Genomic DNA, 72,089 nt, shown 5'->3' on the forward strand with positions numbered 1-72,089 from the left:
CTGCCTTGGTCCTCACTGCTGTTTCTCCCTGCTTTCTCAAATTCCCCAGCTTCTTTAAAGCACCCACTACCTCTCCTGTTTGAAATTATTTACGGACCGCCCATTTACTCCTCTTCATTCAGTGAAGATTTTAGCACCAAGCTTTCCCCCTCTCTCTATATATAACTACTCCTGTAGTTAATTTTTGCAGCAGTTTTTTTAACCTCAATTTTTTATTGATATATAATTGACATATAACATTATATTAGTTTCAGGTGTACAATATAATGATTTCTATATATATTATGAAATGATCACCACAGTAAATCTAGTTTACATCTATGGCCACAAATAGTTAACAAATTTTTTTCTTATGATGAGAACTTTAAAGATCTACTCTCTTAGCAACTTTCAAATATACAGTACAGTATTGTTAACTGTAGTCACCATGCTGTACATTATATCCCCAGGACTTGTTTATCTTATAACTGGAAGTATTTACCTTTTGACCCCCTTCACCCATTTTGCCCACCCCCCGCCTCTGCCAACCACAAATCTGTTCTGTGCATCTATGAGTTCAGGTTCTTTGTTCTGTTTTTTAGATTCCACATAGGAGTGAGATCATACAATATTTCTCTTTCTCTGTCTTACTTATTTCACTTAGCATAATGCCTTCAAGGTCCATCCATGTTGTTGCAAAGGCAGGATTTCCTTCATTTCTTTGCTGAATAATATACCATTGTGTATATACACCACAAGTTTCTTTCTCTATTTCTCCACTGATAGACACTTAGGTTGTTTCCATGTTTTGGTTTTTGTGAATAATGCTGCCATGAACATGGATGTGCAGCATTATTCTAGTTCACATCTGTGTAGGTAATACTTTCACCAATCCAATGTATTAGTTAGGATTAGATTCAACTGCATATAATAGAAAAACCCAAAGTAACAATGGATTAAACAAGGTTCAAGTTTATTTCCCTCTCATATGAAAAGATAGAGGAAGATAGTCCTGAAATGGTGTAACAGCTCCACAGCATCTCTTTCTGCTCCACTATCAGCATATGGCTTCTTCCTTATGGTCCAAGATGGCTGCTGGAGCTCCAGCCATTATATGGACATTCTACACAGAAGGAAAGAGAAATATAGAAGCCCACGCCCCTTTTCTTTTAAGGAAAATTACTAGAAGTTCCATATAACATTTCCACGTAGATCTCATTGGAAGTATTTAGTCACATATATCTAGCTACCAGGGAGCCTAGGAAATGTGTCTTTATACAGAGAGGCAATGTGTCCAAGTAAAATCAAGGCTCTGTTATTAAGGAGGAGGGGAGAATGAGTATGAGTGTTGAGGTAGACCTTTACCACTTGGCATCTCACTTCAGTAACCTTCTCATTCCAATTATTTTATAATCTACCTATGTCATTACCATCAAAATCTCGATTTCAAGCAAACCACTCTCCAAAACCTTCTCTTATCTTTTCAGCACATTCACTCCATTACTCTAACTCCACAGTTTTTTGACTCCACTTCATGCCCTCCATCAACCTGCTCTATCTTCTCTTCCTAGCCCACCTGGTCTATAAGCCATGGTCCAACATTATAATCATACCCTACCATGCACTCTCAATTCCTTTGCCCTTTCCTCTGTACTTGCTTCACTAAACATTACCTTTGGTTATGTGCCTACACTAAAACACTTAAATATGGCAAGAGAAAAATATCACTATGCTCACTTGACATCTTAAATTCATGACCACTAAACCTTGTTTCTTTTTTCTCTAAGAAAGTAGAAGTAAGCAGAAGACTTTCACATCTTTCCACTCTGTGCCCAAGGTCTGTAATGAGGGCTAGTCAAACAGGCACCCTCTGTCAGCCCATATCAAAATTCCAGACTCCCAGAAGGAGAGCAGGTGTTCGGTATAAACCACACGGTAACACAGTGTAGGCACAGCGAGCCACTCTTATCAGTTAGGGTGGTAAGAACCCCCCCAAAATCCAAATTCCCAGACACCAGCCATCGGCCAAAGATGCAAGGTGGCCTTCCGAAGGATAAGCAATCTTAGGCCTGGAGTTATGCTCCACCTCCTTAAGAAGGCAATATATACATAAATGTGGACTTTTTCTGTGTAGGAGATTTGTCCCCCATATTCTGGTTGGTTTTAATTCTTTATTTTTGGAGATATGGGAAGCACTATTATGGTTCCAAGAGTCAGCTAACTCTTTCCTTACACTGTCTTTTATTAGGGATCTCCAATACTGGTCTCCAGACTGTTGCCTGCCCCAGTGTTTCTCAGAATTTGGTTCTTGATCCAGAAACACCAGCATCATCTGGAACTTGATAGAAATTCTCAGACCCCACCTCAGACTTACTGAATCAGAAGTTCTGGTCACCAGTCATCTGTGTTTTAGTAAGCCCTCCAAGTGATTCTGATGCATGGTAAAGTTTGAGAAACTTTTAGCCAGAAGGTGAGGAAGACCCGTACCTGCTCTTTCTGTCAGCCCTCAAACTGATCCTGAGGTCTCCACTATCTGCTGGAACCAACAGATGTTGACTTATGAAAACTGAGTTGGGATGAGACTGGTGTGGAGCTGGGGTGTATTCAAACTAGCATCTTCCCTTCCTTGAGAATTTTATTTTTATTTTTTTTTAAATATTTCTTTATTTGGTTGCACTGGGTCTTAGTTGCGGCAGGCAGTCTCCTTATTTGCAGCCTGCTAACTCTTAGTTGTGGCATGCATGTGGGATCCACCTGCCTGACCAGGGATTGAACCTGGGCCCCCTGCATTGGGAGCGTGGAGTGTTAACCACTGCACCACCAGGGAAGTCCTGAGGATTTTAAATAAATTTATTTTAAACTCTCTTTAGAGCATTCTTTTTCTCTATTTCTTTAGGTGCAAATTCTTTCATTTGAAGAGTCTTCTGACTAAAGATCATGGCATTGGACTTCCTCATGTGTTTTACTATTTGCTACTAGTGCTTACTGGCAAATGTAGGGCATAATTTCAGAGATTGTAAACTTGACCCATGCACCAAAATTTGCCCATAGATCTTATGTTGACAGGACTGTGTTTGTTTTCCTTCTTAATTAAATGCTTTTTGACTGTCATGCCTTACCATCAAATTAGTCACATGTAATTTCACTCTTTCTGTTCTCCACCCAGCAGTATAGTGTTTATGCAATCCACCTAGCTAATCCCTAAAGCCTTTTGAGTTTTCCAACTCTGGAATTTAAACTTTGTGACATATTTCCACAGAAGTAACAGGACATCTCAATAATAAAATCATGAAGCCAAATGTTTCTCATGACTCAGACTACATTGAGATAAATTTAGACAATGTGAACTTGTTACCAGACACTACAATCCCAAGAACCCCCTTCTGCTGTGGTTGACAAGAGCCCAAAGCCATCTCATACCCTAACCCCACAAACTGGGTCTTAGGTTTGAAAAATGAGCACACCTGTTACAGATATGTATTCCTGAGACACTGTTATAACATTGATACAAGGGAGTTCTCCCAACTCCATCCACCCAAACTACTCAAAATTGTCATGCACAATTAATACTCATAATCAAAGGGTTTTAACAATAAGAAAGTACTTCTGGAAAGCCTATGATACACAATAATTTATAATGAGGATAAAATAGCTACCCTATAATGGTGTTGTTAACATTAAATGAAATAATTTTTTACAAGGAACTAAACACAAATTTGAATGTCCAGGATATTGTGAAGGAACAAAAAAGTTAAGTTGGGAATGAGCCTGGTGATCACCTAAGTATCTACATCTTAACAGTGGAGACACAAGAAATCAGGAATTATCTCTCATTGTTGAGGTCCCATTGTAACCTCATTTGCTCGGGGAATCCACAGGCAAATGTTCCATAGTGTTTTTCTCATATGTGTGGCCCATAGATACGGACTCTGAGGGTAAATAGAAAACACTCACACATAGAGTGTAGGATGTCTACTCAATGGTGGGGTCATGGGGTCATGGATAGCCAGTTTTGGTAGATGGTATTACTGTTCCCAACTATTCACTTTCTCCCCTGTAAGATGATTGTACATCCATGCCCTTAACTAATATGACTTCAGTGCCTCCCAATAGGCTAGGTCCATATGATTTGCTTTGGTCAGTGGAATGCAAGTGGATGTGATGTACTCTATGTGAGCTAAAGCTTTAAATGTGCTTGCTTAGATTGTTCTTACCCTTTGCCATGAGAGCTACAGAAACCAAACAGGGGCTGTGCTGGTTAAAACCTTTGCTAATCTTTCCATATCAGTACAATAAATTCACCTCATTCAAAATAAATTTTTAAAAATATACATACATATATATATATATATATTGGCCTATAGTATGGTGTCCCATAATAGAGTCCTTCCCCATCTTGATGAACATTTATGAAGTTATTTCAAATTTTTCACTATTAATGCCACCTGATAACTTGAACTCGTTGTGCCAGGCCATGTGCTGAACACTTTACACGTATATTATTTTCTCTGTTCCTCACAACAATGACACAGGGTAGGTAATATTCTATTCCTCATTTTACAGATGAGAAAATTGAGCCACAAAAATATTAAGTTGCCTGAGGTCAGAAAAGTAGTTAGTGGTAGAGTCCACATAGTCTGGCTCCAGCACCTAAGCTATACCCCAAACAATGCTACAATAAACATCTTTGTTTATACACATGTGTAACTATTTCTGTAGGAAATCCTGAAAGGGAATTGGTAGTAAAAGGAACTCACAGTTTTGATGAAATTGTTCCACATGAAAGCTTAATTAATTTATCTTCCACCCACAGTAGATGAGCATGCCCACTTCCATCACTTTTCCGATTCTGAATATGACCAATCTTTTTGTTTTGTTTTGTTTCCAATCTGATGAGGAAAACAGATATCACATTACCTAAAATTTCTTTGGTTACATGTCTGATTGAAGATCATTTTATAAACTAATTGGCCATTTTTAGGTCCTTCTTTTTGAATGGCCTGTTCATATCCTTTGCTTATTTTTCTATTGTCTTGTATTTTAAAAATAGTTGTGTGAAGCTCTTCACACATTTTGAATGTTAATCTTTTGTTAAATTCCTTATTTAGTATTATTTATATTCAGAAGTTTTGAATTTGCATGTGTAAAACTTTTCCTTCACTGTTCTTGTATTTATCTCTTACTTATAAATGCCTTCCTTTTCTCACAGATTATACAAATATTTTCTTATATTTTCTACTAGTAGTTCTCTAGTTTTGTTTTTATACCTGACTCTGGAATTTGATGCAGTACAAAGGCAGGACATAACTTTAACTTTTTCCCCAAACAGATAATAGACATCATTTATTGATAATTCATCCTTTCTTACAATGATTTGAAATAGCATCTTTATTGCAAACTGAATTCTCTTATATAAACGAGGCTATCTTTTTACACAATAATACCACACTGTTTCAATCAATATAATGTTTGTTTTTAAATTTTTCTTTTCAATTTTTGTCTTTCTTTTAATTTTTTGACACATTTTCTTTTCCAGTATTCAATATAAATTTGAGAATCAACTTATCAAGGTCCATAAAAAATTCAACTGAAATTTTGATTGGATTGCCAATTAATGTTGGGAGACTGGCAAACAATAATTTGTGCAATACTAAGATTCCCTATCTGGGCACAAGATTTTTTTTTTTTTTTTTTTTTTTTTTTTTTTTCGCGGTATGCGGGCCTCTCACTGTTGTGGCCTCCCCCGTTGCGGAGCACAGGCTCCGGATGCGCAGGCCCAGCGGCCATGGCTCACGGGCCCAGCCGCTCCGCGGCATATGGGATCCTCCCAGACCGGGGCACGAACCCGTATCCCCTGCATCGGCAGGCGGACTCCCAACCACTGCGCCACCAGGGAGGCCCTGGGCACAAGATATTTATCCAAGTCATATTTTATGTCTTTTAGTCAGGTTTTATTGTTTTCTTCAAATAGGTCTTGAATATTACTTTTTAATTTATTCTTAGGAACTGTTTACCTTTTCCTGCTATTGTTAATGGGATCTTTTATTCTATTACTTTTTAAAATTGGTATATGGGAAAAAACATCAATTTGCATATGTTGATCTTATATTCTGCCCCTTTTTTGAACTCTGTTTTTAGTACAAATAGTTATTCTGTTGATTCTTCTAGATTTTTAAAATTTCCAACTGTAAAAATGTTACTGCATGTTACTGTGACCTTTAGTATATGGTTTAAAAGGTAAAATAAATGTGTTTTCAGAGTGAGAATGAGTCAGTTATGCATAACAGAACCATTGAAAACCATTAAAAGATACTGACATATATGGGGTCAGAGAGGATAAATATCAACCATCTTATTTTTGGCACTACCAGCCATAAAATTGTAGGCTATGCGGACTTTCAGTTTGCCCCAGGACGATGACTCCAACTTCTAATATATCTCAAGTTATTTATCTATTAATTATTTTAAAGTTTACATACAGCAAATTCCTCTTTTTTTGGTTTACTGTTTTATGAGTTTTAAGAATGCATAGATTCCTATAACTACCACCAAAAGCAGGGTAAAGAACAATATTAATACTCCTTAATCAGTCTCTCAACCCACCCCTAATTCCTAGAAACCATTGATCTCTTCACCATCACTTTAGTTTTATATTTTCCAGAATGTCACATAAATGGAAATATATGGTATGTAGCTTTTTGAGACTGGCTCCTTTCACTTAGCATAATGCATTTCAGATTCATCCATGTTGTTTGTGTATTAATAGTTTATTCCTTTTTACTGAGGAGTAGCACTCCATTGTATGAATACACCACAGTTGTTTATCCATCTGTTGAAGGGCCATTTTGGGTTGTCTTCAGTTTTTTGACAGTTATGAATAGTACTGCTATGAACATTTGTGTACAAGTTTTTGTGTGGACCTGTGTTTTCATTTCTCTAGGCTAAATACATAGAAAGTAGAATTGCTGGGACACATTGTAGGTATGTGTTTAACTTATTAGAAGCTATCAAAATATTTTCCTGAATGATCATTCGATTTGCATTCTCACAAGCTATGTAGGAGAGTTCCAGTTGCTTTAGATCCTTACCAGCAGTGGGTATTGTCATTATTTTAAATTTTAACCATTATAATAGGTGTCCAAGAGTTTCCCATTTGGTTTTCATTTTCATTTCCATAATGACTAATGGGTTCTTCATGTGTTTTTGCCATCCATATATCTCCTTTGGTGAAGTGTCTGTTCAAATCTTTTGCCCCCTTTTATTAAATTGTATTTTGTTTTTAAGTTTTAAGAGTTCTTTATATATTCTAGGTAAACAGGATGTATGTCATGTATGATTAGTAAACTTTGTCAGGTGTATGATTAGTAAACTTTTCTCCCAGTCTGTGGCTTGTTTTTTCATTCTCTTAATGTCTTTTGAGGAGAAAAGTTTGAAGTTTTAACAAAGTCTAATTTATCAATTTGTTCTTCTATGGATTATGCTTTTGGTTTTGTATCCAAGAAATCTTTGTCCTACCCAAGGTCATGAAGATTTTCTCCTATATTTCCTTTTAAGAGTTTTATAGTTTTACATCTCACACTTAGGTTTATTATCCATTTTGAATTCATTTTCTATACAGTGTGAGATGAAGGTCAAGGTTCACTTTTTTTTTTTTTGCATAAGGATGTCTAATTTTTCCAGGATTATTTGTGCAAAAGAGTGTCCTTTCTCCATTGAATTGCCTCTGTACCTTCATTAAAAATCAATAGACTGAATTTATGAAGGTCTATTTCTGGAGTCTATTCTGTTCCACTGATCTATGTGTCTATCCTTTGACCAATACCACCATCTTCTTTAGTGTAGCTTTATGATATATCTTAATGTGTAATGTGAGTCTTTGAACTGGTTCTTGCCCTTCAAAATTGTTTTGTCTACTTTAGCTTCTTCACATTTCCATATGAATTTTAGAATCATCTTTTCTATATTTGCAAAGAATTCTGCTGGGATTTTAATTGGGATTGCATTAAATCTTTATATCAAGTTAGGGAGAATTGACATCTTAACTGTATTGAATTTTTCCATCAATGAAAAGGGTATGTCTCACCATTCATTTAGGTCTTCTCTGATTTCTTTCATCAACATTTTTTGATTTTCAAAATAAAGATCCTTGCATATCCTATTATAATTATACCTAGTGTTTCATTTATGACGAGCTATTGGTACTGATTTTAACATTTGGATTCCAATTGTTTATTACAAGTATACAGAAATGGAAGTTGATTTTTGTATGTTGACCTTTTTTATACTGTGACCTTGCTAATTACTTGTAAGTTCTAGTAGCTTTTGTGTAGATTCCAGTTTCTGGATTCTCTATGGTGTCCTATTAATCCATTTGACTATTCTTTTTTTATTATTATTACTTAAAAAATTTTATTTATTTATTTGGCTGCACAGGGTCTTAGTTGAAGCACACAGAATCTTTGTTGAGGCATGTGGGATCTAGTTCCCTGACAAGGGATCGAACCCAGGCCCCCTGCATTGGGAACACGGAGTCTTAACTGCTGGACCACCAGGAAAGTCCACATTTGATTATTCTTATACCAACACAACACAATTGTAGCTTAGTACAGCTAGTCTTCCATTTTTTTTTTTTTTTTTTTTGCGGTACATGGGCCTCTCACTGTTGTGGCCTCTCCCGTTGTGGAGCACAGGCTCCGGACGCACAGGCTCAGCGGCCATGGCTCACAGGCCCAGCTGCTCCATGGCATGTGGGATCTTCCTGGACTGGGGCATGAACCTGTGTCCCCTGCATTGGCAGGCGGACTCTCAACCACTGCGCCACCAGGGAAGCCTCATCTTGTTTTTTTTAATGAAGAGAATTATTGAAAAAAATGTTTTTAAGATTCCATTTTTTTAGACTTTATTATTTTAGAGCAGTTTTAGCTTCACAGCTAAATTGAGATGTACAGAGATTTCCCATGTACTCCCAGCCCCTACACATGCATAGCCTACCAAATCATCAACATCCCCCACCAGAGTGGTACATTTGTTATAATCAAAGAACCTACATTGAAACATCATTATCACCCAAAGTCCATAGTTTACATTAGGGCTCACTCTTGGTGTTGTATATTCTATGGGCTTGAACAAATATATAATGACATGAATCCACCATTATAGTATCAAACAGGGTATTTTCACTGCCCTAAAAATCCTCTGTGCTTCATCGATTCATCCCTCCCTCCCCTCAAACCCCTGGCAACTAGTGATCATTTTACTATCTTCATAGTTTTGCATTTCCCAGAATGTTATATAGCTGGAATCATATAGTATGTAGCTGTATTAGTCAGGGTTCTCCAGAGAAATAGGACTAATAGGATATATAGATATATTAAGAGACTTATTATGAGGGATTTGTTCACTGATTACGGAACCTGAGAAATCCCATGATCTGCCATCTGCAAGCTGAAGCACAGGAAGGCCAGTGGCATAGTTCCAATGCAAAATTTGAAAGCCTGAGAACCAGGGAAGCCAATGGTTTAAGTCATAGTCCAGTCCAAAAGGACAAGAACCAGGAGCGAACATGTGTAAGAGCAAGAGAAAATGGATGTCCCAGCTCAAGTAGAGACCAAATTTGCCCTTCCTTCACCTTTTTGTTCTATTCAGTACCTCAATGGATTGGATAATGCCCACCCACATTGGTGAAGGTGATCTTATTTACTCAGTCTGCCAATCCACATGCTAAATCTCATCTAGCAACACCCTCACTGACACACTCAGCTATCTGGGCATACCTTACTCCAGTCAAATTGACACATAAAATTAACCATCACAGTAGCTTTTTCATTTTAGTTTCTATCACTTAGTAAGATGCATTTGAGTTTCCTCCATATCTTTTCATGGCTTGGTAGCTGATTTCTTCTTAACACTGAATAATACTTGGCTGTTCAGATGTACCATTCGTCTACTGGATGACATCCAAGTAGCTTCCAAGTTCTGGTAATTACAAAAAAAAAACTGCTATAAATGTCTGTGTCCACAAAAGACTCCAAAGACCCAAAGCAACTTTGAGAAAAAAGAACAGAGCTGGAGGCATTACACATCCTGATTTCAAACTACATTAAAAACCTATAGTAATCAAAGCAGTATGATATTAGCATAAAAACAGACACATAGACCAAAGGAAGAGGGTCGAGAGCCAGAAATAAACCCATACATATACAGTTAACTAATCTTTGAGATGGTGCCAAGAACATAAAATGGGAAAAGGATAGTATCTTCAATAAATGGTGTTGGGAAAACTAGATATCCACATTGCAAAAGAATGAAATTGGACCCCTATCTTATACCACTCACAAAGCTAACTTGAAATGGATTCAAGACCGAAATGTAAGACCTGAAACCATAAAACTCTTAGAAGAGAAAACATAGGGAAAACTCCTTGATATTGGTATTGGCAATGATATTTTTTAGATGATCCAAAAGCACAAGCAGCAAAAGCAAAAATAAACAAGAGGGACTACATCCAAACAAAAAGCTTCTGTATAGAAAAGGAAACAATCAAGAAAATGAAAAGACAACCTACAGAATGGGAGAAAATATTTGCAAACCGTATATCTGATAAGGGGTTAATATCTAAAATATATGAGAAACTCAGGCAGCTCAATAGCAAGAAAAGAAATAATCTGATTTTAAAAATGGGCAAAGGACCCGAATAGACATCTTTCCAAAGAAAATATACAAATGGCCAACAGGTACATAAAAAGGTGCTCAACATCAATAATCATCAGGGAAATGCAAATCAAAACCACAATGAGATATCACCTCACACCTGTTAGAACGGCTGTTATCAAAAGAAATACATGTAAGAAATAACAAATGTTGGCAACGATGTTGAAAAGGGGAACTCTTGTACATTGTTGGTGGGAATGTAAATTTGTACTGCTATTGTGGAAAACAGTACGAAGGTTCCTCAAGAAATTAAAAATAGAACTGTGATAAGATCCAGAAATCCCACTTCTGAGTATGTATCTGAAGGAAGCAAAATCAGTATCTGTAAGAGGTATGTGCACTTCCATATTCATTACAGCATTATTCATGATACTCAAGATATGAAAATAGCCTAAATGTCTGCCAACACATGCATGGATAAAGAAACTGCGTTATACATACATACAATAGAATATTACTCAACCATAAAAGGAAATCCTGTCATTTGTGACAACATAGATGAACATAGAAGCCATTATGCAAGGTGAAATAAATCAGAAGGGAAAGACAAATACTGTATGCTATCAAATATAGTATGATGTGGAATTATTTTATGTGGAATCTGGAAAAAAAAACGTTGAGCTCATGTAAACAAAGTAGAATGGTGGTTACCAGGGGATAGAAGGTAGGGGAAATGAAAAGATGTTGGTCAAAGGGTATAAACTTTCAATTATAAGATAAATAAGTTCTGAGGATCTAATGTACAGCATGGTGACTATAGTTAATAATGCTGTATTGGATACTTGAAATTTGCTAAAGAAGTAAATGTTAAGCATTCTCACCACACACACACAAAAGGTAACTGTGTTAGGTGATGGATCTGTTAATTAACTTGATTGTGATAATCATTTCACAATGTATAAATGTAGCAAATCATTGTGGTGTACACTTTAAATATATATAATTTTATTTGTCAATTATACCTCAGTTAACCTTGGTGGGGGTATGGAAATCTGAGTGCAGGTTTATGTATGCACATAAGTTTTCAACTCCTTTGGGTAAATACCAAGAGTTTTATTTTATTTAATTTTTTATACAGCAGTTTCTTATTGGTTATCCATTTTATACATATTAGTGTATATATGTGAGTCCCAATCTCTCAGTTCATCACACACCCCCCACAACCCCCGCCACTTTCCCCCCTTGGTGTCCATACGTTTGTTCTCTACACCTGCGTCTCTATTTCTGCCCTGCAAACCGGTTCATCTGTACCATTTTTCTAGCTTCAACATATATGCATTAATATATGATATTTGTTTTTCTCTTTCTCACTTACTTCACTCTGTATGACAGTCTCTAGATCCATCCACGTCTCTACAAATGACCCAATTCTTTCCTTTTTATGGCTAATATTCCACTGTATATGTGTACCACATCTTCTTTATCCATTCATCTGTCAGTGAGCATTTAGGTTGCTTCCATGACCTGGCTATTGTAAACAGTGCTGCAATAAACATTGGGGTGCATGTGTCTTTTTGAATTATGGTTTTCTCTGGTTATATGCCCAGTAGTGGGATTGCTGGGTCATATGGTAATTCTATTTTTAGTTTTTAAGGAACCTCCATACTGTTCTCCATAGTGGCTGTATCAATTTACATTCCCAGCAGCAGTGCAAGAGGGTTCCCTTTTCTCCACACCCTCTCCAGCATTTATTGTTTGTAGATTTTCTAATGCTGCCCATTCTAACTGGTGTGAGGTGATACCTCATTGTAGTTTTGATTTGCATTTCTCTAATAATTCATGATGTTGAGCATCTTTTCATGGGCCTCTTGGCCATCTGTATGTCTTCTTTGGAGAAATGTCTATTTAGGTCTTCCACCCATTTTTGGATTGGGTTCTTTGTTTTTTTAATATTGAGCTGCATGAGCTGTTTATATATTTTGGAGATTAATATTTTGTTCACTGATTTGTTTGCAAATATTTTCTCCCATTCTGAGGGTTTTTTCGTCTTGTCTGTAGTTTCCTTTGCTTTGCCAAAGCTTTTAAGTTTCATTAGGTCCCATTTGTTCATTTTTGTTTTTATTTCCATTACTCTAGGAGGTGGATCAAAAAAGATCTTGCTGTGATTTATGTCAAAGAGTGTTCTTCCTATGTTTTCCTCTAAGAGTTCTATAGTGTCCAGTCTTACATTTAGGTCTCCAGTACATTTTGAGGTTATTTTTCTGTATGGTGTTAGGGAGTGTTCTAATTTCATTCTTCTACATGTAGCAGTCGAGTTTTCCCAGCACTGCTTATTGAAGAGACTGTCTTTTTTCCATTGTATATCCTTGTCTCCTTTGTCATAGATTAGTTGACCATAGCTGCATGGGTTTATCTCTGGGCTTTCTATCTTGCTCCATTGATCTATATATCTGTTTTTGTGCTAGTACCATATTGATTAGATTGCTGTAGCTTTATAGTATAGTCTGAAGTTAGGGAGTCTGATTCCTCCAGCTCCGTTTTTTTCCTTCAAGACTGCTTTGGCTATTTGGGGTCTTTGTGTCTCCATACAAATTTTAAGATTTTTTTGTTCTAGTTCTGTAAAAAATGCCATTGGTAATTTGATACAGATTGCACTGAATCTGTAGATTGCTTTGGGTAGTATAGTCATTTTCACAATATTGATTCTTCCAATCCAAGAACACGGTATATCTCTCCATCTGTTGGTACCATCTTTAATTTCTTTCATCAGTGTCTTATAGTTTTCTGCATAAAGGTCTTTTGTCTCCCTAGGTAGGTTTATTCCTAGGTATTTTATTCTTTTTGTAGCAGTGGTAAATGGGAGTGTTTCCTTAATTTTTCTTTCAGATTTTTCATCTGAGGAATGCAAGAGATTTCTGTGCATTAATTTTGTATCCTGCTACTTTACCAAATTCATTGATGAGCTCTAGTCGTTTTCTGGTGGCATCTTTAGGATTCTCTATGTATAGTATCATGTTATGTGCAAACAGTGTTAGTTTTACTTCTTCTTTTCCAATTTGTATTCTTTTTATTTCTTTTTCTTCTCTGATTATCGTAGATAGGACTTCCAAAAGTATGTTGAATAATAGTGGCAAGAGTGTACATCCTTGTCTTTTTCCTGATCTTAGAGGAAATGCTTTCAGTTTTTCAGCATTGAGAATGATGTTTGCTGTGGGTTTGTTGCATATGGCCTTTATTATGTTGAGGTAGGTTCCCTCTATGCCCACTTTCTGGAGAATTTTTATCATAAATGCGTTTTGAATTTTCTCAAAAGCTTTTTCTGCATCTATTGAGATGACCACATGGTTTTTATTCTTCAATTTGTTAATATGGTGTATCACATTGATTTGCATATATTGAAGAATCCTTGGATCCCTGGGATAAATCCCACTTGATCATGGTGTATGATCCTTTTAATGTGTTGTTGGATTCTGTTTGCTAGTATTTTGTTGAGCATTTTTGCATCTATATTCATCAGTGAAGTTGGTCTGTAATTTTCTTTTTTTGTAGTATCTTTTTCTGGTTTTCGTGTCAGGGTGATGGTGGCCTCATAGAATGAGTTTGGGAGTGTGCCTTTCTCTGCAATTTTTTGCAAGAGTTTGAGAAGGATGGGTGTTAGCTCTTCTGTAAATGTTTGATAGAATTCACCTGTGAAGCCATTGGTCCTGGACTTTTGTTTGTTGGAAGAGTTTTAATCACAGTTTCAATTTCCTTACTTGTGATTGGTCTGTTCATATTTTCTATTTCTTCCTGGTTCAATCTTGGAAGCTTATACCTTTCTAAGAATTTGTCCATTTCTTCCAGGTTGTCCATTTTATTATCATAGAGTTGCCTGTAGTAGTCTCTTAGGATGCTTTGTATTTCTGCGGTGTCTGTTTTAACTTCTCCTTTTTCGTTTCTAATTTTATTGATTTGAGTCCTCTCCCTCTTTTTCTTGATGAGTCTGGCTAAAGGTTTATCAGTTTTGTTTATCTTCTCAAAGAACCAGGTTTTAGTTTTATTGATCTTTGTTATTGTTTTCTTTGTTTCTGTTTCATTTATTTCTGCTCTAATCTTTATGATTTCATTCCTTCTACTAACTTTGGGTTTTGTTTGTTCTTCTTTCTCTAATTCCTTTAGGTGTAACATTAGATTGTGTATTTGAGATATTTCTTGTTTCTTGAGGTAGGCTTGTATAGCTATAACTTCCCTCTTAGAACTGCTTTTGCTGCATCCCGTAGGTTTTGGATTGTCATGTTTTCGTTGTAATTTGTCTCTAGGTATTTTTTGATTTCCTCTTTGATTTCTTCAGTGATCTCTTGGTTATTTAGTAACGTTTTGTTTACCCTCCATGTGTTTGTGTTTTTTTATGTTTTTTTCCCAGTAATTGATTTTTAATCTCATAATGTTGTGGTCAGTAAAGATACTTGATATGATTTCAATTTTCTTAAATTTACTGAGGCTTGATTTATGACCCAAGATGTGATCTACCCTGGAGAATGTTCCATGTGTACTCGAGAAGAAAGTGTAATCTGCTGCTTTTGGATGGAATGTCCTATAAATATCAATTAAATCTATCTGGTCTATTGTGTCATTTAAACCTTGTATTTCCCCATTAATTTTCTGTTTGGATGATCTGTCCATTGGTGTAAGTGAGGTGTCAAAGTCCCCCACTGTTATTGTGTTACTGTCAATTTCCTCTCTTATAACTGTTAACAGTTGCCTTATGTATTGAGGTGCTCCTATGTTGGGTGAATATATATTTATAATTGTTATAATTTCTTCTTGGATTGATCCCTTGATCACTGTGTAGTGTCTTTTCTTGTCTCTTGTAACATTCTTTATTTTAAAGTCTATTTTATCTGACATGAGTATTGCTACTCCAGCTTTCTTTTGATTTCCATTTACATGGAATATATCTTTCCATCCCTTCACTTTCAGTATGTATGTGTCCTTAGGTCTGAAGTGGGTCTTTTGTAGACAGCATATATATGGGTCTTGTTTTTGTGTCCATTCAGTGAGCCTGTGTCTTTTGGGTGGAGCACTTAATCCATTCACGTTTAAGGTAATTATTGATATGCATGTTCCTATTACCATGTTCTTAATTGTTATGGGTTTGTTTCTGTAGGTCCTTTTATGTCTTGTGTTTCCCACTTAGAAAAGTTCCTTTACCATTTGTTGTAGACCTGCTTTGGTGGTGCTGAATTCTCTCAGCTTTTACTTGTCTGTGAAGGTTTTAATTTCTCCATCAAATCTGAATGTGATCCTTGCCGGGTAGAGTAATCTTGGTTGTAGGTTCTTCCCTTTCATCACTTTAAATATATCATGCCACTCCCTTCTGGCTTGTAGAGTTTCTGCTGAGAAATCAGCTGTTAACCTTATGAGAGTTCCCTTGTATGTTATTTGTTGTTTTCTCTTGTTGCTTTCAATAATTTTTCTTTGTCTTTAATTTTTGTCCATTTGATTACTATGTGTCTTGGCATGTTTCTCCTTGGGTTTTTCCTGCCTGGGACTCTCTGTCCTTCCTGGACTTGGGTGCCTATTTCCTTTCCCATGTTAGGGAAGTTTTCGACTATAATCTCTTCAAATATTTTCTCGGGTCCTTTCTCTCTCTCTTCTCCTTCTGGAACCCCTATAATGCGAATGTTGTTGTGTTTAATGTTTTCCCAGAGGTCTCTTAGGCTGTCTTCATTTCTTTTCATTCTTTATTCTGTTCCATGGCAGTGAATTCCACCATTCTGTCCTCCCAGTCACTTATCCGTTCCTCTGCCTCAGTTTTTCTGCTAATGATTCCTTCTAGTGTATTTTTCATTTCAGTTATTGTATTGTTCATCTATGTTTGTTTGTTCTTTAATTCTTCTACATGTTTGTTAAACATTTCTTGCATTTTCTTCACCTTTGCCTCCATTCGTTTTCCGAGGTCCTGGATCATCTTCACTATGATTATTCCCAATTCTTTTTCTGGAAGGTTGCCTATCTCCACTTCATTTAGTTGTTTTTCTGGGGTTTTATCTTGTTCCTTCATCTGGTACATAGCCCTCTGACTTTTCATCTTGTCTATCTTTCTGTGAATGTGGTTTTTGTTCCACAGGCTGCAGGACTGTAGTTCTTGCTTCTGCTGTCTGCCCTCTGGTGGATGAGGCTATCTAAGAGGCTTGTGCAAGATTTCTGATGGGAGGGACTGGTGGTGGATAGAGCTGGGTGTTGCTCTGGTGGGCAGAGCTCAGTAAAACTTTAATCTGCTTGTCTGCTGATGGGTGGGGCTGTGTTCCCTCCCTGTTTGTTGTTTGGCCTGTGGCAACCCAACACTGGAGCCTACCCGGCTCTTTGGTGGGGTTAATGGTGGACTCTGGGAGGGCTCACGCCAAGGAGTACTTCCCAGAACTTCTGCTGCCAGTGTCCTTGTCCACACGGTGAGCCACAGCCACCCCCCGCCTCTGCAGGAGACCCTCCACACTAGCAGGTAGGTCTGGTTCAGTCTCCTATGGGGTCACTGCTTCTTCCCCTGGGTCCCGATGCATACACTACTTTGTGTGTCCCCTCCAAGAATGGAGTCTCTGTTTCCCCCAGTTCTGTCGAAGTCCTGCAATCAAATCCTGCTAGCCTTCAAAGTTTGATCCTCTAGGAATTCCTCCTCACGTTGCCGGATCCCCAGGTTGGGAAGCCTGACGTGGGGCTCAGAACCTTTACTCCAGTGGGTGGACTTCTGTGGTATAAGTGTTCTCCAGTTTGTGAGTCACCTACCCAGCAGTTATGGGATTTGATTTTATTGTGAGTGCGCCCCTCCTACCATCTCATTGTGGCTTCTCCTTTGTCTTTGGATATGGGTATATTTCTTGGTGAGTTCCAGTGTCTTCCTGTCGATGATTGTTCAGCAGTTAGTTGTAATTCCAGTGCTCTCGCAAGAGGGAATGAGCGCACGTCCTTCTACTCCACCATTTTGAACCAATATCCCAGATATTATTAACAGCTTACATTAGTATGATACATTTGTCCTAATTAATGAACCAATATTGATATATTATTGTTAATTGAAGTCCATGCTTTATTCAGATTTACTTAGGTTTTTTCCTAATGTCCTTTTTCTGTTCCAGGTGTTCCCATCCAGGACAACACGTTACATGTAATTGTCATGTCTCCTTAGGCTCCTCTTGGATGTGACAATTTCTCAGGCTTTCCTTGTTTTTGATGACCTTGACTGTTTTGAGGATTACTGGTTAGGTATTTTATAGAATGCCCCTCAACTGGGATTTTTCTGATGTTTTCATCATGGTTAGACTGGGGTTATGAATTTTGGGGAGGAAGACCCTGGAGGCAATTTTGGGGAGGAAGACCCTCATCACATCATATCAATGGTACATGCTATCAAACTGATTACATTGATTGATGGTAACCTTGACGACCTGGCAAACAGGGTTTACCACTGTAAAGTTGTTCTTTTTTTTCCTCCCTTGTCATGCTATACTCTTTGGGTTTTTTTGGTTTTTGTTTTGGGTTTTTTTGTGGTACACGGGCCTCTCACTGTTGTGGCCTCTCCCGTTGCGGAGTACAGGCTCTGGATGTGCAGGCTCAGCGGCCATGGCTCAGGGGCCTTGCCGCTCTGTGGCATGAGGGATCCTCCTCAACCAGGGCATGAACCCGTTTCCCTTGCATGGGCAGGCGGACTCTCAACCACTGTGCCACCAGGGAAGCCCATGCTATACTCTTTGGAAGAAAGCTACTATGCACAGTCTACACTTAAGGACAAAGTTGGCTATTCTAGGCCTTTTTACTTTCCACATAAATTTTAGAATCAGTTTGTCAATATCTACAAAATAGCTAGCTGGGATGTTGGTTGGGATTGCATTGAGTCTACAGATCAAGCTGGGAAAACTGACATCTTAACAATACTGAGTCTTCCAATCTATGAGCACAGCATATCTTTCCATTTATTTATATCTTTGATTTTCTTCTTCTGTGTTTTATGGTATCTGCATATAAGTCTCATACATATTTTGTTAGATTTTTCCTAAGCACTTAATTTGGGGGGTGTTATTATAAATGGTACTGTATTTCAAAGTCCAATTTTTCATTTTTGGCATATAGGAAAGTAAGTGACTTTTGTATATTAACCTTGTATCCTGCAACACTGCTATAATTGCTTATTAGTTTCAGGAATTTTTTTTTTAATTCTTTGGGATTTTCTACCTAGACAGTCATATCATCTGTGAATAAAAATCATTTTATTTATTCCTTCTCAGGCTGTATCTTTTATTTCCATTTCTTATCTTATTACATTAGTTAGGATTTCTAGTACAGTTTTGAATAGAAGTGGTAAGAGAGGCTGTCCTTAACTTGTTTTCAATTTTATGGGGAAATTGTCCATTTTCTCACTATTAAGTACGCTATTAGCTGCAGGTATTTTGTAGATGCTCTTTATCAAATTGAAGATATTTCCCTCTATTCCTAGTTTGCTGAAGTTTTTTTATCATGAAGGTGTTATATAAACAACATTTCTACAAAAATAAAGAAAAAATCCTACCTCCTTAATAAATCAATTTGTTTTTCCTATTTTCAAGTTTTATTGATTTAAAATAAATAAAATAGGGCTTCCCTGGTGGCGCAGTGGTTGAGGGTCAGCCTGCCGATGCAGGGGACACGGGTTCGTGCCCCAGTCCGGGAATATCCCACATGCCGCGGAGCAGCTGGGCCTGTGAGCCACGGTCGCTGAGCCTGCGCGTCCGGAGCCTGTGCTCTGCAACGGGAGAGGTCACAGCGGTGAGAGGCCCACGTACTGCAAAATAAATAAATAAATAAATAAAAATTAAAAAACAAATAAAATAAATTAAATAAAATAAATAAAACATACTCGTATAACAGGGGAGAGATTATACAGTGTGTAATTATATAAACATGGGTAGACATAGGTATACAATTGCCCCAGGCACACATAATATTATATATTTGGTGATTAGAATGTGACCTTAATTTTGTAATATTACTTTTTCCACTTAAAGTTATATCATAGGCCATTTTCAGTATTCCTACACAGATTTCAAAATCATAGTTTTAAGTGTCTCCAAATTCAATCTCTTTAATTCACTCATTAATTCATTTCAAAGCATTTATTAACCATTCACTATACATCAGGTACTATGTTGATGATAGAGATACAAAAAATAAAACCCATTACTACTTTAGTGTACCTCACAGTCATATAAACAAATTCAGAATATCGTGTGTTCTAAGCTGCCTTGACGGCAATATGAGCAGAAAGTTTTGGCAGCTTGGAGGTTGAATGGGGCATTTAACTTTGTGGAGAGAACAAGAAATACTTCACCAAAGAAATGACATTTGATGTGACTCTTGAATGATAGATAGGAATTTTCCAAATGAAGATGCAGTACTGTAGTGTTACAAAAGTTTAAAGTTGTGAAAGAGTCTAGAAAGTTTCAACAACAATTTAATGATTCAGAAGCTTGAAATTAATTGAGGAGAACACTAAGTGAAGATAAAAAGGTGGATTGGGATAGATTGTGAAATATGGTGAATTTCAAAATGAGAAATTTGGTTTTCCAAATGGAATCAGTCGAAGCCATTAAGTAGTGGGGTGAAAAGATGAGCTTTGAATTTAGCAGGATACTTAAGGAGTGGCATGGAAGACAAATTCCGCATCATATTGAGATAACATAACTTGCCTATTGGGGGGAGGTATTTTACAATAGGTGGTTTCTAATTCATTGCTATTTTAAATAATACAAAATGAATATATGCATTTGTTTTTATATTATTTTCAGTTTTCCTTACAACAAATTCTTGTGAATAAGATAAAAACATCTCATTTAACTGTTTTTGAAATGAGTTTTTATATATTTCATTAGTTTGTTATGCATTTTGTGAAATTTACTTCCTTTTTCTATATGTATCTTTCTCAATATAATTCAACATACATCTATTAAGTATCTACTAAGTGCTATTTATAATTTTATATGCTGTGGGGAAGATCATGAATACAAGTCAAGGGGCTTACAATCTAGTTGGGGAGATAAAGAATAGACTCTAAGACATTATGGAGGTCTTTGAATCCTAAGCTGAAAAATATAAACTAGAGAAAATGGGGTAGCATCCAAAATTTTAATTAGGGCAGAGATACAACCATACACTAGAAAGAATACTATGGTTGAAATGGATAGGTAGATTAGAAAAGACTTGTGAAAACATTATTAGTAGCCAAAGGGAACGAGATCTTGAAGTATGGGGCAGAGAAATTGGAATGATCTATTCAGGATTCTGAAATTGAAAAATTCTTCTCTAAAAATGGAAGGAAAACCATCTATAATGTGGGCAAAACCAATACACACTCTCCTTTGTGGCCATTTAATGTTCAGTCACATCCAAATATCTTTTTCTGGAATAAAAAGAGAAGAGGGGGTCCAAATTGGTTAAGGTAACTTTCCATAATCAAAACAATTTTTAAAACTTCTAATAGAGTTGAAAAGTCATTGTTTATGATATCTCAGTGACAGACTAATATAACAATCTGGGTAGATATGGAGCTATTTTATGTGATCACTACAACACCTCCATGAGGTAGTTATTAGAAGTTTTTGAGGAAGCAAAGAAGATAACCTTGATGGGGAAAGAACAGTGAACTGGGGTTTAATGTCAGCTAGAGCAATGCTTCTCAGCTTTCAGATGCATCTGAATCAGTTGAGGATTTTGCTAAAAGGCAGGTTCCAATTCAGTAGGTCTGGGATGGGGCCTGAGATTCCGCATTTCTACCAACCTCCCAAGTGATGTCCCTGCTGCTGCTAGTTGACAGATCATACTTTAGGTAGCAAGGATCTGGAGCAGTGGTTCTCAAATTACAGTGTATTTTGTTGGGCATTAAATGGTTCTGAGACCAATTCCAATGTGTGTGTATGTGCGTGGGCAGGGGGTGGTCCACAGATACCAGCAAACAATTCTCAAACACTAGCAGGATGTTCAAGAATTCAACTCAGTTCTGATGCTTACATACCCAGATATAACATCAGATTCCACAAATTGAGGGCTCAGTACTACAGGATTGCCACCTCGAACCCACTTCAGGCACCAGTCATAAGCCCAGGTTATTACCTGGGCTTCTGACCAACCAGCTACAGATTGGAGGTTCCAACAACCCCCTCCTTGGATTTGGACTTCAGATGCCATTATCAAGGCCAGGTTGTTACCTATGCTTCTAACCAACTGACTATAAATCAGAAATTCCCACAACCCCTTCCTTGGATTTGATTAATTTGCTAAAGCAGCTCACAGAACACAGCAAACCCATTTACTCACTAGATTACCGGTTTGTTATAAAAGAATATAACTCAGGAACAACCAAATGGAAGAGATGCACAGGGGAAGCACACTGAGCTTCCATGCCCTCTCAGGCACACCGCTCTCCCCTAATCTCTTCAGTTCACCATCCTGGGAGCTCCCTGAACCCCACACTTTTGGATTTTTATAGAAGATTTATGAAATAGGCATGAATGATTGATTAAATCACTGGGCATTCCTACTGATTCAACCTCCAGCCCCTGTTGCTTCCCCAGAGGTCAGGGGATAGGCAACTGAAAGTTACAACCCTCTAATCACAGGGTTTGCTCCATTGGTAACCAGCCCCCATCCTTAGTTGCCTTCTAAAAGTTAGCATATTAACATAACAAAGGGCACTTTTTATCACTCTCAACACTTAGGAAATTAGGAGAGTTTTGGGAGCTCTGAGCTAGGAACCGTGGAGAAAGAACAAATATATATGAGAAATATATTTTGACCATCTGGATGACCAAATATATATTTCCTATAAATCACAATATTGTAGGCATTTAGCTTATTTCATTTTTATGTTATAAATAATACTATCATTAACATCCTTTAACATAAATCTTTGTCTACAATGCTTAATCTTTCTTTAAAAGGCTAGGTTGCAAGGGTTTCATATTCTTGTCACATTGCTGTCCAGAAAACATTGTACTAAGATCTCATTTCACCTCATTTTTGTTAACACTGAGTAATTGTCTTTGTAATTAGTAAAAACGAGGTAAAATGAGAACACATAGTGGACAGAATGTAAGTTAGTACAGTGTTTCCTGGAGAACAATGTGGCAAGTGTATGAAAACCTTGAAACTTCCCAAGGCTTTGAAATATATATACTATTTAAAAGACTATTACTCAGATGGGCAGTTCTCACTTGGAGTCTTATGTCATGGCAATCAGGTGACAGCTGGGACTGTACGTGTGCTATGACCTCTCTGCTCACATATTTAGAACATCAGATAGGATAACTAGAACTTCTTGGGGCTGGCTGCACATCTCTCTATCCCAAACATGCTCTTCATATGGTTAGCTCAGGCTTCCTCACAGGATGGTGGTCTCAGGGTAGCTGGACTTCTTATGTGGCTGCTGACTTCCACCAGAGCAAGCTTTCTAAGAGACCCAGACAGAAACTGCAAGACTACCTATCACTTAGTCTTGGAAGCCATTCAGTATCGTTCCAACTGCATGCTGTTGGTCAAAAGCAAGCCATGAAGACAGCTTAGATTCAAGGGGAAGAGACTGCACGAGGGCACAAATACTGGGAGATGTGAAGGGTTGTGGGGAGGGGACTTTTTTTAATTGGCATTTCTTTCAGAAAACATTTTCAAATGTTTGTTGGCTGTTTATAAACCATGACCTTAATTCTCAAGTTGCTATGAATGCTTTTTATTTACTGCAGGAAGAACCTGAAGAAGGAAGGGCCAGTATTTACAAGTCAGTGATCATCAACACTTCTAAGGAGATGATGTGCTTCAGTGACTATCCCATCCCAGATCACTATCCTAACTTCATGCACAACTCCCAGGTCCTGGAGTATTTCAGGATGTATGCCAATGAATTTGACCTTCTAAAGTACATTCGATTTAAGGTAGGGAATTTCGTGGGTATCTCTGTGTTCTGAGTTGTTTGTCAAGTAAATGAATAACTGTTCTTATTTACCAGTGCTTAGACTGGTTTGATATGCTCATGTATCTATCCTATCCAGACTCCACTCTGTGTCTTCTCTGTGTCTCAAAATATTCATGGAAAGGTCCCTCTTCTATGTATTTTGACTTCAGATCCAGGAAGCCACCTTCGTTTCATTGCCTTCATTCTATATCATTTGATTACAATAAAACAATGAGGGGAACTGACAGGTATGGGATCTTTAAAACCTTCTGTTTCCACAACTTGCTGCTTAGCCCTTTTGTACTTTCTGAAGTGCTTTCCAGTGCATTATTTATGTGATCACAACAACCCAGTGAAGGAGGTATTGAAAAGTTATGAGGAAGCAAAAAAGTTAACTCTGGTGTAGAGGGAGGAACACTGAGGTGGGAAGCAAAAACTTGAGTTCTAGTCTTTGCTCTACCACTAATCAACTTGTGATTTCAGACAAGTAAGTTCCTCAACGCCAATGTGTCTTAAGTTTATTTGTAAAACAAGATGATTGTACTAGATCACTTCATTAGTTCCTTCCTGATGTAGAGTCTTCCATGATATTCCTATCATTCTGAACCATGACCATAAAAGAATCAATACTTCTGACAGCTGGCAAAAAGCCCAAATCTTCTACCTTCTGATCATTCTACTAAATCACGACCCATTCTCTTTAAAAACAAATTTAAAATGGCAATATCCAGTAACGACTTCCAAAGTCAGTCATTTGCAGCCTAGTGGTCCTTTTCTTCACTTCTGTAAACACTTATTGAACAGGTTTGTTACCATACTAAGCACTGAAGACACAAAAAGAAAAAAATTAGTGATTTCACAGTCTAGTTAAGGAGATAGAAAAATGAAATTTAATTGTAAACATAATTATTAAAAAGAAAGAGTTACTGAGTGATAAATGCCACTGAAATCTATTCATTGCAGCTAAGAGGAGGGACACTTAACCCATCAGGGCATGAGGCATCAGGCACCAGGGAAATTTTCTTAGAGGAGATAATACCAAGCTAAATGTTGAAGGGTGAGTATCTCCAAATGGAGAAAGAATAAAAGGATGATCCATGCAGAAGTACCAGCCTGTGTAAAAGTAAGAACGTGATAAAGAAGAAGAATAAATAGTATAGGATGGCTCGGGTATACAAGAGGGGTATCTCTATTAGTCAACCAAGACATTATGGTCATAAACCCTAGAAGCACATAGAACACATTCTTAATGTTTCCTTAACCTGGGTAGAGTAACCCATATTTATTATTATTTTTTAAAGCTAAAAATTGTGCCACTGACTATCCCATCTCACACCTTCTTTCTTTATAGTTACTTGTAAAATGGGCATTTATGGGAGTCAAAGAGAGGTTCATTTACATAAAATATGAGCCACTGAGATGTTTATCTACTCTGTTAGGAAAGGGAGCCCTCTAGCTCAGTCACAAGTTTAAGGCCAGACAGTGAGAACAGGACTTGAGGTAAGAAGGCATCAGAGGGTCTCAGGATGTCTGGGGGTATGGGGAGGAATAGGCATTTAGTGCATGGAGTGTCTCAGAAGCACAAGAGAAGCCCAAACTTTATTCAAGTATCACATTGCCTTAGGGTATGGTCCAAGAGAACTAGTAATTTGCACTTTTCTAGAAGCAGAGTAGAGTGCAACATTAGTCTGCCAACTCTGTTTTATTTAGCTTGCCTCATGGAAGTTTTCTCACTCTGACCACAGCCCCAAACAAAAAAGTTCTGATTTGTGGAGTATGAAAATCAAATATCCCTGCATGAGGCCTGTTATGTGGTACCAGCCGTTTGTGTAACCCTCTGTAAGGAGAGTCCTGTCAGGGAAAATGTCCACTATATTGACTGTGGTTATAGTCCCCTGTGGCTATCCCTTTTCTTTTTAGACCACCGTGTGCAGTGTGAAGAAGCAGCCTGATTTCTCCACTTCAGGCCAATGGGAGGTGGTCACGGAATCTGAAGGGGAAAAGGAGGTGAATGTCTTTGATGGAGTTATGGTTTGCACTGGCCATCACACCAATGCTCACTTACCCTTGGAAAGCTTCCCTGGTAAGTAGCCTACAAGGAAGGAAGACACTTGAAGTATGCCTGTGACCTGATCCCTAAAGAATGGGAGGATTGTTGTCTGAGTGATTCCTATCTTGGGATGAAATAAGGCTTATCCTAATTCTGCATATTCTCCTGAAAGATGGTGGGGTAACTTGTATTAATGCTATTTAGGAGGTAGAGGTAACAGTAATTTGGGGGACTAGAGGAAAATCAGAAGGCTCTATATTTAGTTTCACAATAATTTTAGTTTTCCTAAGGATAATAAGAGTTGATCTGCATTAGGTTGAATGAAAGCTTTTTAAGCAATTGAAGTAACAAACAGAAATATTGAGTTTCTATGGAAGAAAATAAAGAAAGCTTAAGGAAACAGTTTAATTACAGTCTTTGGCCTGGATTTTCATTTTGAGGGAAAAAAACACTCTATGCATACTATAGAGTATATAAAAACATATATACTCTCATTGGAATGGAAGTAGGTATTTAGAGAAGATGAAAAGAGGGGGTGGGGGATGGGCAAAATAGGTGAAGGGGATTAAGAGATACAAACTACCGGGCTTCCCTGGTGGCGCAGTGGTTGAGAGTCTGCCTGCCGATGCAGGGGACACGGGTTCGTGCCCCGGTCTGGGAGGATCCCACATGCCGCGGAGCGGCTGGGCCCGTGGGCCATGGCTGCTGAGCCTGCGCGTCCGGAGCCTGTGCTCCGCAAGGGGAGAGGCCACGGCAGTGAGAGGCCCGCCTACCACAAAAAAAAATTTAAAAAAGAGATACAAACTACCAGTTATAAAATAAATCAGTCACAGAGTTGTAATATACAGCACAAGGAATATAGTCAAAAGACTGTAACATTTTAATAACTTTGTATGTTGCATAATCTATAAAAATATCAGGTTCCTATGTTGTACATCTGAAACTGATAATATTATAAGTCAACTACACTTCAATTAAAAAAAATAGAGAGGATGAAAATGCAAAAGAGAATGGAGATTTTCTGAAGCAGTTTGGATTTGTGAGTCCACAGGTCCAAAATACTAACAGATCCTGAATTAAGCAGACTACTTATGATAAGGAAATCACAAGGTTCCACTCTGAGGCTATGGGAAAAGAAAACAGGCAAAATATTCAGAAAGGCAAGAGTGCACCTGAGCAAAAGAAGAACATACAGAGAATATATGCATAAACTCTACACACTGCAAAAAAAATGAATGATTTAACAAATGATATCAGATAAACCATCACCCAGTAATTATTTTCCTTTCTCTTGCAGGAATTGAGAAGTTCAAAGGACAATACTTTCATAGTCAAGATCATAATAATCCAGAGAGTTTCACTGGAAAGAGAGTCATTATAATTGGCATTGGGAATTCTGGGAGCGATCTGGCTGTGGAAATTAGCCACACAGCCAAGCAGGTTTGAATTAGTAAATTATTTACTTTACTTCACCAAGGAAGCTGCAGGTGGACCCAACAGAGTGTACAGATACCTGCACACTGCCCATCAGTGCCAATGGCAAATGCAGGGCTTGGTTTCACTGCCTCAGTTGGCAACATTATGATTGATGATGTGATGGAGCCAAGGTTACAAGTTAGATTCCCATCATTCATTTGGCCTCACACTAAGGAATTTGGTCATGACCACAAACTGTGCTCATAATCTCACTCAGCTGTCTCTTCAGAGTGTGCCTCTGGGTTTTAAGAAGACCAAGTGATTGCTGGGAGAGCTTGTTAGAATGCAGCATTCAGAGTGTGGATCACCCGTTGGCCAGCAGAAATGATATGCTCTTATCTGAAGGAAAGTGTACTCAGTCATTGAAAGCTTTTCTCTCCTAGGATGGTGGGGGAATTGTCCTCTTTACTCCCTAAATGGAAAAAAGAAGCAATCTAATCCTTCTAAAGACAACAATCCCCCTACAGGGCATATACCCTGAGAAAACCATAGTTCAAAAAGAGTCATGTACCACAATGTTCATTGCAGCACTATTTACAATAGCCAGGACATGGAAGCAACCTAAGTGTCCATTGACAGATGAGTGGATAAAGAAGATGTGGCACATATATACAATGGAATATTACTCACCATAAAGAGAAATTAAATTCAGTCATTTGTAGTGAGGTGGATGGACTTAAAGTCTGTCATGCAGAATGAAGTAAGTCAGAAAGAGAAAAACAAATACCATATGCTAACTCATATATATGGAATCTAAAAAAAAAAAATAAAAGGTACTAATGAACCTAGTTGCAGGGCAGGAATAAAGATGTAGACATAGAGGATGTTGAGGACACAGGGTGGGAGGAGGAAGCTGGGGCAAAGTGGGAGTAGCATCGACATATATACACTACCGAATGTAAAATAGTTAGCTAGCGGGAAGCAGCAGCATAGCACAGGTAGATCAGCTCAGTGCTTTGTGACCACCTAGAGGGGTGGGATAGGGAGGATGGGAGGGAGGCTCAAGAGGGAGGAGATATGGGGACATACGTATGCATATGGCTGATTCACTTTGGTGTGCAACAGAAACTAACACAGTATTCTGAAGCAATTATGCTCCAATAAAGATCTATTTTTTAAAAACATGAAAAAGGAGAAGACATACCTGCTGCTGCTGTGTGTCTTCACCACCAGTAAAGTCTCCCACCACGGAATGGACACGTCCTCCTGCAGAAATGTACAATCCAGTGAGCTACAGATGTACACTTGTTTGAATGCAACCTTGAAAGAACTGACTAGTTTAGTAAAAGAAATCTACCCAGGAGCTAGGAAGGGTACATAGATCAATTCTGTGCTTCTTTTATGGCACTTAAAACATTCAGCTATCAAATAAGAAGACTGGCAGTACCATGTCTAGGAGAAAGAAGGCTGATGATTCTGTAACCCTGCAGTCTAACGAGTTCCCTGTAGGAGATCACTTTGACATAACAATCACTCCTCTAAATGGGGCACTGCCTCCTTCTGGCTACATGAGACCCTATTAAATTTTATTTACAGTTTCTTGAGAAAAAAAGAAGCAATGTTTAATCTTCTTTAGTTTATATTTTTATGGATATATGTTATTAATGTTTCCAAAATTTTATGAAGTTCCTAGAAATTTGTCAATGTCTTTGGTGTCCATGATATGTCTTGTTATAATGTAATTAGTCATAATTCCAGTTATTATCTTAAAATGTTATGTCACTGAAACAATCAAATTTCCTAGTCAGTTGCATTAAAGTGAACTCTCATCAGGTCTTTAATCCTAAAAAAAAAAAAAAGACAACATGGATATCAGTATGAAAAGCAGCCACCACATTGTAGCACATACAAGCAGCTCTCTCCAGCCTTTGCATACAATTAGGTAACACAGAATAACATTCACTCTAAAGCAGTTTCTATGTCCTTGCGGTTTTTGGTTTGTTTTATTTTTTGTATGATAGATTTTGAACTGGGAAGAAAGTATCTTCATTATAAATTCCTAGAAAAAGACATTATTGATATATTTTGTTATTCATATGTATTTATTGAATCACAACTTTATTGGCAATACATAAAGGTCTGGTTGTTCTTCAGTAACTTTAATTAAACTGTGCTTTTCCACAAATCGTTTTTAAATTATTTTTTAAAACAGAATTTTAATGCCACAACTTTGTTAAATGAACTTTACCCACAAACTCCATTCAGTAACACTTCCTCTCAGTCTATCCCCATTGATCACCACAAAACTGATTTCATATATTACTCCACGAATTAATTCAACAAGCATTTATTAGGAAATAGGTATATAAACAATAAAGGGTATGGGTGCTATGATAAAAGAATGTACCAGGTATGTGGTGGGGACCAAAGGCATGAGCTTTCTTTAATACCATTGGCTTGTTAAATGGTCAGTTGTAGAGGAGCTGAGCCTTACAAGCACTGAGGAATTGTAAATTGCCAAAGAACAAGGCAGCAAGAGCAGGTGGAGGTAAAGTGGTTGTGTCTGAAAAAGCTTTGTGATATACATATTATTGTCACTGTTTTATACACAGAGAACTTTTTAATTAAAGCTCTGAGCATTTACATTACTCATAACTTATATTTTAAAAGTTATATAGAGTGCACAAAAAGCCATTGATTCCTAAGACCATGCAGGCTCTTTCAACGGTGACACGTAAAAGTGTCACAGAGTATGGTAGAGTTTAAGGTCACCATCGGTGAGAATATATGTATGAAGTACATGATTAGCTCTCTATAGACAGGTCACCTTTTAACATGAAGTGTTAGACAAAACACCATAAAACAATGTACTTATATAGCTTACAACCCGGGAAACTATCTCCAGAGAGTTTTATAATATAGAGAAAGTGATGCTTTTGCCAGGTAGTTGAATACAAAACTTTTATCTGAATGTGGACTTTAGCCAGCAGATAACACAGAAAGACAGACCAGCTCCCTGTTGTTCTACTTGCAATCTTCAGTTTTTCCCTTAAATAATCGATGAAACATTACTTAAGCACAGGCTTTGGAGTCAGTCAGACTTAGGTCGGAAATTCAGCTCTACCACTTAGTGCTATATGATCTCAGGCAAGTTATTCAGCCTCTCCATGCTTCTCATCCATAAAATGGACATAACAATACCTACCTCAAGAGGTTGTTGTACTGATTAAATAAAAATATAGATAAAGGACCTAGTACAGCGACTTACAGGTTACAATTCTCAATAAAAGGAAGTGATGCTGATGATAGGCTGGGGACTAAAGGGTGTATATGCTCCACCTCCCACCTTGGAGAAAACACATTTGGAAAGATAAAAGATAAGAATATATAATATTAAATATCAATATAAATGATAAGTTTTTTATAATACTGCAAACAATGTCAAAGGCAACAAAAAAAAAGACAGAAGATTTCAGATCAAATGATGTCCAGTTGCTTTCAGCTTTACTGTTCCATGATTTGAAATGAGTTGGACAGGTGACAAGTGCTAGAGAAGTTCAGAAGATGGAGAGAAAATTATCAGCCAGAAAGGTCACTAGTGTCTTCATGGAGGAGGGAGACTTGATCTGGATCTTAAAAATGAATAGGCTTTAGAGAATGAAGGGGATAAGGAGGCATAATGACATTAAACAGAAATGCACTGGTGGTTGAGAGCAAGACATAGTCTTGGTCAGTGACTACAACAGTTTAATTGTAAGCTTAGTGTTTGAGAAGAAAATGGCAGGAAATTTAAAAATATATATATTGCCAGGGAATAAAAAGCCAGACTAATGAGTTTGAAGTTCAGCTTGAAGAAAATGGGTTCCCATTCCTTCACAGAAATGAGTCAGGGAATGGCAAAAACAAACATTTTTTTCCCCATGCCTCAGGTTTTCCTCAGCACCAGAAGAGGAGCTTGGATCTTTAATCGTGTCGGAGACTATGGATATCCTTTTGATGTGTTATTCTCTTCTCGATTTAAATATTTTATGAAGAAGATTTGTGGTCAATCATTAACAAATATATTTTTGGAAAAAAAGATGAACCAAAGGTTTGATCATGAAATATTTGGCCTGAAGCCTAAACACAGGTATGTTCCCAGGCTGGGAGGTGGGCAGTAACAGCCAAGGCAAAGAATAAGGACTGTTCACATAGGCTAATAGTATAGCTACCTCTATCTGTACTTTAAGCAAATCCACAGAATCTGAGATTAGATTTCTACCTTTCCCCCATAGAAGTTCAAGATCTATTGGTCTGTAATTTTCAGGCTATAATTCTCCTTGGCATTAACCATTTCATCATTCCCCGAGGTACCAGTTCTTTTTACATGATGCCCAATAGCAACAACAAAATGGTAGTAGCAGGCAATGTATCATTCATTCATTCATTCATCCAACAAACAACTGAGCATCTGGTATGAGCCAAGCATTATACGGGCATGAGAATACTGAGACTAAAGACTTAATAGTAATAGTAATACTAATAATAACACTGTACCTTTTTGAGGACTTAATATAAGACAAGCACGGTTTTAAATGAGTTACAAGCGTTATCTCATTTAATCCTCACAACAGCCCTATAGGTTGGTACTATTTTGATCTCCATTTTGCAGATATAAAAACTGACACTTAGAGAAACTAATTTGCCCAAGATCACACAAGTAATAAATGACAGACTCGAGAAATGGATATTTCTTTTAATACTCTAATAAGAAGACAGACAATAGAATATGATAAAGAAATGCATGGAGTCCCATGAGAGTATGAAGGATAGGAGTCCTCACACAGCCTACAAGGTAGACTGTGATAGCATTTCCAGAGGCTGATTTTAAATGCTGTTTTCCCTTTCAACTTTTATTTTATTTTATTCTTATTAAATTATGTATTTATTTATTTATTTTTGGCTGTGTTGGGTCTTCGTTGCTGCGCGTGGGCTTTCTCTAGCTGCGGCGAGCAGGGGCTACTTTTCGTATGGGTGCGCAGGCTCCTCATTGCAGTGGCTTCTCGTTGCGGAGCACAGGTGTAGGCGCGCAGGCTTTGGTAGTTGCAGCACATGGGCTCAGTAGTTGTGGCTGGAGGGCTCCAGAGTGCAGGCTCAGTAGCTGTGGCACACAGGCTTTGTTACTCTGTGGCATGTGGAATCTTCCCGGGCTCGAATCCAGGTCCCCGTGTCCCTGCGCCATCAGGGATGTCCAATGTTTAGATATACTTCCTATAAAATAGTGAGTGCAATAAGCACCCATATACCCTTCACTTCGATTCACTTATTATTCACAGTTTACTATATTTGCTTTCTCTCTCTCCCTCTCTCTGGAGACAGATAGATCCATACATATATAGCATCCATATGTATATATATATATATATATATATATATATATATATATATATATATATATATATATGTATTCATACATTTTGTTTTCTGAACCAGTCGAGAGTAAGTTGCAGCCAATAAGACACTTTACCCTACATTCTTTAGCATATATTGCCTAAGAAAAAGGGCATTCTTTACATAAACATAATTATCACACTTAGTAAATTTAACATTGATAAAAATACCATTATCTAATATACTGCATATTCAAATTTCCCAAATTGTTTCAATAATATTTGTAGCTTTTCTTTATTTTTGGCCATGCCGTGTGGCTTAAAGTGTGGAGTCTTAACCACTGGACTGACACGGAATTCCCTGTAGCTTTTTTATTTTTAAATCCAGGATTCTGTCAGGTATTACACCATTGCATTTAGTTATCGTACCTCTTTAATCTCTCAATCTGAAATAATTCTCTTTTTTTGACATGGACTTTTGTTTATTTAAGAATTGAAGCCATTTATTTTACAGAAAGTCTCTAAATTTGGACTTTCATAGCTGTTCTTCCTCTATTATATTTAGGTTAAACAGTTTTGGTGCTAATACTCATGTTATGTTGGGCGTTCTTGGTGGATCACATCAGGAGCCATATGATAGCAGTTTATTGCATATTAATGATGTAAAATTTGATCACTTGGACTAGGTGGTATCTACTAGGTTTCTTTACTGTAAAGATATTTTTTCCTTTGAAATTAATCAGTGGGGTGATATTTTGAGACTGTGTCTGCCAACAACCTTTCAGGCATTTATTTCACCCAATTATGGAAACTATAGCATCCATAACTTTGGTGATCACAAAATATATTGAGGTTATATGGAATAATAGAAGAGAGTCAAACAAATAGGGTAAGGAAGTAGCATTCTAATTATAAATACAAGGTCTTGGAATAGCAAAAAATACATTATGCTCTGAGACCTGAACATAGTTTGGTTTGGCTGGACTACAGGCAAAGATGGAAGAATGACTGAGTATATCTCCTGGTTCACTGGGCAGATATATGAAAATGTTTGTATGCTCTGCTAAATAAAACGTTTAGAATGAAGACAGCCCAGAGCCACTGAAAGATTTTAAGCAGGTGAGTGACATAATAATAAATACATTTTGGAACAATCACTCCAAAAATGATGTAGAAGATAGATTGAAAGGGGATGGAGCAGGAGGCCCTAGAGACAGCTGTAATGGCCCAGGTGAAACAGCATAAGTAAAACTCTTCTGGGGGTGTTAAGAGGAGAAAGCATGGCCTTGGTGACCAGATGTAAGACTCACAGTTTTGTGGCTTGGGCAACAATGTGGATGGTGCTACCGTTAGTGAAAAGGACTAAGTTTCGAGAGAAAGATGAAATGATGAGGTTGGAATGAGAACAGAATCTGTACCTAAAGGTTTGCGTCAAAGAATTACTAAATGCAGCAAACCAGTAATACTGTTTAAACATATCTTGTTCCTAAGAAGAGGCCAGCTCTGTCTGAACATGATGGGTTGAGGATTCTCAGAGCCTGTTAACACAGGATCCAAGGATTCACACTGCTTTTAGAAAGGTCCAAGATTCTTCACCTTATCCTATGCTATTTCTAGGAAATACTACTTACCATGCCCAGAGGAGCTCAAGAGAGTTCATAAAAAACCATTTTGAAATAAATCCTAAAATCCTAGGCTGTGTGACCTTGGGCAAGCCACTTAACTTCTTTAGGCCTCAGTTTCCTCATCTATAAAACCTGGATAATGACAACTGTCCTGTTTCCTTCGTTGGGTTTGCGTGACACTCAAATATGTTAATGTATGTAAAATCAATTTATAACTGTAAGTCACTATACACATGTAATTTATTATACCATTTGGAAAATGATGGTCCAAGCCTAGCTCTTGCGCCTTTGAAGTGGAAAGGAGACTCAACAGAATGCTGATAGTCCAGTTCTGCAGATTTCTTGATATATGGATAGAAGCTACTAGACTGTGGACTTATCATATCACTGAGAGCATTATTAGTCCTTGAGAAACCATGCATGTACTCTTCAAATAAAACAATCCTCCCCTCACTTCTCCAACAGCTTCTCTTTCAATCCCATCCAGGGTCCAACTTTTACTCTGAGATCCTTACCTTTATCAAGCTGGTATACATTAGACCTTTCCCAAATTTCATGAATAAAGGAAGACTATTGGCATATTGATTAAACACCTCAATCAAAGTAGAATTTTACTTACATGGTAATGATCTTTCCCTCTCATAATCTCTCTAGTTTTTCCTTCTTTATCATCTTTCACAGATCTCTGAGTCAGCAACCAACCATAAATGATGATCTGCCAAACTGTATAATTTCTGGCTTGGTGAAGGTGAAAACAAATGTGAAGGAATTCACAGAGACAGTGGCCATATTTGAGGATGGCTCCAGGGAGGATGACATTGATGCTGTTATCTTTGCTACAGGCTATAGCTTTGCCTTTCCGTTTGTTTTTTTGTTTGTTTGTTTGTTGTTTTGGCTGCATTGGGTTTCTGTTGCTGTGCAAGGGCTTTCTCTAGTTGCGACGAGTGGGGGCTACTCTTTGTAGCTGTACGCGGGCTTCTCATTGCGGTGGCTCCTCTTGTTGTGGAGCACGGGCTCTAGGCGCGTGGGCTTCAGTAGCTGTGGCTCTTGGGCTCTAGAGCACAGGCTCAGTAGTTGTGGTGCATGGGGTTAGTGACTCTGTGGCATGTGGGATCTTCCCAGACCAGGGATTGAACCCGTGTCCCCTGCACTGGCAGGCAGATTCTTAACTGCTGCGGCACCAGGGAAGACCTGCCTTTCCTTTTCCTGAAGATTCTGTCAAAGTAGTCAAAAACAAGATATCCCCGTATAAAAAGGTCTTCCCTCCTAACCTAGAAAAGCCAACTCTTGCAATCATAGGCTTGATCCAGCCCTTGGGTGCCATTATGCCCATTTCAGAGCTCCACGGACACTGGGTCACTCAAGTATTTAAAGGTAAGTGATCATGTAAGATGACTACCTAATTACTTAGTGGTTTGTTTAATTATGTTTATGTTCTTGCTTATAAATAGCTGAGACAGTATGTATGATTATAACAGTGACTAGCACAAAATTAGTGCTCAAAAATTAATTTTTGAGGGAATATAAAGTAGTAATTTATAACCACAGACATATAGCAGAATCTACTAGGATGTTTTCCCAAAATGGGCATGCTTTGCTTGATGCTGTTTATTTAATATGACTTGGGTGAGGCAGACATAAGAGCCCCACATTTGAGAAAATGTTCCCCAGGTGATTCCAATGTACACTCCAGTTTAAAATCCACGCATCTAGTTTTGAGACAACTAATATATATTTGTGAAGCAAAAGAATTTAATCTTCTTTCATTATAATTAGAGAAAGTCAAATATAGAAGTGCTGTGATTTGATTTAAGCCAAAAATTAAGACCTGGTTAAAGACTAGTCCAGGGCTTCCCTGGTGGCGCAGTGGTTGAGAGTCCGCCTGCCAATGCAGGGGACACAGGTTCGTGCCCCTGTCCGGGAATATCCCACATGCCGCGGAGCGGCTAGGGCCGTGAGCCATGGCCGCTGAGCCTGCGCGTCCGGAGCCTGTGCTCCGCAACGGGAGAGGCCACAACAGTGAGAGACCCACGTACCAAAAAAAAAAAAAAGAAAGAAGGAAAAAGACTAGTCCAGAATGTAGAAAATTCAGCCATTCGAATTCTCACTTTCCTCCCTTTATATTCCCTCTTTCAGAAAGTTTTGGCTAGGAGAATGTGAGAAAAGATTTTGAGGTTTGAGATAGTAGGCTCAATATGAATCAAAAGAATGATGTGGCTTCCAAAAGACTTAACTATATATGGCATTATTAAAAAACCATAATGTCCTGGAATTTACAACTGTTCTTCCTTGAACTGGTCAGACCACACCCAAAGATATTTTAAAAGTGAAACTGGAGTACATTAAAAGGAGAGAGACAAGAATGGTAAAGGGATTTGAAAATGTGCCATTTGAAGTACAACTAAAGGAGATGGAGAGGTGTGGCTGGAGAGGATAAGATTTAGAGGAGATATGAAAGTTCCCTGCAGATATCTGAAGAGATGCCCCAAGGCAGAAGGTTTTATTTCCTTAGTATCTCTTCAAAGGGTTGAACTAGAAACAAGGAGTGAAACTTTGAGTGTTTGCACAATATCAGCTTAACATTAAAAATAAACTTTTGCCAGGCCAATATGGAGTAGTTTCAAGCCTCAGAATAGGGAGAAATCAGATGATTTTTAAGGTCCCTTCTAATAAAGAAGTTCTTTGATTCTATGATTTTTATAATAAAATTTGCTACCATTACTAATGTTTAATTAAAACCATTCAAAGTGCTTGTTGAAATTACAGCATCTTCTTCCCTAGTAAAGATCCTCATGGTAGCAGAGAAAAAATAAGCAATGGTGTTAGAGCTGATAGGTAAAAACTTTTCCAAATTTCCTCAAAGTTCTTTCATTTCTTAATTCCTTTTAATTCTATCCAGTAGATCATGTACTCCTTGAGCATTGGACCAGCAATCCAATGCAAGTAAACCATTAAGTTGGCTTAATTCCAGTCATATAAATTGGATCTTTTAATTGGGTCAATTAAATAAGAGGAAAAACTTGCATTAAAATAGGCCACAGCATCTTAGTACACTTAGAACAACTGAGACCCTTTTCCAGGACCAAGTGAACCACTGAGAGGATTAAGAAAAATGAGTATTTGGAAGATTCTGCATCATGGCCACAGGATTAGGGGATCTTAGGGGAAATACACAAAAAGCCCAGTTTCCTCTGCTAGCAAAGCTTAGTGCTAATTCCTCCAGCTTTCTTCTAACACTTGGAAGGAAGGAATCATCAGAGAATCCGTATAACTTTATCAAACTTCCAACAGGAACCCTGAGTTTTTTGTTCTACCCATAGCCCTACTGTCTGCCTACCAAATCCTTGCCTTTCTCATCTCTGAATTCTACCTTCACTGTGCCAATTTTAAGACCTTACTTAGAATCAGCTAGTTTCTCCCATTCTTTCACACCTGCCCAACTCAGCCTGTCCTCTTCCTTGGCTTGTCCTTTCCCTACCAAGCCCCATTTCTCTTCTTCCTTTGTTCTCTAGAATTACTATTATCTTGTCAAGAAAACATTCCACCCTTTTCTAGAACACTGAACCCACTTGCTTGCCTTGACAGAAATCTAGTTTTCTTTTGTATCATTTGTAGCCCTCTCAAGAGCCCTTGCAAGTGTTCCACTTTCATTTAGTAACTTTCTTCCCTTGCAAACCTTGCAAACCGTATGAAATGATACCAATTCTCTGGATCACAAGGAAGCATTATGTCATAGCATGGCATTCACGTTCCTCCACAAATTGGATACAGGCTGCTTTTTAGGACCATCTTTTGCAGGTCTTTACCATCCATCCTACAATCTTCTAGATGCACTGAATGACTTACCCACTATGCAGCAAACACAGCAGGTACTCTTATACCCTGTGCCTTTGCTTCTGCTGTTCTCTCTGCCTGGTATGCCTTCTCTTTACTCATTATTTGTGTGGAAAAAGCCTGTTTATTTCCTCCCTTTCTTTGTAGTATATTGAAAGCTCTTTAAATAAAAGAATCATGTTTATTTGCCTTTGTCTTCCAAGTCTAGACCAGTGCCTAGCACATGGGAGGTAGCTAATACATCTCTATTCAATGACTGCAAGTTTAGTTTTGGAGGTTTTCTAAACTCTACAGTAGAAAGTTCTTATCTGAGGATCTCAGCTTATGAACTACCTTCTCAATTTCCAGTCATGGTAAAGGCTGGACTGGACTGAAAGAGCAGAATGGCAGCCACATCTCCTTCTCTTGTAACATTATCTTTACATTAAACGTGGAGGGACTAGTCAGGATTACATAAATACAAACTGCCTGAGGCCTGAGAGCCGACTGAAAGACTTAGTTCCACAGAGTTATAATTCAGGCTCATCCTGTTTGAACCTTGTCTTGCAACCGTTAGGAAATCTCTGAACTTCAGTTCTACACTGTTCTTCAAAAACATTCTTCAGTTAACATTTACTGGCCTCTTAGTATATGGCAGACCCTCTGCTAGGTGCTGGAGATGGAAATATGACCAAACAGAAAATTCCTATCTTTATGGAACTCAGAGTCAAGCAAGGAAGACAGACAAGTAAACAGACATTTAATGTGTTCATTCATTCAGCAGATATTTACTATATTCTAAACAAGTGTCCATTAACAATGTAGAGGAGCTGGCTATGGGAACAGGAAAGAATAAGTACCCAATTCTCCCTACAACTGCAAGTACACTGTAAAGGAAAGTTAAAGTTTACTAAAAGGACAAGGACATTTTGACCATAACAGAGAAGAGAACAATTTGTGATATTTATGCAAAGTTAGAGAAAAATGACAGAATAAACCAAGTCCTAAAAACTACAAGGAGTTCAGAATTCTGGAAAACAAAGTATTACAGGAATTAAAGAAAATGAAGCTGGAGATATTTATAGAGGCAAAGCCAAGAAAAGTCCTTAGGTGCCATGCAAGAAGTTTACATTCAGTGTAGGCAATAGAGAACATTTGAAGGATTTTAACTGGGAGAGGGAGAGTCAAATCAGATCTGTAATTCAGAAGATGTGTTACAGGGAAGTGAAATGGGAAATAGGTCAGTTTCGAGCCCATGATAAAAGTCCAAGTAAGACATGATGAGGGCTTTTAACTAAGGTAAAGAAATATGGGGAGACAAATTTGAATGAAATTTCACTGGTGAATTTGAAAGGATTTGGATGGAATGTACGTTGGAGATGAAAGCGAGAAAAGAATCTGCTTAGGTGCTATGGCCATTGATTTAAACTGGTAATATAAGAGGAGGAGCAAGATAGGAAGGAGGATACTCCTAGTTGCAGGGCAGGAATAAAGATGTAGACATAGAGAATGGACTTGCGTACACGGGGTGGGAAGGGAAAGCTGGGGCGAAGTGAGAGTAGCATTGACATATATACACTACCGAATGTAAAATAGTTAGCTAGTGGGAAGCTGCCGCATAGCACAGGGAGATCAGCTCAGTGCTTTGTGACCACCTAGAGGGGTGGGATAGGGAGGATGGGAGGGAGGCTCAAGAGGGAGGAGATATGGGGACATACGTATGCATATGGCTGATTCACTTTTGTGTACAACACAAACTAACATAGTATTGTGAAGCAATTATACTCCAATAAAGATTAAAAATAAATAAATGAAAGTATCTTCTTAAAGAAAAAAAGACATGTTGCCTGAACAAGGAAACACTGCAACAACAGTACCAATGAATTAAGAAAGAATTGCACCACTGGATAACGTACACATTTTTATACATACCTATCTAATTTATAGTGATCTTTTTGTTTGTTTGTTTGTTTGGTTGGGGTTTTGTTTGGATGAATTGGCTGCCTCTCACTGACAGGAAATGGACCTCTTCCTCCATAATGTTTTTAGTTAAGAGAAGTAAAAAGTTATGGCTGTACTATGAGAAATAATTTGCAAATCAACTCTCAAAATGCGTTTCATGAGCCTCTTAAGACCTGTGATTAACCTCGAATGAAGCATTTCAGTGATTCCTCATTGACTTATGAATATACATAGTAATTCCCAAGGCTAAAATGAAAAGAACACATGGCAAAGCACAGAAGGCTATTTATTGAGTGTTGAATTTCTGAGTCTCATGTTTTAAGAGGGACACACCAGGATAGTTACTAGAGTGTGCCCAGAGAAGTGTAACCATGTGGCAGAGAACGTGAAACCTGTTATATGGGGGACTAGTACTATTAAGGCTTCAAGGCTAATAATGAGAAGACTTAAAGAAGTTATGACAGTTGTTATCAAATGGTTCAAACGCTGTCATTTGTTAACACTAGACTCCTTGGCCCCAGAAGGCAGAGCTAAATCCACTGGTGCCAGTTGCATGGAGCCAGGTTCTGGGGTCAATGAAAAGAATAATGTTCCAGCAAGTAGAGCAGCCAAACAATTAAATCATCTCCTCAGGTGATGAGATCCCCATTACCAGAGATATTTAAGGAGGAATGAGATAACCCCTTGAGAGTATTTGTAGAGAGAAGGATTGTATTAGGTAAGATATATTCCCATTCTAAAATTACACGTTCCAGAATTTTGTGGAGTAACACTTTAGAGATGGGTGTGGCTAAAATTTTATACATGGCATAGTGCCTATTAATCTGGGCATTAAGCTAATCATATAAATTGAGAGTTGTCTATGTCGACTTAAATACTATTCTACCTTTGTCTAGCCATGTCCTTCGTGTTAAATTCCTGCCACTGGAACTGTTCATTGGTGCTTAAATTTATCTCTTAAGATTGGATATTATGAGTTGCCCTTGACCTTACCCTCACTCTCAGTAAACAAAAAAATTTAGAAGGTAAGGCTTATCTTCCATGGAACTGTAGGCATACAACAGGACTGAGAGTTTACTTTTACTTCCTTCTCCCTGTGGTATAAAGCCTCTTTGTTAATAAGAGTACAAGTACAGGTGTGTTTCCCATATTCCCCCCACCCTTTTACTTTGCACCTCATTTTCCGTATACTTTTAAGACCATTTATCATTTCCTCATGTCCATATTTCATTTCCCAATTGAAAGACTATGTTAGGGAGGAGGCAGGTATTGGTTGGAAAGCAGATTAGGAGAAATATCTTCCAAAGACAAAGTAGAAAAGAGTAAGCTACTGAGGTTAATATGATTATATTCTGGTGGTGGTAGGCTAAGGTGATCAAGTGAAGGTGTAACCTCCTTGGTACAGACAACTAGCCTGTATTCCTTTGAATTTTCCATAGCATGGTAATTGTTAATAGGATTAGTGTTCATACTGAGGTAATTTTAATTTTACACTTAAAATTTTGATTTTTCTCTTTAGGGGTAAAGACATTACCCTCACAAAATGAAATGATAAAAGAAATAGCTGGAGCGAGGGGGAAGATGGCGGAAGAGTAAGACGTGGATATCACCTTCCTCCACACAGATACATCAGAAATACATCTACACGTGGAAAAACTCCTACAGAACACCTACTGAACGCTGGCAGAAGTCCTTAGACCTCCCAAAAGGCAAGACCTCCCCCATGTACCTGGGTAGGGCGAAAGAAAAAAGAATTAACAGAGACAAAAGAATAGGGAGGGGACCTGCACCTCTGGGAGGGAGCTGTTAAGGAGGAAAGGTTTCCACACACTAGGAAACCCCTTCGCGGGCGGAGACTGCAGGTGGCGGAGGGGGGAAGCTTAGGAGCCACGGAGGAGAGCGCAGCAACAGGGGTGCGGAGGGCAAAGCGGAGAGATTGCTGCACAGAGGATCGGTGCCGACCGGCACTCACCAGCCCGAGAGGTTTGTCTGCTCACCCGCCGGGCGGGCGGGGCTGGGAGCTGAGGCTTGGGCTTCGGTCAGAGCGCAGGGAGAGGACTGGGGTTGGCGGAGTGAACACAGCCTACAGGAGGTTAGTGCACCACGGCTAGCCGGGAGGGAGTCCGGGGAAAAGTCTGAACCTGCCGAAGAGGCAAGAGACCTTTTCTTCCCTCTTTGTTTCCTGGTGCGCGAGTAGAGGGAATTAAGAGCGATGCTTAAAGGAGCTCCAGAGACGGGCGCGACCCACGGCTAACAGCGCGGACCCCAGAGACGGCCATGAGACGCTAAGGCTGCTGCTGCCGCCACCAAGAAGCCTGTGTGCGACCACAGGTCACTATCCACACCTCCCTTCCGGGGAGCCTGTGCAGCCCGCCACTGCCAGGGTCCCGGGATCCAGGCACAACTTCCCCGGGAGAACACACGGCGCGCCCTCGTCTGGTGCAGTGTCCTGCCGGCCTCTGCTGCCGCAGGCTGGCCCCACATCGTGCCCCTCCCTCCCCCCCGGCCTGAGAGAGCCAGAGCCCCCGAAGCAGTTGCTCCTTTAACCCCGTCCTGTCTGAGTGAAGAACAGACGCCCTTCGGAGACCTACACAGAGGCGAGGCCAAATCCAAAGCTGAGACCCGGGAGCTGTGTGAACAAAGAGAAAGGGAAGTCTGTCCCAGCAGCCTCAGAAGCAGCGGATTAAAGCTCCACAATCAACTTGATGTACCCTGCATCTGTGGAATACATGAATAGACAATGAATCATACCAAATTGAAGAGGTGGACTTTGAGAGCAAGATTTATTATTTTTTCCACTTTTCCTCTTTTTGTGAGTGTGTATGTGTATGCTTCTGTGTGAGATTTTGTCTGTATAGCTTTGCTTTCACCATTTGTCTTAGGGTTCTATCCGTCCTTTTTTTTTTTTTTTCTTCTTTAAAAAAATTTTTTTTCTTAATAATTATTTTTTATTTTAATAACTTTATTTTACCTTATTTTATTTTATCCTCTTTCTTTCTTTCTTTCGTTCTTTCTAATTTTTCTCCCTTTTACTCTGAGCCGTGTGGATGAAAGGCTCTTGGTGCTGCAGCCAGGAGTCAGTGCTGTGCCTCTGAGGTGGGAGAGCCAACTTCAGGACACTGGTCCACAAGAGACCTCCCAGCTCCACATAATATCAAACGGCGAAAATCTCCCAGAGATCTCCATCTCAACACCAACACCCAGCTTCACTCAACGACCAGCAAGCTACAGTGCTGGACACCCTATGCCAAAGAACTAGCAAGACAGGAACACAACCCCACCCGTTAGCAGAGAGGCTGCCTAAAATCATAAGGCTACAGACACCCCAAAACACACCAACAGACGTGGACCTGCCCACCAGAAAGACAAGATCCAGCCTCATCCACCAGCACACAGGCACTAGTCCCCTCCACCCAGAAGTCTACACAACCCACTGAACCACCTTTAGCCACTGCGGACAGACACCAAAAACAACAGGAACTACGAACCTGCAGCCTGCAAAAAGGAGACCCCAAACACAGTAAGATAAGCAACATCAGAACACAGAAAAACACACAGCAGATGAAGGAGCAAGATAAAAACCCACCAGACCTAACAAATGAAGAGGAAATAGGCAGTCTACCTGAAAAATAATTCAGAATAATGATAGTAAAGATGATCCAAAATCTTGGAAATAGAATAGAGAAATGCAGGAAACATTTAACAAGGACCTAGAAGAACTAAACATGAAACAAGCAATGATGAACAACACAATAAATGAAATTAAAAATACTCCAGATGGAATCAATAGCAGAATAACTGAGGCAGAAGAACGGATAAGTGACCTGGAAGATAAAATAGTGGAAATAACTACTGCAGAGCATAATAAAGAAAAAAGAATGAAAAGAACTGAGGACAGTCTCAGAGACCTCTGGGACAACATTAAATGCACCAACATTTGAATTATAGGGGTTCCAGAAGAAGAAGAGAAAAAGAAAGGGACTGAGAAAATATTTGAAGAGATTATAGTTGAAAACTTCCCTAATATGGGAAAGGAAATAGTTAATCAAGTCCAGGAAACATAGAGAGTCCCATACAGGATAAATTGAAGCAGAAATAGGCCAAGACACATATTAATCAAAATGTCAAAAATTAAATACAAAGAAAACATATTAAATGCAGCAAGTGAAAAACAACAAATAACACACAAGGGAATCCCCATAAGTTTAACAGCTGATCTTTCAGCAGAAACTCTGCAAGCCAGAAGGGACTGGCAGGACATATTTAAAGTGATGAAGGAGAGAAACCTACAACCAAGATTACTCTACCCAGCAAAGATCTCATTCAGATTTGATGGAGAAATTAAAAACTTTACAGACAAGTAAAAGCTGAGAGAGTACAGCACCACCAAACCAGCTTTACAACAAATGCTAAAGGAACTTCTGTAGGCAGGAAACACAAGAGAAGGAAAAGACCTACAATTACAAACCCAAAACAATTAAGAAAATGGGAATAAGGGGGCTTCCCTGGTGGCGCAGTGGTTGAGAGTCCGCCTGCCGATGCAGGGGAGGCGGGTTCGTGCCCCGGTCTGGGAAGATGCCACATGCTGCGGAGCGGCTGGGCCAGTGAGCCATGGCCACTGAGCCGGCGCATCCAGAGCCTGTGCTCCACAACAGGAGAGGCCACAACAGTGAGAAGCCCGTGTATCACAAAAAAAAAAGAAAAGAAAATGGGAATAAGAACATACATATCGATAATTACCTTAAATGTAAATGGATTAAATGCTTCCACCAAAAGACACAGACTGGCTGAATGGATACAAAAACAAGACCCATATATATGCTGTCTACAGGAGACCCACTACAGACCTAGAGACTCATACAGACTGAGAGTAAGGGGATGGAAAAAGATATTCCATGCAAATGGAAATCAAAAGAAAACTGGAGTAGCAATTCTCATATCAGACAAAATAGACTTTAAAATAAAGACTATTACAAGAGACAAAGAAGGACACTACATAATGATCAAGAGGTTGAACCAAGAAGAAGATATAACAATTGTAAATATTTATGCACCCAACATAGGAGCACCTCAATACATCAGGCAAATGCTAACAGCCATAAAAGGGGAAATTGACAGTAACACATTCATAGCAAGGGACTTTAACACCCCACTTTCACCAATGGACAGATCATCCAAAATGAAAATAGATAAGGAAACACAAGCTTTAAATGATACATTAAACAAGATGGATTTAATTGATATTTATAGGACATTCCATCCAAAAACAACAGAATCCACATTTTTCTCAGGTGCTCATGGAATATTCTCCAGGATAGATCATATCTTGGGTCACAAATCAAGCCTTGGTAAATTTAAGAAAATTGAAATCGTATCAAGTATCTTTTCCAACCACAACGCTATGAGACTAGATATCAATTACAGGAAAAGATCTGTAAAAAATGCAAACACATGGAGGCTAAACAATACACTACTTAATAACGAAGTGGTCACTGAAGAAATCAAAGAGGAAATAAAAAAATACCTAGAAACAAATGACAATGGAAACACGATGACCCAAAACCTATGGGATGCAGCAAAAGCAGTTCTAAGAGGGAAGTTTATAGCAATACGATCGTACCTTAAAAAACAGGAAACACCTCGAGTAAACAAGCTAACCTTGCACCTAAAGCAATTAGAGAAAGAAGAACAAAAAAACCCCCAAAGTTAGCATAAGGAAAGAAATCATAAAAATCAGATCAGAAATAAATGAAAAAGAAATGAAGGAAACGATAGCAAAGATCAATAAAACTAAAAGCTGGTTCTTTAAGAAGATAAACAAAACTGATAAACCATTAGCCAGACTCATCATGAAAAAAAGGGAGAAGACTCAAATCAATAGAATTAGAAATGAAAAAGGAGAAGTAACAACTGACACTGCAGAAATACAAAAGATCATGAGAGATTTCTACAAGCAACTCTATGCCAATAAAATGGACAACCTGGAAGAAATGGAGAAATTCTTAGAAATGCACAACCTGCCAAGACTGAATCAGGAAGAAATAGAAAATATGAACAGACCAATCACAAGCACTGAAATTGAAACTGTGATTAAACTCTTCCAACAAACAAAAGCCCAGGACCAGATGGCTTCACAGGCGAATTCTATCAAACATTTAGAGAAGAGCTAACACCTATCGTTCTCAAACTCTTCCAAAATATAGCAGAGGGAGGAACACTCCCAAACTCATTCTACAAGGCCACCATCACCCTGATACCAAAACCAGACAAGGATGTCACAAAGAAAAAAAACTACAGGCCAATATCACTGATGAACATAGATGCAAAAAGCCTCAACAAAATACTAGCAAACAGAATCCAACAGCACATTAAAAGGATCATACACCATGATCAAGTGGGGTTTATTCCAAGAATGCAAGGATTTTTCAATATATGCAAATCAATCAATGTGATACACCATATTAACAAGTTGAAGGAGAAAAACCATATGATCATCTGAATAGATGCAGAGAAGGCTTTCGACAAAATTCAACACCCATTTATGATAAAAACCCTGCAGAAAGTAGGCATAGAGGGAACTTTCCTCAACATAATAAAGGCCATATATGACAAACCCACAGCCAACATTGTCCTCAATGGTGAAAAACTGAAACCATTTCCACTAAGATCAGGAACAAGACAAGGCTGCCGACTCTCACCACTCTTATTCAACCTAGTTTTGGAAGTTTTAGCCATAGCAATCAGAGAAGAAAAGGAAATAAAAGGAATCCAAATTGGAAAAGAAGAAGTAAAGCTGTCACTGTTTGCAGATGACATGATACTGTACATAGAGGATCCTAAAGATGCTACCAGAAAACTACTAGAGTTAATCAATGAATTTGGTAAAGTAGCAGGATACAAAATTAATGCACAGAAATCTCTGGCATTCCTGTACACTAATGATGAAAAATCTGAAAGTGAAATCAAGAAAACACTCCCATTTACCATTGCAACAAAAAGAATAAAATATCTAGGAATAAACCTACCTAAGGAGACAAAAGACCTGTATGCAGAAAATTATAAGACACTGATGAAAGAAATTAAAGATGATACAAATAGATGGAGAGATATACCATGTTCTTCGATTGGAAGAATGAACATTGTGAAAATGACTCTACTACCCAAAGCAATCTACAGATTCAATGCAATCCCTAACAAACTACCAATGGCATTTTTCATAGAACTAGAACAAAAAATTTCACAAGTTGTATGGGAACACAAAAGATCCCGAATAGCAAAAGCAATCTTGGGAACTAAAAACGGAGCTGGAGGCATCAGGCTCCCTGACTGCAGACTATACTACAAAGCTACAGTAATCAAGACAGTATGGAACTGGCACAAAAACAGAAATATAGATTAATGGAACAGGATAGAAAGCCCATAGATAAACCCATGCACATATGGTCACCTTATCTTTGATAAAGGAGGCAGGAATGTACAGTGGAGAAAGGATAGCCTCTTCAATAAGTGGTGCTGGGAAAAGAGGACAGGGACATGTAAAAGTATGAGATTAGATCACTCCCTAACACCATACACAAAAATAAGCTCAAAATGGATTAAAGACCTAAATGTTAGGCCAGGCACTATAAAACTCTTAGAGGAAAACATAGGCAGAACACTCTATGACATAAATCACAGCAAGATCCTTTTTGACCCACCTCCTAGAGAAATGGAAATAAAAACAAAAATATACAAATGGGACCTAATGAAACTTGAAAGCTTTTGCACAGCAAAGGAAACCATAAACCAGACCAGAAGACAACCCTCAGAATGGGTGAAAATATTTGCAAATGAAGCAACTGACAAAGGATTAATCTCCAAAATTTATGAGCAGCTCATGCAGCTCAACAACAAAAAAACAAACAACCCAATCCAAAAATGGGCAGAAGACCTAAATAGACATTTCTCCAAAGAACATATACAGATTTCCAAAAACACGTGAAAGAATGCTCAACATCATTAATCATTAGAGAAATGCAAATCAAAACTACAATGAGATATCATCTCACACCAGTCAGAATGGCCATCATCAAAAAAATCTAGAAACAATAAATGCTGGAGAGGGTGTGGAAAAAAGGGAACACTCTTGCACTGCTGGTGGGAATGTGAATTGGTACAGCCACTCTGGAGAACAGTATGGAGGTTCCTAAAAAAACTACAAATAGAACTACCATATGACCCAGCAATCCCACTACTGGGCATATGCCCTGAGAAAACCATAATTCAAAAAGTGACATGTACCAAAATGTTCATTGCAGCTCTATTTACAATAGCCAGGAGATGGAAACAACCTAAGTGTCCATCATCGGATGAATGGATGGACACATGTAAGATGTGGCACATGTATGCAATGGAATATTACTCAGCCATAAAAGAAACGAAATTGAGTTATTTGTAGTGAGGTGGATGGACCTAGAGTCTGTCATACAGAGTGAAGTAAGTCAGAAAGAGAAAGACAAATACCGTATGCTATCACATATATATGGAATATAAGAAAAAAAAATGTCATGAAGAATCTAGGGGTAAGACGGGAATAAAGACACAGAACTACTAGAGAATGGACTTGAGGATATGGGGAGGGGAAGGGTAAGCTGTGACGAAGTGAGAGACTGGCATGGACATGTATATACTACCAAACATAAAATAGATAGCTAGTGGGAAGCAGCCGCATAGCACAGGGAGATCAGTTCGGTGCTTTGTGACCATGTGGATGGGTGGGATAGGGAGGGTGGGAGGGAGGGATACGCAAGAGGGAGGAGATATGGGAACATATGTATATGTATAACTGATTCACTTTGTTATAAAGCAGAAACTAACACACCATTGTAAAGCAATTATACTCCAATAAATATGTTAAAAAAAAAAAAAAAAAAAAGAAATAGCTAAGTTTCGAGAGGATATGGCCAAAAGGTAAGAATTCTCCTGGGAAGATAGGTGGTTATTTTTTCCTACTTCTTTCTTAATAAGAGCAATGTTGTACTGTATTTATTGTCCTCGTGTTTGTTTAAGGATTTAGATATTTTTAAGGAAAAGGAAATAATAGTTTGTGACAATAGAATAGTGAAATACCACCAAGTGGTTTGAATATGGATGGGAAAGGAGAGAAAAGCTTAAGAAAATTCTATGTTTAGGGCCTGAAAGAAAAGTCAAGTAGGAAAAAGCACATGGAGAGAAAACCAGGTATATTATTTTGGCAAGAATTACTTGAAGAGCTATTAGAGCTGCCAGAGAAAGGAAAGGCAGTGATGAATTCATGAGAGGTAGATATGGTTAAATTACAAATCTGTAGGTAGATTTACAAATCTGCAGAGGCCACTTTGCTGGCTGTCATGTGACAGTGTACTTAGGTCACAGTGGCTCTTGGTATGAGTAATCTATAGGATCTGGGAAGGTGGTACCATCAGCCAGTATTTTAGTGCTTGGGTGGACACATTTAGCAATCTGAATTTCAGAACTTGTGATTATTCACTTGGTGATCTTTATTTGAACAAAGTTGATGTTGATGAAGTTCCTAAATTTTTGTGGAAAAGTCAGAGGCACAATCATCCCATGCCCAAAGACATGGTTTTCTTCAATTGATTATACCAGCATAACTCTCCCTTCTGCACGGAGGAGAAAGACATTTTTTATTTAACCCTGATACCCTTTCTAGGTGCTCTCTTAGAAAGAGAGAGCACTCGCTCTGCTCGCCTCATGACAGGCCAATCAATCAGAGACAAGGAATATGACTTTGTTTGGAAAGGCGGCCGAATGAGAAAATGGCAGACTAGTGTCTCAAAATAACTATCTTATCGGGGTCTGGATGCCCATTTCTTTTATAGAATCAGACGGGGAGAAGCAGTGAGGAAGTAAAAAGACCATCAGTCTTGCAAAACATCTGGAATGGCCAGCCTCAGGGAGGGCATGTGTTAATTTCTTCTTTCTTGCAGCCATTCACAGGTGGGTAGAGTTCCCTGAGACAGGCCATTATGTATGATTATAATAACAAAAGCAACAAAGGCTAAAGTCAAAGAAACAGATCCAACATGGAGTCAAAATTGGCTCTTCCCTGTTACATCTGCCTAGAATTTACATAGTATTAGGTGTTTAACTTAAGTAATTTAGAGATGATTTAAAGTATACAGGAAGATGTGCATAGGTTATATGCAAACACTACACCACTTTATATAACGAACTTGAGCCTCTGCAGTATGAACGGGGGTCCTGGAACCAATCCCCGGAGTATACCGAGATATTACTGGATTAGATATAGACATGCAGATGTCCCCTGCAGTATTATGTGTATAAATAAACACTGGAGTCAGTTTCATGTCCATCAACTGGAGAACATTTATTTATAGTAATCCATTCATACCCTGAAAGGGTCTGCAGTTATTTAAAAGAATAAGGCTGATGATAAAAATGCTGAGAGTGATGGACTGATAAAAGCTAACATGTATTGAGTCTTTACTATGTGCCAGGCACTGGGCTTAATGCTTTACCTGCACTTCTCATTTAAAACCCAGGACAACCCATGTAGGAAGAATTCCTATTTGTCCCATTTTTAGGTGACAAATTGAGCTACAGAAAATTGCAGAAACTTTGTTAAAGTCACTCTGATACCCAGTCAGGTTTGCACCTACAGCTTAAAAGACCAGAGTGCTCTGTTTTCTTGTTCTCTGTTATAGGGATTTCATAGCCTGACTGACTTGTTCTCATGTTGGAAATAAACAATCTCGGGTACAGAATATCAACTTCAGACAGGCTACCTCAGAATTCTGTCCAGTCACAGAGAAAAACAAGGTCACTGTGCAACCTACAAAATTTTAAACATCTTCCTCTTTTCATAAGGAAATGACTGTTACTTTCTTATTCCAATCATAGAATTGCCCATGCTAACAGTATTCAATATGGAGCAAACCCTGCTTCCTCCCATCTTCCCACAAATCACCCAACTAAAGCCCAAATCCTATAATAGGATTACACCTGACCACACCTTGAAACCACATCCCCTTAACAACAAGTTCCTCTGGGAAGTTTATTTTTAACCTCTCTATCAAACATATTATTCCTTTTCTTGTCTAATACCTTTGTTCCTCTCAAGACTGAGGAGTATCAAAGAAAACAGGGCACTGAAATGGAGCAGGACCCTGTGGGGCTCTCCCATGTACAAAAGCCTTTCCATGTCCCCCATTTCTTGTTTGTAGGAAAAAGGTTTCAGCCTCCTCACTGAGTTCCCAAGGGCAGATTCAAATAGTTACTAATGAGAGGACTGAGGAAATGCAGAAACAAAGGAAAGGCAGTCAAGAAACAATAATGCAGCCATGGGGCACGGTGCAGTTTCCTCCTCAAGGAATATACATAACTATCTGATACAGGTCTCTTGAGGCTATCTATAGGAACTAGGGACCCACCCAGGTCGGAAGGATGGTAAATTCACAGTGGGCGCAAGAACCTGGACCCCAGATTGGTTGGAACCAGAGGCTGATTGAGATTCCTAGAACACCACCCTGTCACCTCACCACCAACCAGTCAGAGGAAGGTCACAGACTCTGCAGCCACCCACCCCAAATTTTGCCTATAAAAACTCTTCCCTGAAACTGATCTCTGAGAGGCAGCAGTGAGTGGTGGCGTGAAGCAAGATCTTAATTCCCTGCCCAGGAATTGAACCTGGGTAGCCTGGATGAAAACTAGGAATCTTAGCCACCACGCCCCCTGGCTCTTGCCCCCAATGAAAAATGAATTTCTCATGGAGGTAAAACTGTAAAAACAGGTACAAAGTTTATTATTAGAGACATAGCACAACAACAAGTGGGAGAGCACACAGAGAAACTGTTTAGTGAAGATAGAAGCAAGGCAGAGATGCCCACCTGAGAGGAAGGGTGTGGGTGTGGGTGTGGGTGGAGAAGCGCAGTAAAGAAGCTGTTAAGTCATTTACATACCGCAGTTCTTCCGGGTCTTTGTTTACCTTTGGCCAATTATCTGGTTTCTTTTTCAGATAATTGAAAAAGAATCACACCTGACCTGCCCTAGGACGCTCCCCAACACACGTGAGCAACTCTTTTTCCAAGATGGATTACAACCCAGAGGCCTTAGCATTACATGTCTTTAGCATCACATATTATGGGGTGGTGCCCCCTCCTTTTTGACCCCCCAAGGTGCAATGTTTCCCTTGCCCCAAGGTTGGGAAATGGATGACCACTTGATCTTTTAACAGGGTTTAGTCCCACTCTGTCCCTGCCATAAAAATGTCCAATGTCTGGTTATTTACCGTTATTTCTGTTGCTGGTTTTTATATTGAGGTGCAGATCTCGAAATATAGACAGGAGTCAGGTCATAAATATGTAGTTCTGGAGCCCGTTTGTCTCTTGCTTCAGGAAATGTAAACAGGGGACTGGTAATTAATGTCGGGCCTGGAGCCCATCTTCTTCTCACCCCAGGAAGTGTGAGCAAGAGGCCACTTTTAAACGTGTAGCCTGGAGCCCATCTATCTCCTGCCTCACAACCTATCAGGGAGTTTGGGTCTTTTGAGCAGGAGTCCCCTTTCTCCGTGCGTGGCCCTGCCATATACCTTCCTCTGCTTCAAACTCCAGCATTTCCTTTTGTTTGGCCTCACCGTGCCTTCAGCAGAGGCCCTTGTGTTAACCTGGCAGGTCATGAGCCGCCCTGGGTGCTTGCAGTGCGACGTGTGCGGCCGGATCCCCCAGCAAAGCCCCCAGCACCCAGCGATTCTACCCTTGGACCTGGGGTCCCAGGGAGGGAACATCCCACGAAGTCCCAAGGGCTGTTCTGAGGGTCTTCAGAGCTCCCAGGGCAGCGGGAATAGGACACTTGGAAAGAAGAGAAAAGGAACTTTTTTTTTTTCCTCGCGGGAATTTTACCTCAGGGCAGAAAACTCTAGAAATGCCGGCAGAGCAGGTGGATTTGTGGGAGCCCTAAAAGCCCTCCCCTGTCGCTCACCCCGAATGGATTTCATCTCATTCCACGACAAACAAACCTGAAGAGACGGCCGAGGGCAGGCGAGTCAAGCGCCTCCTGGCGTCGCGGAGAAAGGGGGCTCGGGACGGGGTGACGAGAGCGCCCGGCGGGAGGCCGCTCCTGGGCCCGCGGGGCTGTGCGCGGCCTGGCTCAGTGGCGGGAGCAGCGGAGCGGCTGACAGAGGGTTCCATGGTGTAATGGTGAGCACTCTGGACTCTGAATCCAGCGATCCGAGTTCAAATCTCGGTGGGACCTTTCTCTTTAGGCAGCGCCCAGCCGTCTTTTACTCGGTCTCCTCCCGAAAGCGAACTCGCGCCTCAGAGGCGCGCTGCGTGGACGCGCTTTCCCGCCCCCGCGTCCTCCTCAGTCCTGCTCTCGGACCAGACCGTCTGGGTCCCGAGAAGGAGGCTCCCCGGACCCGCGAGCCTCCTGCCGCCGCCCACGCCTCGCAGCCGCGTCCCCCGCGCTCTGCCGCCTCCTCCTGAAGAAAACCGGCTGCTCCAAGCGGCGCGCTCCACGCGGACGTGGCGGGCAGGTGGGGGGACGAGCCCGCGGCGTCCCCGCTGGGCCCTGGCGACTCTGCCCGTCGCTGGCCATCGGAGACCCCGGCCCCGCCGCCCAGGGGCGCAGCGACCGAGCCGGTGGCACCCCTTCGTCGGGTCACCCTGGGTCTCGAGGGTAAAAGGCAGAGGCTGCGCCCACTGAGTCCTGCCCCGCGAGGGCGCTTCGCACCGCACGTCTTGTAACTGCGCGCTTGTCCCTGTGAGTAAAGGGTCGCGGTGCGGGGCTGTGACGTCGCCGAGCAGCCAGGGTGACAGCGTCTTAGCTTTCGGTTCGAGGGTTCCAGACCTGGATGGGAAGTACTGTATTGTATTCAGGTGCCCTATTTTATTCAGAATTTTAATTGATCCTATCCCAGTTTATTCCCATTTTATTCAGAATTTCTCGCTTCTAAGTCTCCATTGGACACGGAAAAGCTGCTGTTAGGCTAAGATTTGAACCTTCACTCCAGGAAACCTCGTCCTTTCGTCCCAAGCTCAGCCAGAAGGAGGAGGAAGGCCAAGGATTCCGGCGTCTGAGGAGAGCAGGGATCCCTGACCCACCTCCACCCAGGCCTTTGAGACACGTGCAGATCTTATATTCAAGGCTAGACCATAGTGAATATGCCTTGTTTGGTTTGATTTGAGTTGGAAACCACATTCATTTTTTTTATCATTATAAAATTAAATTAATTTTTTAAATGTCGCCTCTAGACTTTGAAAACACAATGTAACAAATGAACCTGTGTATGCATTTTGTGGAACAAGCATATGGATAAGAACTCTCCCAAGAGGCTATAAAACACAATAATCTATATGTACCCCAGGACAGTGACAGAATAAAAACTGCTTTCCTCAATTGTGTTGTTATTGGCATTATTAGTATTTCTTTATTCTTTTGTCCATATAATGTAGGAAAAAGCAAAGGAGACTGTATGAAATATCGTATTTCTATTAGTCCCAGTGTCCTTAAAAACAAAAATACTGGTATTAGAGAAAAGAGATTCAGATGTACGATAGACATTCAATAAAAAGCCTGTAGTTCTGAATTTGAATTGTGAATGTGGATATATGTGAATACATGAATAAATACAAATATGAGTATGTATTTCCTAGCTATGTCCACTGGAAAGACCTAGAAATAAACCAATTCCAATGAGTATGTTTAGGTTACACAATTTGACTTGAGAATAATGTTTTGCACAAAAATAAGCCAGAGATTCTTAGAGAAATGACTGAGTCCAACTCAGGGGCAGAAAATATTCAAGATGAGACAGAAGCACCTTGTCATACTGGTATCAGGAAAGGTCTCAAAGACTATTAGGATCTTAACAAAAGGATGAAGGAGCCAGCTTAAAGTCACTTCCACTGCTGAAAGAGAGGATAGTTGGAGTATCAGTAAAGCCTATATTGCCATGAATTGAAATACTTCAATGTGTTTGAAACTTTGAATTCATATTAGCACAGGGGGAAAAAAAAGAAATAAAAGAAACTAACTGGTGACCACAGAGGATGCTTGGGGGAATTGCTCATTAAGCTGCAGTTTTCTTTACAGAAGGTACCACTAAATAACTAAACAGTACTTAGGGGAAGTTTCTTTTTATACAAGTGTTCCAGTTAAATAATACATGATGATGGAACATCACCCTTTTGCTCCACATAATCAGTTAATGGATCTAGGCCTTGAACTCCAAGAGCTGCTAATATTATTTGAAGAAACACACTGGACTTGATGTGCCTCCTGATCAGAGAGCACACACCACTTCTGAGGTAGTCTTACCAAGATATCAGACGTGAATCTCATCAGTCTCTGTATCTGCCAGGTCCAAAATAGGGGCCACTAGACATATATGGCTGTTGAACACTTGGAATGTAGCTAGTAGGACTGAGGAACTGGATTTTAATTATATTTAATTTATAATTCATGTGAATGTAAACTTAAAAACTGAAGACATACACAATATTTTTCTATTAAACACAGCTTTAAAACTTTGGTAGAATTCTATTTCCTTTACTGTGTAGCATTAACTAGCTATGTATTGAATAGGTCATATTTATATTATTGTGTGATTATACTTTTTTAGCTTTCAGTGTGGCTACTAGAAAAGTTTAAATTACATATGTGCCTTGCATTTTCTTTTTATTACAGCACTACTCTAGATTCTACCACCAAAAAGGAAATATGGAGGACAAGAGAATTTATTAAAGTACACCCAGGTATTCAATTTAGACTGCAGGAATGCTACAGAATAAACAGCTCAGTTTCTTCAACAAATGAATGATTTAAAAAAAAAAAAAAAAAAAAAAAAAAAGGACAGCAAGAGACCAAGAGAGAGCTGGAGCAAGAGAGAGAGAGGGGAAGGAAGGAGGGAAGGACGGAAGGAAGGAAGGAAGGAACTGAGGGTAAACATATATGTAAAGACTTAAACACATATCCTACTGATTACAATTTGTGGATTTTATTTGGCTCCCAAGAAAGGATACTAACTTAAAACAATAACTGGGAATTTGAACACTATTTTATGATATTAAAGATTTTAAATTGATTTATGAATAATTGTAGTGCTATGATAATACTTTCAGAAAGAGTCTTCATTTAGGGAAACATACTGGCATAATTATAGATGAAATATGATGTCTGAGATTTGCTTTAAATAATATAGGAAAAGATAAGTGGGTGGAATTGTAGTAAAACAATTTCAGCCATAAGTTGATAAATGTTGAACATGGCTGACAAAGATGGGGATGTCTATTATATAATTCTGTCAATTGTGTATACTAATGAAATTCTGCATTTGAAAAAGAATGATAGGAGACCACAGATCCCCCTAGGATAATGGCAGCTGAATCTATCAACACATATTTCAGAGGGCTAGAGACTAACAGAGAGAGTCAAAGACACCACTCATAACCCTGCCCTAAACAACCAGAGTCCAGAGAACACTGTGAATTCCAACTGGTTTGTTTTTACCCAGGTCTTGGAGCCACACAGCAGTAGAGGGATCAGCAAAGACTCTGCATATAAAGGAGAGGAGAGCAAGGAGGACATACTCAGGAGGGAACCTAGGTAAAATTACTCACAGAAAGAGCATGTGGATAAACTCAGAGGATGCCTGAGACCTGGTTGTATATAGCTCTGGTGTCTGGGGAATTGACAGGAAAGGGTTTGACAGTGCAGAGGACCAGAGGGTGACAATTTTGAGGAGGCACAATTACTGGGATCAAGTGTGAGACCTAGATGAAGGTAGCATCCTTTGGAAGCCTGTGGTGAAGAGAAAGAATGAAGTAACTGGTAGAAATTAAAGGTCCTACTGGAAGAAACAGAATCCCAGAATCAGGAGACACACCATGCCTTTCCCCAAAACCTTATATCTGCTAGAATAATTGTACAAGACAGATCTAGAACTAAGAAATCGACTAAGCCACTCAAAGCACTAATCTGTTCCTACCTAGAACTGCTGTTTCTCGTTCAAGTAAACCCAGTCATGTTGAAATGAAAATCATACAACAGACATTTATTCTAAGATGACAGGAAAAAATATAAATAGTCAAAAATTTCAGGTCATGAAAAAATTCCCTTCAAAATCAATCACAAAACATAGGAAAAGTGTAAAACGGCATCTGTATCTGAATTGTTCGTGAACAAAGCATTTGTAGATACACACACACACACACACACACACACACACACACGGGGAAAGGCCCCAAAACTTCACATAACAAATGCACAACACAAAATAGAAGTAGACAAGAAAGAAGAAATGAGAAATTAGAATTGGCAGAGATTAGAAAAAATTGAAGGAAAAGAAAATTCTCTGAAAAAGAAGCTAAATGACAAAGTACATAAGGGATCATATTTATCTGAAATTATAAGGGACATTGAACTAAAAAATGAAAGCATCAAACAGAATAGTAATGAATAAAAGATGATGAGAAAGGATCAGAGAGAAAGTCATAGAGACCTGGGAGAAATAGAACTGGAATGGTCAACTCTAAGATCTATCCTATTAGAGCTAAAAGATTTAATTTAATTTAATTAATTAATTTATTTATTTATAAGATTAAAAAAATATTTCCTGTGAAGCTCCAGGCCTCCCTTTGCCCTCAATGGAGAGAAAGTTACATTCTACATCTCAATAGAACATACAAAGCAAGATGTTTTTTAAAAAATCAATAAATTCATTATGGTCAAGTCATTTATATTCAGTCAAGCTGTCCATGTATCAAAGCAATAGAAAACAAGTATTAAATATGCCAAACTTAGGAAGTCCTTACTCCATCATGAGGAATCTTTAAGGATGAACTCTACTCATCAAGAGCTGACTGAGGAGACTTTTGAGTTTTGTACAGCTGGTCATCATTGAATATATGTAATTGTAGATTTAAGCCAGTGTGTCATGGGCCCTGCTCTGGGGGCAGCCTGGGCATACCCTCAGGCCTCTGCAGGGAGGCTGCTGGCACTCCCAGGGTGGGGCAGCCACCCTGTGCCACTAGGGGGTATAAAGGGCCCGGTGGGCCCCTCCAGCTCCTACCCCTACCTTGCCGGTTCCCTCATTAAAAAAAAAAAAAAAAAGAGATGGGGACAAGGTGGGAAAAATAGAATGTAAAGGGTATACATTTGATTGGGTTGAAATAATACTGTAAGAAGTGGTAGGTAAAGACAGAAGAAAAGAGAAAAGTAGAATAATGTCCTTGATCATCACGGTGGTAAAAGTTGAAGTTGAGAGATGTCATTTAAAACTTATACTCCAAATATTAGAAATGTGACAACATACTAAGGGACTAAGGGGTCAAAAATTTTAGTGCACTAGCTAAAATTAGTGCATTTAGCCAGTCCTTCCTAAATACCAAACACACACACACACACACACAAATATGCACACGCAAATAAAATAACACAGAAAAGAAACACAGTAAATGCAATCGACTACAAATGGTAAATATAGCTTTAAAAATGTGGGAGAGTTTGATATAAAGATGAATAGGAGAAACAAGAATATTTATTTATTTATTTTTTTATTTTTTTTTTTGCGGTACGCGGGCTTCTCACTGTCGTGGCCTCTCCCGCTGTGGAGCACGGGCTCCGGACGCGCAGGCTCAGCGGCCATAGCGTACGGGCCCAGCCACTCCACGGCATGTGGGATATTCCCAGACGGGGGCACGAACCCACGTCCCCTGCATCGGCAGGCAGACTCTCAACCACTGCACCACCAGGGAAGCCCAAGAATATTTCTATTAATTTATATCTATACCCACTAAAATCAATCATGATAATAATAGATTATAACACTGAATTTTAAAAACACATGAGTCCACAGTGAAACTCAAAAAAGCTTTTAATGATATGGAAGGGGTATGGATTGTCTTTCCCACAGCACAAGGCCAGGAATACAAGTTTACAGAATGATTGAATTAGAAAACGTCCAGGGTACAAACACAAGTATGATAATTGACATACATGAGGGAACAATAAGGGATGGTAAAATATTTAGAGAAAGAACATCACGGAACAAGATATTCATAAACTCTCAAAGTACCACTAATCAAGTTACTGATTATAGACAGAAAACATGTATTTCCAGTGAACGGATCTCATGGCCCTTGCATAACAAAGTGTCCAATGCTAAAATGACAATAGTGGTGACAGGCAAAGTGGACACTCTTAGTCTCCAAAGAGGCTGTGCTTGGAAGCACACAGCATGCAGTAAGTGGTGTTCTTGGCAAAAAGGGTTCAACTGAACCCTTCAGGAAATGATCAGACAACTGCAAAATGTAGACCTTTGAGCCAGACAACTGACCTGTCCTCTGCAAGCAAGTCAATGTCACCACCATTGAAGACAACCACAAAAAGCTGAGGAGAGGTTTTTGGTTCCAAAGGACTAAAGAAATATACTGACACAATCTTTTTGTCCTTGGGAATCCAAAACACCTATTCTCCTTTTTGTTGTCTATTTGTGGAGACGTTGACTGTTTGAAGAAATACAGGCCACTTGTCTTGTTCAATGGCCTAAATTCTTCAGTCATCTGATAACTACCTCATGATGAAACTCAGGCTAAACAGTTTCAGCAAGAATACTGCATAGTTAATGCCCTCAGATCCTAGTACAGTCCATCTAGTGGCAAAGAATGACCGGGTTGACATGTTGCCTTCTTCCAGTTGCTCCTGATGCCGGTGTGTGGAGGATGAACATTGAGACGAGCAAGAGTTAAGGTCTCTCCAAACTGTGTGTCCATCAAAGCATTGGTCTCCTTATCAATTAATCACCCTTGGAGGCTGATAACTGGGATTTCTTCCATCAGATCTATGTCTTGGAGTGTGGAGAGTAGTTGTTGGTTGTAAGGTTGATTCTCAGGAAAGGATCCCTCCAGTGTTCTGTTTGGGCTTTAACTTGACTTGCTGCTGTAGATTATTTTTCATCAAATGGAAAAGGTACATTTTATAATGTGGTTTCTTCCAAATTGGCGATATCTTTTCTTAGTTCCTAAAGTAATTGGTATCTGTGAAAGACGGGGGGGGGGGGGCGGAGAGAGGAGACAGAGGGAGAGAGAGAGATGAAATGTGAGTTTTGTTAGGTCCTGCTGATAGCTGAGCCTGGAGGGATGGCTACATGGTGACAGAGGCCAGGGGCAGGCTGAGCTCCTGTTGACAGGAGGAGCTGAAGGGGGAGCCACAGGCTGGCTGAAGTGGAGAGTGAGGTACATGAGTTAGAAGAAATACCTCCCTAAATTTTCATCCAGCCTGTGGTGCAGAATCTAGGGACCCCTGTCCTCACCCCACCAGTGCTTGGTGATATCCCAGCTCAAAGCTGCTGCAGAGGCTTAACCGAATCCCCACCACCCAATCCTCAGCAGCCACGTACGTCCCTCTTGAATCCCCTTCATCTGGACTGAATGATGACTTTCTCACATGTACCAGGATGGATGTGCTTAGCATCCCTTGTACACTTTCAGAAACAGACTGCTATGGGAGCAGAGGATCCTTGGTAGAGAGACACACCTTCTTCTATCTCTACGTCCCTGCCTTCTGAGGAGGAGGGGCAGGCTACAGGGAAAGCCCTGGAATGTGAGAGCCAACAGGAACCTCAGAATGTATCCAAGTCCAGTTCCGCCTTTTACAGATGAGGAGCTATGTTTCCAAGGGGCTAGGGACTAACTAAAACCACGTGGCCTGTTATTGACAACCCTGGCCCTAGAACCCAGGCTACAGGCCCTTTCCATACATTTGGGGGAAGGGAGAGGAAAGTCTCCAATCTGGAGGTGTCAACAGTTAATGGAGGCTGTTTGGTCACCCTCCTGGACAGGAATAAGGCTTTGCAGAGAAATCCTTCTCCAAAGGGGCTGAAGAACAAATGGAAAAACAGGAAACTCAAAATGAAATTAGCAAAAAGAGAGCAGGGAGTGTAACTGTGGCCCAACCCATTTGCATCCCATGGACACCAACATTCTAGAAAGGTAATTTCATGATGGATCCACCTTAGGGCATTTCTAGGAATATTCTCAACATATAGAAAAACAAAACTCTGAAGTAAAAGTGAAAAAGCATTAGTTTTAGTTATACTAGATTCTCATCACTTTCTTCTTAAACTTTTCCCAAAGAAAGAGTCTCTCTTACTATTTTATGCTAGTGCATAGAAGGGCATGAAAAAGGATAAACATAGGAGAATGAGGCCTAAGATTCATTATGGGGGTTTTGCATAAGGAAAAAATTAAATGAAAAAAAAAAACCCAACAATTTGTTGAATCTGCAGTTCTGAACCCGTTAGGGAAATCCATTTAGTGAATAGCGAACTGCAAGTTGCATTTTGACAGTAGAAAAGGAAACACTAAATTTCATTATTGTGGGAAGGGGAGGTACTATTTTATACTCTGGGTTTTTATGTAATTTTTTTTAACTCTATCTTGTATGATAAAAATTGTGAGAAACTTGGATCCAAACAGAGATATTATATATCTAACTTATCTATCTTTTTTCTCTTTTCTCTTCTCTGAGCTGTACAAATAGTTCTGTTGAGAGAAGAATGCAAATTCCCTTAATGGCTGATATTCAGCTTTTCTATGAAGTAGCCACACAATGGACATTGCCATACTGGTTACTGATATCCTACCATATCCACAGTCCTTATAATCCCTTGATGCAAATTAACAGAGTTTTTAAAAATACTGATACCCAAACCTCACTGCAGAACTTTAGAATCAGAATTTCAATGGATTGGGTTAAAGCATTCATGTTAGATCAAAACTCACCCAGTTTTTATTTTATAATAGCATGATTTAGGACTACTCATTAGACCTACACTATTTCACACCATTCTTTTTCTTCTCTCCATCTACTCCAGCATGGACTTCTTTCCCACTGGCCCTAAAGATTTTTTGATCTTTCTCTGACACTCTCATATAAATAACTTGCCTTCTCAATTAGATTTGTCTGAAGCAATGATCATCTTGTATTCTTGTGTATCTCCCTGGGTCTTCATAAATCTGGCCCAAAGTTAATTCACTACCATGCTCTCCTACATTCCCTGCCCTCAGATTCCAACTCAGTTCATTTCTTCTGGATTTTTACTGAACATGTAGAAGGAGTAATTTTAAGAAAGGGGAGAGGTCTGAATGCCTATGCACTTCATGCTATTATGCATATTGAAAACCTGGCCTCTGGATCTCCTTTTGGCCAATGTCCCTTTAGGGTGCCATCTACTGTCCTCCACCTACTGCCAGCTCGTCAGTCCCTGGAAGCCCCATGCACATTAGCACAGAATTGCCCACCTGGGGCTGAGGGGAACCTGATTCCAGGCTAGTCCAGCAATCCCACCTATGACCCAGGTTCTTACTTAGTTTTTATAATCAGTGCTCTTCTTCCTCAGTTTCAGTTCTTCTTATTCATGTGCAGATGTTGAGGATTAAGGGTTTTCCTAGATAAGGTTCTCCAAAAGCCAACCCAACATGCAAGTGATTCATTAACACATGATCCTGGAAGAAATAGGCAGTGGAGTTTGGTAACAGGGAAGGGAGAATAAGAAAAAGAAACCAAGAAAGTGTGTGAGATCAGGCGAAGTACTATGTGTTCAGTGGCCTAAATTATGCTCTTCTGATGAGGAGGACCATGGATTTGGGGTTCCCTGTGGCTAAAAGGGAAGCTCAGAGGGAATATTGGACAGCAGCTATAGGAACTCAACAGAGTTCAGAATGCAAACAAGAGATGGAGATGGAAGGGCCATGGCAGGGTGGCAGCCCCCACGGAAAAGAGAGGAAAGAGCAGACGAGGTAGCATCAGCTGTTGAGTGAACAAACGAGGAAGAGAAAAAATAGTGGGAGACTGAGCTATAATCTTAGGTAAAGAGTATAAGGAAGAAGTACACGTAAGAGCCTCAGATGTGATTACCTCTGTACCCTAAGCCTGAAGGCCAGGGAATTGGCATGCTAGTCTCCACTTGCTGAACAGCAGTTTTCTTGTGATAATCTTCTGTTTCAGGACACTTAAGCATTAACCTTGTTACAGACCAGACACTCATGCTTGCTGGCAGCTAAGACCTCACCTTCCAGCTTGGGAGCGTTCTTCTTTCCAATGGAAGCATCCAAACCCAGCTCTGAAGATAAAACCACAGCCAACAGGATCTGTTGTTATTCATGATCTTACTATGACTTACTCCCCCACCCAAGAGGGACATCAAGTAAGGAAAGTATCCAGAAACAAGAAAGGCCATCTGAAAGTCTATGGTGAGTGGAAACCAATGGAGACATTTTTGTATTTGCTTTTTGTTGATCTTCCTAACACTACCCAGTACTGGTAAGATTGCCACGAGGCAAACATGTTCCCAAATGCCAAAAGAAAAAGTCAAGAAAAATAAAACTGATTAAAAAAAAGTTCCTAGGTAGAAAAGACAAAGGCAAGAAAATCATGCTGGACATGGGCTGTACTGATGGGAGGGAAGAGATTGTACAGATCAAGCAAAGTCAAAATTGAAGGAAAACCTCATGATAGAAAAGAACTGGGGAAGTCTGAAACTGGAAAAATTTTCAAATGTGCATCAATATATATTTCACATATATATGTATCCATAATATGTGTAATACATATATATACTCAATCTAAATACGGCATGGAAAATATGATAAAAATGCAACCACACAAGTGTGTGTGTGTATAATGGAACTAATTCATGAGGGTACTGAGGTACTGAATGGACTTTTCTAATATCCTCCTGATGAGCTGAATTTGGAAAAGAAAAACCAGAAGAATGAGAGAGAAGCTCTGGTGGGTGACAGGAGCTATTAGATATGGGGGGCAGGAATCACTGGGTGGAGGAGTGTAAAAATAAAGGGCATTAAAATTATCCTTTGCTGCAAAATCTGCTGTGAAGCCTGGATTCATCTCAGGCCTCCGTGGAAAGTGAGCGGGAGACAGAGTGACTGAGCCAGTGGGGTTAGGTCTTGGCTGGTAATGTGGGAAGCCAAGAACAAGAAGAGGAGACACTAGAGGGAAGAGAAGACAACTAAATACCACAAGACCTAATGGCTCTTGTCAGGGCTATGCATCCCCTACATTCCCTGAGCACTTTCTATGAGACTCTCCATGGTGCCACAGGGGTGCTCTGTCTTATCTCACCTCCACCTGAGGACGTGGGTCTCTCCTCATTTCTCAGATGAGGTCATCGCCTGAGGGATGAGCACCAGGCAGCCCCAGGCTCCAGTGCAGATGTGGAGAGAGGTGGAGGGTAAGAAGAACACGTCCCAGAAGAAATGGATGTGAGGGTTTGGAAGCTCTTTTAAGAAAATCTGAGCAGAGGTGGATCCCAAGGAGAAGAAAACTGAGGACATGGCCATGGAGATGAGTGAAGATGATGAATTAAATGGAATGGCATAAAATAGACAGATCAGTACACCTCATGGGTGAGGGTGGTCCTTTATTTTAAAAAGAGGGGGAAAAGGGAAAATAACATGGATATGAAAACTAAGCTGGAGGCTGAGTTGTGTGGCCAGGGTTTACATTGCTACAGAATGTTACTAACACACTGTTACTGAGAGCACCTAGCAGGGGAAAATTGACTTGAGGGTGGATGTTGAAAGGAGAGGAAAATACTGGCCAACCTGCCTTTCTGAGAAAGCAAGGGAAGACGGGTCCCAGAGAAAGTGGGGATCAAAAAAGTGCTCTACCTCAGAGGAAACAACACATGTGCAATCATTTTGTAAGTGTTAAAGCACCAGAAAGACACAATGGTTAGATGTTATCTATTCATAGTTGTTATCAAACCATTTTTACTGATCAGGCATTCTGGACATCATGTTGCTTAATATTCCCAACGACCATGGAATGGGGATATAATTTTCCAAGAGTTCAGAAGAGGGATGTGAGATGTGAATACCTAAGGAGATAAATAACTTGGCCCAGTTAAACAATCAGGAGTTTGCAAACCCAGGGCCTGAGGCAGAGCTGGTCCTAAATCCCAGGCTCTTGCTCTCCTCACTCTGTTAGAGCATCACAGATTTCAACCAGACCTACAGCGGGCATGGGAAAGGCCCCATTGCCCCCTCCACCCTCAACCCTGAGACAACCAGAGCTTCCTAATCCACTTTTATTTTTTACCTAGGAAGAGTGGTCCTTCGCTTCCAGAATCGGGGTTGGCAGTAAAGCCCCAGATGGTGGAGGAAAGACCAAGTGTGGCTTTGCTGTCCCACATCGAAATGCTGGTCCAGCTGCAGTTGCAGATAATTGGTCATGTGGGTGCTTTTCTGCAGCTGTGCTTGTGAAGTTTGTACCCCTGGGCCTTGGAAACTCAAAGGCCTTTGGTGACAGTCCTCCCAGGTGTCACCTGAAAGGAAAAGAGGGTTCAATAGGACCAATCCAAGTTTTCCTGTGCTAATCCCTCCCAGAACACCCATTTCTGATATCCCTGCCTATGAGTGAAACCACCCAATAACGCAGACATCACGTACATGAAGGAGATGTCGTTTTTATGGCTGTGCCTGGGGATGCTGAGATGGCAGGTGCTAGGCTGCAATATCCTTGAAATGAAAAATCACCCACTTGAATCTAGAGGGCTTTGGATGGCATACAAGGTCACGCCTATTATTCAGCTATTAGCCTTAGTCCTGTAGCCTAGAGAGAAGGCTCTAAACAGGCCTCATGGCATGGGGGAGAAAGAGTTGTTGATATCTACCCACAAGAATAAAAGAACAGGGGAAGAAGTATGGCCTAAAGCCTTCAGGTATCACTAGAAAAAGGAATTGAGAATCTACAGTATATGGACCAAGTTAATAGACTGTTTCACAGTTCTGGAACCTTTCGAACTTCCCTACGTTTAACTTTGTCTACCTTTCCACTCACCCATACATGTGTATATTCTATTGCCACATGGGGCAGAGTGGGGACGGATGGTATTAGCAGATAGAAGTAGTGTAGTAGAGGCCTGAATCCCTCATTGGAAGCTTAGGTACAGAAGTGCTACAGAATCAGAATTTGTGTTTCTTTAGATTGATGATACAGTGCACACTCCTTATATTACACACCCCTCCAGTGGGGTCTGGAAAGTGCTCCTAATCAAATATTTTGATATTTCTCCTGTGAAATGAACACATTCTCAGAACGTGGGCTAACCAAAGGTATCAAGTACCCTCATCCAGTCCAGGTCAGGCTCAGGTGGGGTCATGGCCCACAGGACCTGCTCCACATTGCCCTGGGCACCCCCCCTCCTCCCCCCATACATCCTCATCCTCAGCGAGGTTTGCTTAACTGTTTCTTTAAAGTCTCTCATACATCTGTTACCACTTAGTCTTCCAGAGAGCATCCATGACTGACTCTCATCAATGATTCATCCAATCTCCTTCCAACTGCTTTCTCTGATTCTGTCCTCTCCACACTACCAAGGGTCACCTGTCTTATTACCCCCAAATCCTGTTTCATCACATGCTCCTCGGCTTGTGGAAATTCATCCTCCCTCCTCTACTACACAGACTCTGAACTCCTCACCTGCCTTTGTAGTCCTCCTGCCTTCTGGCCCCTCTTTCTTCTGCAACATCACTTCCCACAACTCCCTTCTACAAATCCTCCTGGACTCGGCTGGCCCCTCCCTGACCCCAGCCCTGCACCAGGAGCCTCTCTGAGCTTCCAGAGTTTTTTCCACAAGCACTTCTCTCAGTCCAGCGTGCCCTTCCTATTTCTTTCAGGCAGAGTTCGTTAATCATTAATCATCAATTTTAGGACACTTAATCAGATTTTATGATAATTCACATTGGGCTGAAGGGTAAAACCTCTTAAATTAACAAATCTGGTGGGTGAAAGAATTGTCACAACCTGGTATCCCCATTCTCCAATGTGATTTTGAATCAATGTCTAGGATTGTTTTTAATTATCACTGTGTAATTTCATCACGTAATTTTATTTGTCTACCTATGCTTTGAATATTCTTTGCATTTGCATGGGAAAAGGACAAAACATTTTATCAAACATCGACAGTACTGACCAATATTATTATTGTGTGAGGAAGCCTTCAATACAAGGTCAAGTTGTAATTTAAAAATCAGGTGTTTAGGGGTTTCCCTGGTGGCGCAGTGGTTGAGAGTCCGCTTGCCGATGCAGGGCACGCGGGTTCGTGCTCCGGTCTGGGAAGATCCCACATGCCACGGAGCAGCTACGCCCGTGAGCCATGGCCGCTGAGCCTGCGCGTCGGGAGCCTGTGCTCCACAACGGGAGAGGCCACAACAGTGGGAGGCCCGCGTACGGCAAAAAAATAAAAATAAAAATCAAGTGTTTGTATGGCTTCTACAGTGTTTCTCCTTGTACAGAGAGGATGGGGCAGACCCGACAACCTGTGCCCATGCTGCTGCATCACAGCTAGCCACACTGTCCTCAGGTTATCATCAGAACCCAGACACAGGTGGATCTGTGTATTATTTACATATTCCGTTCATTCCTCTCAGCCCATCTGTCTGGGGGAATTTGGCCTTTCCTGGCCCTTTCTGAATGATGGCCTGGCAGGGCTGTGCCATATCACACACATCTCACTTCTGAGATGTGTGTCTGAGAATTTCTTCTCCTCCTCATGGAAACTCAGTCCCGGCTGTTGGTGTTTCTGAGATAGAGCTCTGCAGCTTTTTAAGGGCACCAGCACAGCCAAATTCAAGGCCTCCCTGGACCCTGAGTGAGAGCAGATAATTCTGGGGGCAGGAGGTTCTGGGAGACATGAACCTCTCACCCCTTGCTGATTGTCCACGGAGAGCTTCGTGGAGCTGTGGCTTCACCTGGAGGGGCTGGATGAGGGGCTGGATGAGCAGCCGGCTCTGCTCACGGGACAAAGTGCACTGATGGATTAGGAGCTGGCAGATCTGAGCGAGGGACCACAGGAGTTCTCTGCGCCAGTCTGGCAACTTTATGTTTAAGATTCAGATAGTTTCAAATCATTTGGTTCAGGGCAAAAAGGAAAAGGTGAGCAACATCCTCTCTTAGTCGCTGACGGGTCTGACTGCTGAGAGGAGCGGACAGAGCCTGAGCCAGGGAGTCAGGCCAAGGAGAGACCAGTGTCCCACAGCCCAGTGGCCGGGAGTCTTGGGCAAGTGAAGGGACCTTGCTGAGCCTCATTGCCCTCAGCTCTACCATGAGATAACACACCTACCTGAGAGTGTCCCACGAGGACTGAATGAGTTATGGCTCACATGGAGCTTGCTTAGTAAGGTGCGTGGTATACAACAGATGCACAATAACCATGTGTTCCATTTCTGGTTTGTGAACTACTGTAATCCTGAGAAAGACTTTACTTCTTTCATTACTTGTGATTGGTCTGTTCATATTTTTTATTTCTTCCTGCTTCAGTCTTGGAAGCTTATACCTTTCTAAGAATTTGTTCATTTCTTCCAGGTTCTCCATTTTATTTGCATAGCGTTGCCTGTAGTAGTCTCTTAGGATGGTTTATATTTCTGCGGTGTCTGTTGTAACTTCTCCTTTTTCGTTTCTAATTTTATTGATTTGAATCCTCTCCCTCTTTTTCTTGATGAGTCTGGCTAATGGTTTATCAATTTTGTTTATCGTCTCAAAGAACCAGCTTTTAGTTTTAATTGATCTTTGTTATTGTTTTCTTTGTTTCTATTTCATTTATTTCTGCTCTGATCTTTATGATTTCTTTCCTTCTGCTAACTTTGGGATTTGTTTGTTCTTCTTTTTCTAGTTCCTTTAGGTGTAAGGTTAGATTGTTTATTTGAGATTTTTCTTATTTCTTGAGGTAGGCTTATATTGCTATATACTTCCCTCTTATAACTGCTTTCGCTGAACCCCATAGGTTTTGGCTCATCATGTTTTCATTGTCATTTCTCTCTAGGTATTTTTTGATTACCTCATTGATTTCTTCAGTGATCTATTGGTTATTTAGTAACGTATTGTTTCGCCTCCATGTGTTTATGTTTTTTACGTTTTTTTCCCCTGTAATTGATTTCTAATCTCATAGTGTTGTAGTCAGAAAAGATGCTTGATATGATTTCAATTTTCTTAAATTTACTGAGGCTTGATTTGTGACCCAAGATGTGATCTATCCTGGAGAATGTTCTGTGCACACTTGAGAAGAAAGTGTAATCTGCTGTTTTTGAATGGAATGTCCTATAAATATCAATTAAATCTATCTGATCTATTGTGTCATTAAAAGTTGTGTTTCCTTATTAATTTTCTATTTGGATGATCTGTCCATTGGTGTAAGGGAGGTGTTAAAGTCCCCCACTGTTATTGTGTTACTATCGATTTCCTCTTTTATAGCTGTTAGCAGTTGCCTTATGTATTGAGGCAACATACTGTTATTGTGTTACCATCAATTTCCTCTTTTATAGCTGTTAGCAGTTGCCTTATGTATTGAGGCAACATATTAAAAAAAAAGTCTTCCAACAAACAAAAGTTCAGGACCAGATGGCTTCACGGGTGAATTCTATCAAACATTTAGAGAAGAGTTAACACTCACCCTTCTCAAAGTCTTCCAAACTATTGGAGAGGAAGGAACAGTCCCAAACTCATTGTATGAGGCCACCATCACCCTGATACCAAAACCAAACAAAGATATTACAAAAAAAGAAAATTACAGATCAATATCACTGATGAACATAGATGCAAAAATCCTCAACAAAATACTAGCAAGCAGAATCCAACAACACATTAAAAGGCTCATACACCATGATCAAGTGGAATTTATCCCAGGGATGAAAGGATTCTTCAATATATGCAAATCAATCAATGTGATAAACCATATTCACAGTTGAAGAAGAAAAAGCATATGATCATCTCAATAGATGCAGAAAAAGCTTTTGAGAAAATTCAACACCCATTTATGATAAAAACTCTCCAGAAAGTGGGCATAGAGGGCATACCTCAACATAATAAAGGCCATATATGACAAACCCACAGCAAACATCATTCTCAATGGTGAAAAACTGAAAGCGTTTCCTCTAAGATCAGGAACAATACAAGGATGTCCACTCTCACCACTATTATTCAACATAGTTTTGGAAGTCCTAGCCATGGCAATCAGAGAAGAAAAAGAAATAAAAGGAATATAACTTCAAAAAGAAGAAGTAAAACTGTCACTATTTGCAGATGACATGATACTATACATAGAGAATCCTAAAGATGCCACCAGAAAACGACTAGAGCTCATCAATGAATTTGGTAAAGTAGCAGGATACAAAATTAATGCACAGAAATCTCTTGCATTCCTATACACTAATGATGAAAAATCTGAAAGAGAAATTAAGGAAACACTCCCATTTACCACTGCAACAAAAAGATTAAAATACCTAGGAATAAACCTACCTAGGGAGACAAAAGATCTGTATGCAGAAAACTATAAGACACTGAAGAAAGAAATTAAAGATGATATCAACAGATGGAGAGATATACCATATTCTTGGATTGGAAGAATCAATATTGTGAAAATGACTATACTACCTAAAGCAATCTACAGATTCAATGCAATCCCTATCAAATCACCAATGGCATTTTTTACAGAACTAGAAAAAAAATCTTAAAATTTGTATGGAGACACAGAAGACCCCGAATGGCCAAAGCAGTCTTGAGGGAAAAAAACAGAGCTGGAGGAATCAGACTCCGTGATTTCAGAGTATACTGCAAAGCTACAGTAATCTAGACAGTATGGTACTAGCACAAAAACAGAAATATAGATCAATGAAACAGGATAGGAAGCCCAGAGATAAGCCCACGCACCTATGGTCAACTAATCTATGACAAAGGCGGCAAGGATATACAATGGAGAAAGGAAAGTCTCTTTAATAAGTGGTGCTGGGAATACTAGACAGCTACATATAAAAGAATGAAATTAGAACTCTCCCTAACACCATACACCATACACAAAAATAAACTCAAAACGGATTAGAGACCTAAATAAAGACTGGACACTATAAAACTCTTAGAAGAAAACACAGGAAGAACTCTCTGACATAAATCACAGCAAGATCTCTTTAGATCCACCTCCTAGAGTAATGGAAATAAAAACAAAAATAAATAAATGGGACCTAATGAAACTTAAAAGCTTTTGCACAGCAAAGGAAACCATAAACAAGATGAAAATACAGCCCTCAGAATGGGAGACAATATTTGCAAATGAATCAACTGACAAAATATTAATCTCCAAAATATATAAACAGCTCATGCAGCTCAATATTAAAATAACAAACAACCCAATCCAAAAATGGGCAGAAGACCTAAATAGACATTTCTCCAAAGAAGACATACAGATGGCCAAGATGCACATGAAAATCTGCTTAACATCACCAATTATTAGAGAAATGCAAATCAAAACTACAATGAGGTATCACCTCAAACCAGTTAGAATGGGCAGCATCAGAATATCTACAAACAACAAATGCTGGAGAGGGTGTGGAGAAAAGGGAACCCTCTTGCACTGCTGGTGGGAATGTAAATTGATACAGCCACTATGGAGAACAGTATGGAGGTTCCTTAGGAAACTAAAAATAGAATTACCGTATGACCCAGCAATCCCAGTACTGGGCATATACCCTGAGAAAACCATAACTCAAAAAAACACATGCACCCCAATGTTCATTGCTGCACTATTTACAATAGCCAGGTCATGGAAGCAACCTAAATGCCCATCGACAGACAAATGGATAAAGAAGATGTGGTACATATATACAATGGAATACTGCTCAGCCATAAAAAGGAATGAAATTGGGTCATTTGTAGAGACGTGGATGGATCTAGAGACTGTCATACAGAGTGAAGTAAGTCAGAAAGAGAAAAACAAATATCGTACATTAACGCATATATGTGGAACCTAGAAAAATGGTACAGATGAACCGGTTTGCAGGGCGGAAATTGAGACACAGGCGTAGAGAACAAACGTATGGACACCAAGCGGGGAAAGCGGCGGGGGTTGGGGGGGTGATGTGATGAATTGGGAGATTGGGATTGACATGTATACACTGATGTGTGTAAAATTGATGACTAATAAGAACCTGCTGTATAAAAAATAAATAAAATAAAATTCAAAAAAAAATGTGTACAAAGAAATAAGATTTTCTTCCCCTACTTTGTTTCTAATTTCTGCATGAGTCCCTAGGCTGAGTGGGGAAGAATAGGAAAGACAAACTGTCAAGAAGAGCTCACCTCACTGTCCTTGCTTGAAGTCTAAGTTTAAAAGAATGATTTACCGTCTTGTCATTTTGTAACAATCCCCTATGTAAAAATACTAAAGGGCAGTTCGTACATTTAGAGTGCCTCAGAATCAGCTGTGGAGA

At 39.6% G+C, this 72,089-nt stretch overlaps 1 protein-coding gene across 1 annotated transcript; it reads left to right on the plus strand.

The window, feature by feature from the left end:
- Positions 1–23,372: 23,372 nt before the first annotated feature.
- LOC309799192 (flavin-containing monooxygenase 5-like) lies at positions 23,373–41,409 on the plus strand (the record flags this gene model as incomplete). The annotated part of the gene is made up of 7 exons (XM_082612178.1): positions 23,373–23,558; positions 25,499–25,661; positions 26,926–27,068; positions 30,974–31,173; positions 34,720–34,903; positions 35,244–35,412; positions 41,333–41,409. Exons 1-7 carry the CDS (start codon positions 23,433–23,435, stop codon positions 41,407–41,409), a joined length of 1,062 nt encoding a protein of 353 aa, XP_082468304.1. The 5' UTR covers positions 23,373–23,432.
- Between the last annotated feature and the right edge of the window lie 30,680 nt (positions 41,410–72,089).

The sequence above is a fragment of the Mesoplodon mirus genome (genome assembly GCF_964341445.2).
Source record: "Mesoplodon mirus genome assembly, chromosome: 3".
Classification (NCBI taxonomy): domain Eukaryota; kingdom Metazoa; phylum Chordata; class Mammalia; order Artiodactyla; family Ziphiidae; genus Mesoplodon; species Mesoplodon mirus.